Source organism: Mobula birostris, chromosome 28 (assembly GCF_030028105.1).
Source record: "Mobula birostris isolate sMobBir1 chromosome 28, sMobBir1.hap1, whole genome shotgun sequence".
Classification (NCBI taxonomy): Eukaryota; Metazoa; Chordata; class Chondrichthyes; order Myliobatiformes; family Myliobatidae; genus Mobula; species Mobula birostris.
Genome location: NC_092397.1, coordinates 27,180,227 through 27,236,951, shown reverse-complemented (window position 1 = coordinate 27,236,951; position 56,725 = coordinate 27,180,227). Strand labels below are relative to the sequence as shown.

Here is a 56,725-nt window from a genome sequence, read left to right as displayed (position 1 = left end):
AATGTGTGGCCACTGGGAGATCCTGCTTTCTCTGGCAGACAGAGCATAGATGTTCAGCAAAGCAGTCTCCCAGTCTGCGTCGGGTCTCGCCAATATATAAAAGGCCACATCGGGAGCACCGGATGCAGTATATCACCCCAGTTGACTCACAGGTGAAGTGTTGCCTCACCTGGAAGGACTGTTTGGAGCCCTGAATGGTGGTAAGGGAGGAAGTGTACGGGCATGTGTAGCACTTGTTCCGCTTACACGGATAAGTGCCAGGAGGGAGATCAGTGGGGAGGGATGGGGGGGACGAATGGACAAGGGAGTTGCGTAGGGAGCGATCCTTGTGGAATGCAGAGAGAGGGGGGGAGGGAAAGATGTGCTTAGTGGTGGGATCCCGTTGGAGGTGGCGGAAGTTACGGAGAATAATATGTTGGACCCGGAGGCTGGTGGGGTGGTAGGTGAGGACCAGGGGAACCATATTCCTAGTGGGGTGGCGGGAGGATGGAGTGAGAGCAGATGTACGTGAAATGGGGGAGATGCGTTTAAGAGCAGAGTTGATAGTGGAGGAAGGGAAGCCCCTGTCTTTAAAAAAGGAAGACATCTCCCTCGTTCTAGAGTGAAAAGCCTCATCCTGAGAGCAGATGCGGCGGAGACGGAGGAATTGCGAGAAGGGGATGGCGTTTTTGCAAGAGACAGGGTGAGAAGAGGAATAGTCCAGATAGCTGTGAGAGTCAGTGGGCTTATAGTAGACATCAGTGGATAAGCTGTCTCCAAAGACAGAGACAGAAAGATCTAGAAAGGGGAGGGAGGTGTCGGAAATGGACCAGGTAAACTTGAGGGCAGGGTGAAAGTTGGAGGCAAAGTTAATAAAGTCAACGAGTTCTGCATGCGTGCAGGAGCAGCGCCAATGCAGTCGTCGATGTAGCGAAGGAAAAGTGGGGGACAGATACCAGAATAGGCACGGAACATAGATTGTTCCACAAACCCAACAAAAAGGCAGGCATAGCTAGGACCCATACGGGTGCCCATAGCTACACCTTTAGTTTGGAGGAAGTGGGAGGAGCCAAAGGAGAAATTATTAAGAGTAAGGACTAATTCCGCTAGACGGAGCAGAGTGGTGGTAGAGGGGAACTGATTAGGTCTGGAATCCAAAAAGAAGCGGAGAGTTTTGAGACCTTCCTGATGGGGGATGGAAGTATATAAGGACTGGACATCCATGGTGAACATAAAGCGGTGGGGGCCAGGGAACTTAAAATCATCGAAAAGTTTAAGAGCGTGAGAAGTGTCACGAACATAGGTAGGAAGGGATTGAACAAGGGGTGATAAAACCGTGTCGAGGTATGCAGAAACGAGTTCGGTGGGGCAGGAGCCAGCTGAGACAAGAGGTCGGCCAGGACAGGCAGGTTTGTGGATCTTGGGTAGGAGGTAGAAACGGGAAGTGCGAGGTGTGGGAACTATAAGGTTGGTAGCAGTGGATGGGAGATCCCCTGAGCGATTAAAGTCGGTGATGGTGTGGGAGACAATGGCCTGGTGCTCCTTAGTGGGGTCACGATCGAGGGGTAAATAAGAGGTATCCGCGAGTTGTCGCTGTGCCTCGGCAAGGTAGAGGTCAGTACGCCAGACTACAACAGCACCCCCCTTATCGGCGGGTTTAATAATAAGGTTAGGATTAGTGCGGAGCGAGTGGAGAGCAGAGCGTTCCGAAGGAGTGAGGTTGGAATGGGGACAAGGTGCGGTGAAGTCGAGACGGTTGATATCCCGTCGGCAATTAGCGAAAAGGAGATCCAAAGCAGGCAGAAGACCAGAGCGGGGTGTCCGTGAAGAAGAGGAGTGTTGAAGACGGGAGAAGGGGTCATCGGTGGGGGTGGAAGAGTCCTTGCCGAAGAAGTAGGCTCGGAGACGGAGACGGTGGAAGAAAAGTTCCGCATCATGGCGAACACGGAACTCGCTGAGGTGAAGGCGAAGGGGGACAAACGTGAGGCCCTTACTGAGAGCAGAGCGTTCTGCCTCCGACAGTTGAAGGTCGGAGGGGATGATAAAGACCCGGCACGGATGAGAGCTGGCATCGGGGGAGGGGGGAAGGCTGGGGGTGTCAATGGAGAGGGGAGGGTTGTGGTGAGAAGAAGGTGGAGCCTCTGAGGGCCCAGGAGTTGACGATGGGATCTGAGGAAGACGGGGCTGCGGAGTGGTGGTGGGGGAAGGGGCGACGGGAGTCACAACAGCAGCACATAAAGACCCGGCCTGGAGTTCAAGGCTGGAGTCGCAGTTGGTGGTTGCGCAATCGCTTTGAATGTCTCCATGGTCGTTGCTGGAGTCCGGGTTTTTAATATGCCCTGAGGTGTTGGAGCCGGCGACATCAATGGCAGGTGCCGCAATCTGAAGTTCATGCCTGCTAGTTTCAGGGCCAACAAGCTCTGGAGTCCGTAGATGTAGGATCTTGCGATCTTTGCCTAACATGACAAAGTCAAAAAAACGGCGATTGCAGGCGTGAATCCGACGGAAGATGAAATACGGGGAGGACCATTACAGACGGCGAAGAAAGTGTCCCGAAGGTGTGGAAGGGTCTGGGATAGGGACACCAAGTACACCTCCTCATGGCGGAGAGAGTCGCCTTCAGAGCTTGACGGGAGAAGCGGCGAGAGGCAGAGTCAATAAAATGTGAGTACCTGGGATCCTCAGAAGGTCCAAATTGAGATATGGAGGGGTTGTCTATGGAGTCTCTGTGGGTGGAAGGTAGGAACAGGAAGGGGCCAAAAACTCGACTGTGTGTGTTTTTATAGACCACCCAATAATAACAGGGACATCGAGGAGCAGATGGGGAAACAGATTCTGGGAAGCAGTAATAGTAAGTGTTGTTCTGGTGGGAGATTTTAATTCCCCAAATATTGATCAGCATCTCCCTAAAGTGAGGGTATAGATGGGGTAGAGTTTGCTAGGTGTGTTCAGGAAGGTTTCTTGACACGATATGTAGATAACCCTACAAGAGGAGAGGCTGTACTTGATCTGGTATTGGGAAATGAACCTGGTCAGGTGTCAGGTCTCTCAGTGGGAGAGCATTTTGGAGGTAGTGATCACAATTCTATCTCATTTACCATAGCATTGGAAAGAAATAGGAACAGACAAGTTAGGAAAACGTTTAATTGGAGTAAGGGGAAATATGAGGCTAGCAGGCAGGAACGTGGAAGCATAAATTAGAAACAAATGTTCTCAGGGAAAGGTACAGAAGAAATATGGCAAATGTTCAGGGGATATTTTTGCGTGGGATTCTGAGTCGATACGTTCCAATAAGACATGGAAAGGATGGTAGGGTACTAGATCCGTGGTGTACAAAAGCTGCTGTTAATCTGGTCAAGAAGAAAAGAAGAGCTTACAAAAGGTTCAAAAAACTTGGTAATAATAGGAATCTAGAAGATTATAAGGCTGGCAGGAAGGATTTTAAGAATGAAATTAAGGAAGCGAGAAACGGCCATGAGAAGGCCTTGGAGGATAGGATTAAGGAAAACACCAAGGCATTCTACAAGTATGTGAAGAGCCAGAGGCTAAGACGTGAGACAATAAGACCAACCAAGTGTGACAGTGGAAAAGTGTGTATGGAACCGGAGGAGATGGCAGAGTAATTAATGAATACTTTGGTTCAGTATTCACTACGGAAAAGGATCTTAGCGATTGTAGGGATGACTTGCAGCAGATTGAAAAGCTTGAGCATGTAGATATTAAGAAAGAGGATGTGCTGGAGCCTTTGGAAAGCATCAGGTTGGATAGGTCACCAGACGGGACGAGATGTACCCCAGGCAACTGTGGGAGGCGACAGAGAAGTTTGCTGCACCTCTGACGATGATCTTTGCATCTTCAATGAGGATGGGAGAGGTTCCGGAGGATTGGAGGGTTGCAAATGTTATTCCCTTATTCAAGAAAGGGAGTTGGGATAGCCCAGAAAATTATAGGCCAGTGAGTCTTACTTCAGTGGTTGGTAAGTTGATTGAGAAGATCCTGAGAGGCAGGATTTGTGAACATTTGGACAGTCATAATATGATTAGGAATAGTCGGCATGGCTTTGTCAAAGCAGGCTGTTCCTTACGAGCCTGATTGAATATTTTGAGCATTCAGAATTAATTATTGGGCTGTTAATATATGTCATGTGTATTATTGGTTATATTGGACTGATAAATATGAACGACCACCTTGGGTTGATTTGGAATTGAAAGCTGTGAAACAATTTTACTTAACCTCGTTATTAGGAGCTTCTTTACCTGTACAACAAGCCAAAATTTCTAATCTAAATTTATATCCTATGATTAAGCAGACATTATGAATTTGGTCCCATTTCATATTTTTTTAATCTTGAAAAAATTAACCTTTTTAGTTTAATTTATCGAAACTATTTATTTAAACCTTCACTCAATGATCCTACTTTTTCTCTTTGGAGGAATAAAGGAGTTTATTCCTTCATGTATCTGTTCAAATTGCTTAAAGACAACAAAGTCAAGGTACTGGAGTGGCCATCGCAAAGCCCTGACCTCAATCCGATAGAAAATTTGTGGGCAGACCCAAAAAAGTATGTGAGAGCAAGGAGGCCTACAAACCTGACTCAGTTACACCAGTTCTGTCTGGAAGAATGGAACAAAATTCCAGCAACTTACTCTGAGAAGCTTGTGGAAGGCTAACGAAACGTTTGACGGAAGTTGAACAATTTAACGGCAATGCTACCAAATACTAACAAAGTGTATGCAAACTTCTGACCTACTGGGAAAGCGATGAAAGAAATAAAAGCTGAAATAAATAATTCTCTCTACTATTATTCTGACATTTCACATTCTTAAAATAAAGTAGTGATCCTAACTGACCTAAGGCAGGGAATATTTTCTCGGACTAAATGTCAGCAATTGTGAAAAACTCAGTTTAAATGTATTTGGCTAAGGTGTATGTAAACTCCTGACTTCAACTGTAGTATTAATGGCAAGACTCTTGGCCATGTGGAGGATCAGAGGGATCTTGCGTTCCGAGTCCATAGGACACGTAAAGCTACTACTCAGGTTGACTCTGTGGTTAAGAAGGCATACGGTGCATTGGCCTTCATCAACAGTGGAATTGACTTTAAGAGCCAAATGGTAAGGTTGAGGCTCTATAGGACCCTGGTCAGACCCCACTTGGAGTACTGTGCTCAATTCTCGTCACCTCACTACAGGAAGGATGTGGAAACCATAGAGAGGGTTCAGAGGAGATTTACAAAGATGTTGCCTGGATTGGGGAGCATGCCTATGAGAATAGGTTGAATGAACTCTGCCTTTTCTCCTTGGAGCTACGGAGGATGAGAGGTGATCTGACAGAGGTGTAGAAGATAACGAGAGGCATTGATCATGTAGGTAGTCAAAGTTTTTTTTTTCCCCAGGGCTGAAATGGCTCGCACGAGAGGACATAGTTTTATGGTGCTTGGAAGTAGGTACAGAGGAGATGTCAGGGGTAAATTTTTCTTATGCAGAGAGTAGTGTGTACATGGAATGGGCTGCTGGCAGCAGTGCTGGAGGTGGAAACAATAGGGTCTTTTAAGAAACTCCTGGATGAATACATGGAGCTCAGAAAAATAGAGGGCTATGGGTAAGCCGAGGCAGTTCTATGTTAAGGACATCTTTGGCACAGCTTTGTGGGCTGAAGGGCCCGTTTTGTGCTGCGGGTTTTCTATGTTTCTAACATTATCAAAGTTTTAGATGAAATTCCTAAATCTGCAAAAATTCTGCACTAAGATAATCTGTCAATTTTGGGGAAATTACAGTCACACATTACACAGTTGCTTTTACAACTTTCCATAGCCTGCCCACATTCATGTCTCTCTTTCTGCCGGTGGCATTTCCAAAACTTTTCAAAGTTGAAGCACACATATTTCAAAGTTCAACTTTATCAACTCTCTGTCAGATCCTGAGAGATGCCCAGTGGAAGGGAGGGAGGGGATGGATAGTGTCTATGAATAGCAGTCCACTATCAGGGTTGTATAGATGTCTGTCCTTGAAGTGCCAGTGTTGTAGATGTGTTTAATGGTGGAGTACAGTGCTGGGTATGTACAGGTCTGTGTGCTCACTGCACAGTCCTGTGAGTATTATAGGCCTGTGTCCTGGTAGTGAAGGTTTCAATATTGTATAGTTCACCGTCCCTGTATTCAACTGCTGCCTTTCTTGAGCAGTCACATATGCAGGGCATGTTTATACCAGAGACAGACCCACCCCTTCCCCTTGCAGTACGGGCCAGATATTGTTAAGATCTGTCTCCTTACAGTATGGTGCCAGCAGTTTAAACATCATATTTAACAGCATGTGGTCTGTGTATCCCAAAGGATTAAATAACCCACACGATTTACCTATCTAAATGGTCTGAGAGTCCCAACAACACCTCCTCTTTAGTATCAACATGCCAGAGAATATCACCATACCCCCTTTCTGATCACGCTGTCCTCCATGTCCTTCTCCTTAGGGAACACCAATACAATGTGTTCATCTTCTACCTCGCATGCTACTCTGGTTCCAGGCATAAACTCAGTGTATTCATTTTCTGGTCACTGTTCGCTCTCCTGATTCACAGTGTGACTTGTTTCTTGCTTCTGGTAAGGCCCTCAAAGACCCTGTCTAATTTCATCTTCCTCAACCTTCCACATGACTGCTCTTGCATTTTTAAACAAATTCTCATCACCCTCAGTTCCCGAGTGTCCCTGTCCTTCTCTGCCCTCCTCACAGAGACGGGGAAACTCCTGAATTCTGACCGGCTGGACTGTAAGTGACGCTCGCTTGCAGGCATCACTTAACATTAGCTCCATCCAGTAACATCAGCTCGCAGACTACTCTCTATGATTCGTGTCCGATTCTGCTGTAATTAAACTCCAGAAACTTACATCTATCCACCTGCAGGTCCATTTTTATCCTTTCAATAACCATCTTAAAACGTTCTGCATTATCATCCTTTTTTTTCCCCAATGAATCTCCAATCATCTTGCTAGGCTCATTTCTCAATACTACGCCAAATATGCCCCCTCCCTGGTGGACCATCTATACACTTCCTGTGGAAACCTTCCTGAACACACCTCACAAATAATGCCCCGTCCAAGCCTCAGGTGTAAAGGAGTCCCTGTCATTCGGAGAAGATTATTCACCCACTACAGCTACTCTATTGTTTTTACATCAGCCCATAACCTGCTGACTCATCTTTTCCTCTCTCTTACTGGCTATTGTGAGGTCTACAGTAAAATCCCATCACAGTGATTGCACCTTTCTTATTCCTGATTTCTCCCCACATTGTCTTACTGGATGAGCCTCTGGGATGACCTTAAACTTGTGACATTCTGCCTGATCAGCAGTACAGCTCCCCACCCTCTTTGTGCACCCTCTGGACTGTCTGAATCATATAAATCCTGGAATGCTCAGATACCAGTCCTGCCCTTCTCTCAACCAGATCTCTGTAATGGATGAATCACCGTGACATGACTAATTCAGGCTCTAAGTACACCTGCTTTCACTGTTCTACACTCTACACTGAAATAAACTCACTTTTGCCTTTTGGTGCCACTCTGCTCAATAATGTGGCCCTGTGGCGACCCACTTTCTAGCATACACGAACCGGCTCACGAAACAGTGCGCGCAGGCAGTGGGGCCGGCGACAAAAAGGGCCCCAGACCATCTTCACCAGCAGGGGGAAAATCCCGGGCGCTGAAAGGGTCTGGGAATATGCTTTCCCCATAGCAGTCCCGCCCGGGGAGGGCGGGAACGGGAAGGCTTTATAAAGCAGGCCGCGAAGTTTGTATAAATCTCTTTCATCGCAACTCTAACTCACCGACTACGTGTGGTTATTTTAGCGCTGTGTGCAGCACACCGCCACAATTGGTGACCCCGATGGCCCAAACGATATTTGGACCAGAGATGACCGACGCCGCATCTGTTCAAGCAGTTTCGTTAAAACTGCCAATCTTTCGGCCGCTGCGAATCGGCCTGTGGTTCGAACAAGCAGAAGCTCAATTCCACATTCGGCAGATAACCTCGGAGTCCACTCGCTACTACTACGTGCTGAGCTCCCTCGACCAGGAGACAGCTGCACAAGTTGAGGAGTTTATACAGTCGCCCCCGGAGGACGGCAAATACACAGCATTCAAAGCCCCGCTCATAAGGACTTTCGGACTCTCACGGCGCGGGCGAGCACGCCGCTTAATGCACCTGGATGGTTTGGGAGACACGCCGCCGTCGGCATTAATGAACGAAATGCTGGCCCTGGCTGAAGGACACAAACCCTGCCTCATGTTTGAGCAGGCGTTCATAGAGCAACTGCCCAAGGACGTCTGCCTGCTGCTGTCCGACACAGATTTCAGCAACCCCCGAGAGGTGGCGGCCCGGGCAGATGGCAACCCCCGAGAGGTGGCGGTCCTTGTCAACTTGCTCCTGGGGCTGCAGAGATGCCTGTACGCCGAGCACCCTCCCAGGTGGCACGTGTTGGCGACTTTCTTCCTCCGGAGGGGCTGCTGTCTTGCCGAAGATATGCAGCTACCACCGGCGGGCGTTAGCCGTGCTGCTTTGCAGAGGCTGCCCGGCTTCTATCAGGACCTACTGAGAGTCTGGAACATGGTTGCCTCAGGCCGGGAATCCCCTCCTCTGGCAGAGGGCGGGGTCCTGGCCGACCCTTGCCCTGTCTCAACGGATGTCAGTGCGGCTCAGGTGTGTGGAACGACTCGGGCTGAGCTGCTCGTCGGGCCCAGGCCCCGCAGCCTTACCCGAGAGACGAATCCACACAACTTGAGCCGTCTTTCATCAACACCCACAATCCCATTCAGGGATGCAGGCAGGAGGTACCTTTATGGGCTGCTGCTCCACACCCTCCACTTCCTAGCATTTGTCCACCGTCCCGACACGCCATGGCGGTCGGTCTTTCCACCTGGAGGTGAGGGGGGTCCCCAGTGGAAGTCCCTCTACAAGGGAGTCCTTCCCATGCACCTTGGGGATCTCGGCTGGAGGGTGCTGCATAAAGCAGTGCCCTGCAATAAGTTCTTTAGTTTGTACACGGATCTCCCAGCCGCGTGTCACTTCTGCGGGCTGGAGGAGACCATGTACCATATGTACGTGGAGTGTGTGAGGCTGCAGCCCCTTTTCGCGTATTTGCGTGGGCTGCTTCTCGCCTTCTGGTTGCATTTCAGTCCCACCCTATTCATATATGGTCATCCAGTAAGGAGGGGGGCACAGAGAGATGAGGATGTCCTTGTCAACTTGCTCCTGGGGCTGGCGAAAATTGCCATCCGTGGCTCCTGGAAAAGGGTGGCAGGAGGTTCTCCCGGGCGGACTGCCTGGCTATGTTTAGGGGGTATGTTCGTGCCCGGGTGAACATTGAAAAGGAATACGCGCAGTCCACGGCGACCGTCGAGATGTTCCGGGACCGTTGGGCTCCGCGGGGTGTAAATGCCATCATTGATGAGGATGGCAATATATTGGTTTAACATGTATTGTCTGTTTGTAGTGTAGTAAATGTGTTAGTCACTGAGTTTGTAAATATTGTATAGCACCGACATTTGTAATAAAGAATTTTGTAAAAAAAAAGGGGCTGGCGAAATTTGCCATCCGTGGCTCCTGGAAAAGGGTGGCAGGAGGTTCTCCCCGGGCGGACTGCCTGGCTATGTTTAGGGGGTATGTTCGAGCCCGGGTGAACATTGAAAAGGAATACGCACAGTCCACGGCGACCGTCGAGATGTTCCGGGACCGTTGGGCTCCGCGGGGTGTAAATGCCATCATTGATGAGGATGGCAATATATTGGTTTAACATGTATTGTCTGTTTGTAGTGTAGTAAATGTGTTAGTCACTGGGTTTGTAAATATTGTATAGCACCGACATTTGTAATAAAGAATTTTGTAAAAAAAAAGAGAGGTGGCGGGACTTCACACTGGCCGCCGTGGCCCAACCACTCCTGGGGGCGGATTTTCTGCGAGCCCACAGCCTGCTAGACGACCTGCAAGGGAAGCGACTAGTGCACGCCAAGACTTTTCAAACGTTCTCCATGGGTGAAACAAAGTTGCCAGCCCCACACCTGGACTCCATCACGCTGTCCGACGACGAATTCACCAGGGTCCTGGCAGATTTCCCATCAGTTCTGACACCGCAGTTCACGGCAGCCATGCCCAGACACAGAGTACAGCACCACATCCCGACCCAGGGACCACCCCTCCACGCCCGTGCTCGAAGGCTTTCCCCGGACAAGCTCCGACTGGCGAAGGAGGAGTTCAAGAGGCTGGAGGAATTGGGGATCATACGACGGTCCGACAGCCCATGGGCCTCCCCCCTGCACATGGTGCGCAAGGCAACGTCGGGGGGGGGGGGGTGCTGGAGACCATGCGGTGACTACTTCAGACTGAACGAGGCTACAACGCCAGACCGATACCCTGTGCCGAACATTCAAGACTTCGCAGCAAACCTACACGGCGCAAGGATCTTTTCCAAGGTAGACCTCGTTCGGGGATACCATCAAATCCCGGTACACCCGGACGACATCCCCAAAACAGCACTCATCACCCCGTTTGGACTTCTCGAATTCCTCCGAATGCCGTTTGGTCTAAAGAATGCCGCACAGACTTTCCAGCGGCTAATGGACGCGGTGGGACGCGACCTGGACTTTGCATTCATCTATTTGGACCACATCCTCATAGCCAGCAGTCGTCGTCAGGAGCATCTGTCCCACCTCCGCCAGCTCTACTCCCGCCTGAGCGAATTCGGCCTTACAATCAACCCAGCCAAATGCCAGTTCGGTGTTGACACCATCGACTTCCTGGGCCACAGGATTACCAAAGACGGGACAACCCCGCTGCCCGCCAAGGTAGACGCGGTCCGCAACTTCCCCCGACCCAATCAAAGGCCTGCAGGAATTCGTGGGTATGGTGATTTTCTACCACCGTTTCCTCCCCTCAGCAGCCCGAACCACGCACCCCCTGTTCACTCTGATGCCGGGTAAGGACAAGGACATTACCTGGGACGAAGAGGCCGCAGCCGCTTTCGTTAAAACCAAAGAAGCCTTGGCAAACGCCGCGATGCTAGTGCACTCCAGAACGGACGTTCCTACTGCCTTCACGGTGGACGCATCCAACATAGCAGTCGGTGGAGGGCTGGAACAAGTCATCGAGGGTCGCTGGCAAGCCCTGGCGTTCATCAGCAAACACCTACGACCACCCGAACTCAAATACAGTGCTTTCGACCGGGAGCTATTGGCACTGTACCTGACAATCCGGCATTTCAGGTACTTCTTAGAAGGTAGGCCCTTCACCGCGTTCACGGACCACAAACCGCTTACCTTTGCGTTCACTAAGGTGTCCGACCCCTGGTCGTCCCGCCAGCAGCGACATCTGTCCTACATCTCCGAGTACACGACTGACATCCGGCATGTCTCGGGAAAGGACAACGTCGTGGCGGACGCACTATCCAGACCTACTATACAAGCCCTCACCCGGGGGTGGACTATGCAGCGCTGGCAGAGGCACAGCAGGCAGACGATGAGATCCCTCGTTACAGTACTGCAGTCTCCGGTTTGCAGCTCCAAGATCTCCCCGTAGGCCCAGGTAAGAGGATCCGACTGTGTGACTTAGCTACCGGCCAACCCCGCCCCGTCGTCCCAGCAGCCTGGCGCCGGCGGATTTTCGAATCCATTCACAACTTAGCGCACCCCTCCATCAGGACAACCGTCCGGCTGGTCGCCAACAGGTTCGTGTGGCATGGGCTGCGTAAACAGGTCAGTGAATGGGCCAAAACGTGCATGCAGTGCCAAACGGCCAAGGTGCAGCGGCATACCAAGGCTCCGCCGCAGCGGTTCGAACCCACCCGCCGGAGGTTTGACCACATTCATGTGGATATCGCGGGGTCCCTGCCAGTGTCGTGAGGAGCGCAGTACCTCCTAACTATGGTAGACCGGTTCACCAGATGGCCAGATGCAGTCCCGCTCACCGACATCACCTCCGAATCCTGCGCCCGAGCATTGATCGTAACCTGGGTAGCCCGCTTCGGGGTACCGGCCCACATTACCTCCGACAGGGGCGCTCAGTTCACCTCCAGCCTGTGGTCAGCTATGGCCAGCCTTTTAGGATCACAGCTACACCACACAACTGTCTACCACCCACAGTCGAACGGAATAGTGGAGCGTTTCCACCGTTACCTGAAGTCGGCTCTCATGGCCCGCCTGGAGGGGCCTAACTGGGTGGACGAGCTTCCCTGGGTCCTGCTCGGAATCCGCACGGCACCCAAGGAGGATCCGTACACCTCGTCGGCCGAGTTGGTGTACGGCGCACCCCTGGTAGTCCCAGGAGATTTCATACCAGCCCCAGGGGGGCAAGAGGAAGAACCCACAGCAGTCCTGGACAGACTACGTGAGAGGCTCGGTAATCTGGCCCCCATACCCACTTCACAGCACGGACAGAGCCCGACCTGCGTACCCAAAGACCTGCAGAACTGTAAGTTTCTTTTTGTACGACGGGGCGGACACCGGGCACGGCTACAGCGGCCCTACGAGAGGCCGTTTAAGGTGATCAGGAACAACGGCCCCACGTTGGCGGGAGAGAGGAGGTTTCCACGGTGGGCCGACTCAAACCGGCCCATGTGGACTTGGCGCAGCTGGTCCAGGCTCAGGCACCGCGGCGCAGAGGCAGACCTCCCAAACAGAGGCCGATCCAGACTGTCGACATTGGGGGAGGTATCGCCTGTTCTGGGAGTGGGTGTGTTGCGGGGGGGGGGGAGGGTTATGTGGCGACCCACTTTCTAGACCACACGAACCGGCTCACGAAACAACGCGCACAGGCAGAGGGCCGGCCGCAGAAAAGGGCGCCAGTCCATCTTCACCAGCAGGGGGAAAATCCCTCGCGCAGATAGGGTCTTGGAATATGCAATCCCCACAGCAGTCCCGCCCAGGGAGGGCGGGAACGGGAAGGCTTTAAAGCAGGCCGCGAAGTTTGAATAAGTCTCTTTCATCGCAACTCTAACTCACCGACTACGTGTAGGACACAGCCACAGCCCTATCATGACTTCCTTTAGGGGTTCTTTGACCTCACCTCTACCTTCCGCTCAATGCTACCTACTGACCTGTAGCTCTGGATCCAAAGACGCCCTCCACATGGCACATGATAAAAATCCTCAGGGTGGTTCCAGCAAGATTCCCTCTGTGAATATAAAATAATCTGTCAATTTTGGGGAAATTACAGTCACACATTGCTCAGTTGCTTTTACAACTTTCCATAACCTGCCTCCATTCTTGTTTCTCTTTCTGCCGGTGGCATTTCCAAAACTTTTGGAAATTGAAGCACACATAATTCAAATTTACAGTTTCCCTTTACTGTAACCCACCTTTCTTACACCAGTCCCACTTATTCTGCAAGAGAGCCCAATGATCTGTGTTCCTGATGCATTCCCCCCTGCACCAGATTGTTAGCCACTCATTTAAGTGTACCAAATTACCATATCTTACCTCGCAAGCATGTGGCAACTGAAGAAATCCTGAAATCACCACCCCAGCGTTCCTACTTATTAACCTCTTAAATACTCTTTTCCATTGATACTGCCTGGCCTGCTGAGATCCTCCAGCATCTTGTGTGAGGAAAAGGTTAAGTAGTCGACGTTTCTGGCCGAGACACTTCATCAGGATCTGATAGTGTGTGTTGTTTTGTATTTCCAGCATCCGCAGATTTTCTCGTATTTGCTTTGTTACGCTATTCATCACATTGTTCCCATTTACCTAAAAGTGGGGGGATAGAATAGGGAGCATGAAGGCAGCTGAATTGTAATACTTTACAGCCTTTATTTCTAATGTTTCATGAGTTTCAAAATCCGATTCGGTGAGTATTTCACCGCATTCTTCAGTTCCTCTCGGAATTTGCTCTGAGTCAGGGCGTAAGTACACGTGTTGGTGCAGGAACTCAGAATCTGCAGCATTGCCGATCTGTGTTCTGTGATGTAACGGGGAGCTGTGACAGAATAAACAAAACCCATCGAAATCCGTTTATAGATAGAAAATACCACGTATGTTCCCCCACAACAATATAAAACTACCGGTTACGCTGAAGAGCAAAACGATGGATTTGCGTCCGGTCTCCATCTCCCGGTCCTTGTCATTCTCTCCACTCTTTTGTCCCCGGAGCCCCCTGCGGGCTCGACTGACCGCTAGAATCCGCCTGACAGTCAGAATATTGAACGGTAACATCAGAAAGATTGGGACACAAGGGGTTAAAATGAGGTCAAACATGTCAAATGCCGCCCATGAGGGAGACTTTGTGAAGCTCGGTGTAAGAGCACGATCCCAGGGAACACCATCAATTAGTTCTCTCGGTGCAATATTTTGTTTTCAGCTTCTCACAGCAAATAGTCACAAATCGATCGACGGTGAAAGCGACAGTCAGCCAGACTGAGCTCACAGTGCTCGCAAAAATCAACCATAGATCGAATCTGCACACAGGAGTGATTCGCGGGAATGATCGGGGAAAATAATTCAGAGCAGCCCCCTCAGCAGCGGATCGGAGATAACGACCAGGAGATCGGCCGCTGCCATTCCCACCAGGTAGCGAGCGACACATTTAGAGAGACCGCACTTTCCCCGGGACAGGATCACAATCGGCATCAAGTTCGCTGGAAGAGAGACAGGGAACAGCAAGTTGAGAAAATACTGAGCAGAAGCCGATGCTGCAGCTTGAGGGGATCCTGTAATATTTCCACTTTATTGTTACATTTAGCGGTGGGAGAGTCGAGAGAGGGCGCAGAGCGGCGGGACAGAGAATGAGTTTACACAGTAAAATAAATTCAATGTCATCTGAATACGGATTTCTTATTGATGAGCGGAATGTGAAGTGGCAATACAAAATCTAAAACTGGGTATCTACCTCCTGAGAGTCAATACTGGGTCTTGTCTGGATGAAATGAATAAATCCGGACGCTGATGGCGGGATTCTTCCATTAGACAATTATCAACTTCCATAGCGATCCCTGTCAGCGACAGAACAGCCGAAGGACGGAACAATAACAGGAAATGATGGAAACAGTCACCCAGGCAAAACAGAATATGTGGACAAACAGTTAATATATCTGTCCTCAGGACTGTTCTCAGAGAGACCCCTGAGACGAGTGTTAATCTCTTTGCATACAAGCTGCTTGGGGCTCAGTGTTTCCAGCATTCCCCGAGTTTATTTCCTATTCCAGCAAAGTCACCTCACTGACTTTAGATCACAACATTGATTCCAACAGAAACAGTGCAGTCTGACACAACCTCACAGACAGACATGACGCCTTCCGTTTAGTCCATCACAGAGAAGCAGGGGAGAGTATTTCAACGTCGAGCAGCAAACTCGGTGCCGTAGTCAGATGTCTGTAGCGGAGTCAGATGTAGGTGTAATAGAATACATTTTACAGTATTGATAACGATGAAGCACCACATCTTATTCATCGGCTTAGCAACGATTTCTTTCTGCTTTGCATACAGTCATATTGTAGACATTTATTAAAAATCCATAACAGTTTCGTCTTACAACACGGAGCTCCTCACATTTGTTAAAGTGTTACTAGCAGTCAATGCTTTATTGTTGCACCTAACTCTGAAAACTGCTCACATAAAAATGCAGACAATCAATTGATGAATCACCCTTAGAAACTCAATGCAGCTCCTACAAGACCAAAAGCACAGAGACACGAACATCCCCTTGTTGATCACAAACCGCTGCCTGACCAACTCAGTCCCATAGAAATTGGCCGATTCGCTGATTTCCTGCAGATGTTTGTTTTTAGATCCAAATCTCAACATTTATAGTCCCGGTGTTTCCACTCCATTCTTGAAATGCCGAATACCGGCATTGGAATGTAACAGTTTAAACCAGCGACAGAATCAATCACAACATTGGAATTAAACTTCAACATCGCCCACGGCAGCTGACACTGCGGCTTACCGGGAATTCCAAAGGCTGAAATAAAAGGATAGTAAACGTCTTCTATTCGCCAGATGATTGGATACACCATTTCAGTTCGAATCTGTGATTTTTGTTGCTCATGTATTCACAGCTCCGGTAGACAGCTGATGCATTCAAAGCAACCCTGATTTATACAGAGGATCTGTCTCCAGAGATACGGTTATACACCTCACTAACTTGCTCAGTTACAGTTGCTTGAACAAACACTGCAATTCAATACCATTGTCTCTGGTGTAAATATTGGAGCGATTGGAGACAAATACATCAAAACTCTTTGGCATTACCTTAGCAGTGTCTCTGGTGGAAATAGGCCGGTAGATTTAATTTCAAAGACTGAACTTTGTCACAGAGCAGCTACATTTACAGATTTCATCCTTTTGTTGGCTAATTATTCATCTCTGAACGGAGACCAGCGACACTGACCGATCCCTAGTCCCTGCAGTTTTCCATTTTGGACTGTCCTTCAGTCCTTCAGCTTCTTCCTGGTCACATACACAGACTCTCTCTCTCTCTCTCTCTCTCTCTCTCTCACACACACACACACACACGCACACTCACACACACAGACTCTCTCACACACACCAACAGACACACACACACACACACTCACACACACACACACACACACACACACACTCACACTCACTCACACACACAGACTCTCTCTCTCTCTCAGACACACACACACACACACACAGACTCTCTCTCTCTGTCTCTCAGTCTCTCACACACACAGACTCTCTCTCTCTCTCTCTCTCTCTCTGTCTCTCTCACACACACACACACACACACACACGGAACAACTGTACAATTGTGTTTCTATGTTATAGTGACTGCCCTATTGTGCATTCTATTTATTATTAATTACCATAAATTGCACATTGCACATTGAGACATAGACGTAACACAGAGATTTTTACTCCTCATGTATATAAGGATGTAATTAATAAAGTCAATACAATTCAAAACATGCAAACACAAATTCGGACAAAGATGCAACAGAGAAACCGAGATCTGGATGGAAACGGTCAAATGATCACATTGCTAATGTACAAACAGGAGAAAATCTGCAGATGCTGGAAATCCAAGGCAACGCAATGAACTCTGCTGATTCCTCCAGCATTTTGTGTGATGTAACAGTCTTTAATGGGCATCTCAAATCTCGCCAAAGGACAAAAGAAATTTAGAATATTTCAATCTGCAAAGGAAGAGGCAAACTGGCTACAGGAATAAATACAGTACTCAAAATAGGCAGATGAATGGATGCAGGAGATAAAACTGCGTAGATTGTATAAACATGAGAAAATCTGTAAATGCCGGAAATCCAAGTTCCTCCAGCATTTGGTGTGTGATGTTGCTGATCTAATAGTCTTTAATGCGCATCTCAAATGTCAAAAGAAATTGAGAAATATTTCAGTCTGCAAAATAATGAGCAACACATAAAAATTGCTGGTGAACGCAGCAGGCCAGGCAGCATCTATAGGAAGAGGTACAGTCGACATTTCGGGCCGAGACCCTTCGCCAGGACTAACTGAAAGAAGAGATAGTAAGAGATTTGAAAGTGGGAGTCCTATGATGTTCCTCATGTATTTGCTAGTCTCTGGTACAGTGTGAGAGTGTGAGGTTCATTCTGTACCCGTCTGTTTCTGTTACAGTCTGAAAGTGTGAGGTTCATTCTGTACCTGTCAGTCTCTCGTACCGTGTGAGTGAAGGGGTTCATTCTGTACTTGTCAAATCATTCTGAAAAGAATTTGTTCCTGATGTTAGTCTGAAATCTCCCTTTAAACAGTCTACATGTGTGGACCCATTTCCTTGTTGATGGACTAATTTTGAAGTAGCAGATCGCATCGACCTTACCTCTACCCTTAATGATTCTGAACGCTTCTACCGCGTCTCCTCTCATTCTCTGTCATCTTAGGCCAAATAGATTTAGTTCACTCTATCTTACTGCATAGCTCATACTCTGCCGTCCTGCAATGAGTATGAGTCTCGTTGCCTTTCAGTGAACTCTTTCCAGTGCCTTCGCACCCGTCACAAAATGTGGAGATCAAAATTGTACACAGTACTCAAGGCGTGGCCTCACAAGTGCATTATACAGCTTAAGGAGAACGTCTCTTTAAACTTCTCTAGCTGTGAACTCCTCTGAGCACATTGTATAGCCCAACATTTTATTAGCCTTCCTAATTGCTTCAGTGCATTGCCTAGATGTTGATAGTGATGTCTTCCAGGACACCCAAAACCCTCCCATACAATGCACTTTCTTACTCAAGAACCCCATTGTATATTTATATCTAATATTTCTACTTCCTGCATGTAATATTTTACATTTACCTGCATTGAGTTAAATCTGCCATTCATCTGCCCACATCAGAATTTTGTTTAGATCGACATGTGTTGATTCTGCTGCCTGATGTTTATCAGCCCATCTGTCTAATATTATGTCATCTGCAAACATAACTAGTTTAATTGAAGGAGCCGTCAAACTTATTCTTGTGGAACCCCACTTTGAACATTTTCCAGCTGTGAAAATGATCCTCTCACCATAACTCATTGTTTTCTCTTTTTGAGCCAATTCTCCACACATTCGCATACCACACCCTGAACCTCTACATCCTGTAATTTGATTATCAATCTCTTGTGGGGAACCTTGCCAAAATCCTTCTGAAAGTCCAAGTGCATTTTTACCTCTTTATCTCTTTAGCTCTCAGTAAGTTTTTACCTCTTTATTGTTATCATAAATTTTACTTGCCTCTTCATAGACCTGCAACATATTTATAAAACGTGATTTACCCTTTCTGAACCCGTGCTGACTATCTGCTAACATAAGACCATAAAACCATAACACATAGCAGGAGTAGGCCATTTGGCTCATCGTGTCATTTAATCATGGCTGCTCTTTTTTTTCTCCTCCTCAACCCCATTTCCCAGCCTTCTTCCTATAACCTTTAATGTCACGTCCAATCAAGAATCTGTCAATCTCTGCCTTAAATACACCCAACGACCTGGGATCCGCAGCTGCACATGGCAACAAATTCCACATATTCTTCACCCTCTGGCTAAAGGAATTTCTCCGCATCTCTGTTTTGAATGGACACTTGAGTCTGTGCCTTCTTGTCCTAGACTCTCCCACCATGGGAAACACCCTTCCACATCTACTCTTTCCAGGCCTTTCAATACTCGAAAGGCTTCACGGGGATCCCCCCTCATCCTTCTAAATTCCAGTGAGTACGGATGCAGAGCCATCAAACGTACTTCGTATGACATCATTTTCATTCCTGGTATCATCCTTATGACCCTTCTCTGGACCCTCTGCAATGCCAGCACATTTCTTCTGGGATGAGAAGCCCAAAGCTGTAGACAATAATCAAGGTGAGGCTTCGCCAGTGCCTCCAAAAAGCCTCAGCATCACATCCCTGCTCTTGTATTCTCGACCTCTTGAAATGAATGCTAACATTGCATTTGCCTTCCTCACCACCAACTCAACCTGCAAGTTAACCTTTAGGGTGTTCTGCACAGGGATTCCCAAGTTCTTTTGCACCTCTGATTTTTGGATTTTCTCCGCGTTTAGAAAATAATTCGCACATTTATTTCAACTACCAAAGTACATGACCGTGCATTTTCCAACATTATATTTCATTTGCCACTTTCCTGCCCATTCTCCTGATCTGTCTAAATCCTTCTGCATCCTAACTATTTCCTCAGCGCTACCTGCCCCTCTGCCAATCTTTGTATCATCTATAAACTTGGCAACAAACCCATCTATTTCATCTTCGAATTCATTATATACACCATAAAAAGAAGTGGTCCCAACACCGACCCCTGCGGATCATCACTAGTCACTGGCAGTCAACCTGACAAGGATCCTATACTCCCACTAGTTTCATGCCTGTACTTATCAGATGATTTTACAACTCGTTCTTTACTAATGCTTCCCTTATCTTACCCACAATACACGCTAAGTTTACTGGTCCACAGTTACAAGTGTTAGTGCAGTCACCCTTATTAAATACCGGTAAAATGTTACCCCATTTCCTTCAGAATTTGACCAATCTTCACAGAATTTTGAATAATTCTTGTTAGGTGTTTGTGTTTTCAGTCATAGACTAATTTAAGTACCCTTGGATGTATGTTGCCTGACACTGAGATTTATTAACCTTCAGCCTTTTCACTTTCTAAGATCTCAGAGTCACTTTAAGCAACTTTATTTTTCTCTACGCTTACTGTCAGATTGCTAACATCTTTTCAGGTGAACACTTTAGAAAAATAAGAGTTGAGAGTATCCGCTATGTCCTTCTCTGCATAATTTAATACCCCACTGTTATTCCAAATATACTTAACTTCCCTCTTAACGTCTCTTTTACGACTAAAGTATTGACAAAGTTCGTTGGGATCAATCTTATCATTATCAGGAATATCCTTCTCAACCTGTCTTTGGCAATCACAATTTCCCACTTGACTATAGCTCTCATACTTGCATATGCCCTGTGGTTAAAATGTATTACAGGGGTACTATTTTTTTCTGTAGTCCATATATAGATGTCACCCATGTACACAAGGAACAGTGTCCTACACCCAGTGCCTGCACCATCCAGCTCGCCTTTGGACTCTGGAAGGAAACCGATGTGGTCACCTTCTATTTGCTCCATGCAACACTTGGCCTGTGGGCCTGATCTCCATGATCTTCAATGTCAAGAACGTGGCAGTTTTTAAGCAAGGTTGTCAGACAGTCAGCCTGAGTCCACTATCACTTTTTGGAAACTTTTGCCTGTACCTGATTCTATGAATTTCTTGAAGTTCAAAACGAGACGAAGGAACCTTGGTGGTTCCCCTGTGGCAGGGAAAGTAAAAGTCAGGCAGTGTGGTAGTGACAGGAGACTCAGTAGTTAGTGGGGACAGGCAGGTGATGCTGTGGCAGCAAAATAAACACAAGGATGGTGTGTTGTCTCCCTGGTGCTGGGGTCTAGGGTGTAGAGGTGCAGCTGTAGGATATTGCCAAGAGGAAGTGTGAAAAGCCAGAGGTCCTGGTGCAAATTGGCACCAATGTCATTGTCAAAAACTAAGAGATCCTACATACTGCGTGTATAGAATTAGGAAAGAGGCCTCCTTCCTTCTGTCACCCATGTACACAAAGATCAGTATCTTGTGGCCAGTGAACACACCATCTATCTTGCCTTTGGTCTCTGGAAGGAAACCAGTGCGGTCTGCAATAAGGTATAATTGCAGTTCCACTCAGAGCTCCTCCCCAGACCCAGAACAGCACACAATGGCAACACCGCAATTTGTGAGTGTAATGACACTTACAGTAAAATATTCCCAACCGGCCACAATTTGACAAATGCACTGGTCCTGGAATCGCTGAGATTTGCTCCCAGAATCAGGCACTGGCTCTCGCTGCTCCTCATCCTAGACCGAACTTCGCAATCTGACCGTGAACTTGGGCTCTGACTCTGCAGGACATAACTGTTACTGATATGGCCCTCACCATATCTGCACTATCTCATATCGCCGCTTTCCTCCTGTCTCTCACGTACACAAAGGACAGTATCTTGCAGCCAGTGAATGCACCATCCAACTCGCCTTTGGTCTCTGGAAGGAAACCGATGCAGTCACCGACTATTCGCCAGTCAGCACTGGTCCACGAACAATTCTGCTAACTTTTGCCTATACCTGATTCAATGAATTTCTTAAAGTTAAAAATGAGATGAAGAAACCCTGGTGGTTCCCCTGTGGCAGGGAAAGGTAAAGTCATGCAGTGCATTAGTGATTGGGAACTGGATAGTAGTGGTACAAACAGGAGATACTGTGCACACAAAACAGACTCCAGGATGCTGTGTTGTCTCCCGGGTGCTCGGGTCCGGATGTACCAGGGCGGCTGCGGGATATTCTCAAGGGGAAGAGTGAACAGCCAGAGCTCGTGGTGCATAATGGCACCAATGTCATTGCCAAAAAAGGGGATGAGGTTCTACAGACTGAGCATATAGAGACAGGAAATAGGGTGAAGAGGAGTACCTCCAAGGTAGTAATTTCCGGATTACTCCCCGCGCCATGGGCGAGTGTAGCTAGGAATGGAATTACAGCATAATTGAATGAGTGACTGAGGAGATGGTGCAGGGGACAGGGTTTCACGCTCGGATCATTGGAACCTTTTACTGGGCAAGGACTGATCTGTCGAACAGGGAGGGGTCACACCTGAACGGGAGGGGAACTAATATGCTGGCCAAGAGTTTTGCTAATGCTACTCAGAGGGTTTAAACTAGTTTTACAGGGGGCTGCGAATGGGAACAGCAGTCAATAAGTGAAGGATTGGACCCGAAGGTAGATATCAGTGAAAATATGGCCAGACAAAATCAAATTAACAAATATTATTAGACATATATTTTCAATGGTGTGTACTGAATGTCAGGAATATTATGGATAAAGGTGATTAACATAGAACGTGAATCAGTACATAGAACTACAATGTTGTGGCCATTACAGGGGCTTTGTTGAAAGATGGGCAGGGATGCGAGATTAATCTACCAGGCTTTTGAAGTTTTTGAAAAGATAGAGAAGGAGGTAAAAGAGGTGTGAGTTGAACTACCATCCAGGGACAATATCACAGCTGCACTCGGGGCATATCTAGTGGAGGGTTCAGACGCTGAATCCATTCGGGTAGAACTCAAGAACAAGAAGGGAGCAATCAAACTAATGGGAATGTACTACTACCTAGTGTTGGGTAATGAGTCTATTCAGGTGGCTGCCCCCTCAGTGGGTGAGCAGTTAGCTGACAGAGACCTCAGCTCCCTCAGTTTTAAGATAGTTATAGATAAAGATGGGATTTTTTTTTAATTGGAGAAGGGCAAATTACAAGGGTATGATGCAATGACTCAGAAGGGTTAATTGGAAATAACATTTCTTCTGGAAAATCCACATCAGACATGGGGAGAGTGCTTAATGATCAATTGCACAGTGTACAGGAAAGGTATATTCCTCTTAGAGGGAAGGACAGGGGTGGAAAGAAAAGGGAAACTTGGATGACCACAGAAATGATAAATTTAGTCAAGAAGGAAAAGGAAAATATGTCACGTTTTGGAAGTCAGGATCAAATGGAGTAGATGAAGGTTATACAGAATCCAGAAAAGAACTAAAAAAGGAAATTTATGAAAACAAGTGGGGCCATGAGAAGTCAATGGCAAGTAGAAATAAGGTAAATCACAAGGTACTCTGTACATACATCAAGATAAGAAGATAACTTGGGAGAGGGGAGGACACCTCAATGATAAAAAGAGAATCATTTGCTTGGATGTGCAGGATATGAGTGAAATACATCATAAGTACTTTGCTTCAGTATTTACCAAAGGGGAACGATTTGGACTAGGAGACAATGCTGCATGCATAAATATGTCAGGGAATTTGGCGGGCAAGAAGGTAGATCCCTGTCTAAGAGGCCAATGTTAACCTGTCTTTAAAGAAAGTGAACTCTCGCAAGGTGGAAGGTCCCGATGGCGTATCTTCTAAGACTCTGAAAACCTGTGCTAACCAACTGGTGGGAGTATTCAAAGGCATTTTCAGCATCTCACTGCTACGGGCAGATGTTTCCACTTGTTTCAAAGAGGCAGCAATTATACGAGTGCCTAAGAAGAATAATGTGAGCGGCCTTAATGACTATGGTCTGGTAGCACTAACATCTACAGTGATGAAATGCTTTGAGAGGTTGATCATGACATGACAGAACTCCTGGCTCAGCAAGATCCTGGACCCATTGCAATTTGCCTGTCACCACAGTAGTTCAACAACAGATGCAATTTCAATGACTCGTCACATGGCTTTAGACCACCTGGACAACACAAACACCGATGACAAGACTATTGCTCAGCATTTAATGCCATCATTCCCATAATCCTGATTGAGAAGTTGCAGAACCTAGGCCTCTGCCCCTCCCTCTGCAATTGAATACTCAGCTTCCTAACCATTAGGCCACAATCTGTGCAGATTGGTGATAACCTCTTCTCTTTGTTGACAATCAACACTGGCGAACCTCAGGGGTGTGTGCTTAGCCCACTTCTCTACTCTCTCTATACCCTTGACTGTGCGGATAGCAATAGCTCAAATACCATCTATAAATCTGTTAATGATATAATCATTGTTGGCAGAATCAAAGGTGGTGATGAGAGGTCCTACAGGCGTGAGATATGCCAACTAGTGGAGTGATGTCGCAGCAACAACCTGGCACTGAATGCCAGTAAGATGAAAGAGCTGATTCTGGATTTCCAGAAGGGTATGATGAACAAACACATACCAATCCTCATAGAGGGATCAGAAGTGGAGTGACTGAGCAGTTTCAAGTTCACGGGTGTCAAGATCTCGGAGGATCTAACCTGGTCAAAACATATGGATGCATTTATAAAGAAGACCAGACAGCAACTATACATAATTTGGAATTTAAAAAGATTTGGTACGTCAACAAATACACTCAAAAACATCTATAGATGTACCGCGGAGAGTATTCTGACAGGTTGCACCACTGTCTGGTATGGAGGATGGGGTGGGGGAGATGCTACTGCACAGGACAGAAAGAAGTTGCAGAGGGCTGTAAATTAAGTCGGCTCCATCTCGGGTACTTTCCTACAATGTACCCAGGAGATCTTCAAGGAGCGCTGTTTCAGAAAGGCAGCATTCAATATTAACGACCTCCAGCACTCAAGGTATGCCATTTTCTAATTAATTCCACCAGGTAGCAGGTATAGAAGCCTGATGGCGCACATTCAGCGTTTCAGGAACAGCTTCCCGTCTGCCATCCGATTCCGAAATGGACTTTGAACCCTTGGGCACTACCTCACTTTTTTAATATATATTATTTCCGTGTTTTTGCACGATATTAAACTAATCAATTTTCCTGTACTGTAATTCATTTACTTATTTGTTTAATATTATTATTTTATTTTGTTCTTTTCTTGTTCTATGTCATGTATTGCATTGAACTGCTGCTGCTAAGTTAACAAACTTGATTCTTATTCTGATAATAAGGGTAATGACACAATAAGGGGATTGGGAAAATCAGGCTGGTGTTCAATCACAGTAGAGGGAATTTGTTGAACGCCTACGAGATGGCTTTTTAGAGCAGCTTGTGCTTGAGCCTGCTCGGCGAAAACCTATCTTTAGACTGCGTGTTAATTAATAGCCCTGATATCATAAGGGAGCTTAAAGTGAAGGAACCCTTAGGAGGCAGTTATCATAATATGATTGAATTCATACTGCAATTTGAGAGGGTGAAGCATTACTCACATATATCAGTATCCCAATGGAATAAAGAGATTTACAGAGACATGAGAGAGGACCTTGCCCCGGTGGATTGGAGGTTGATAATGGCAGGGATTACAGCGGAGTAGAGCAGATCTCACATTGACAGGAGTACCTATAAAGTAGGATACAAAAGGTTTTTTTTTTGGTTATATATAGAGTAAAAAGGAGGTGAGAGTTGATATTGAACCAATGTCAAATGATGCTGGTGAGATAGTAATGGGGGACAAAAAATAGAAGATGAACTTAATGAGGACTTCACATCTGTCTTCACTGTAGAAGATACTAACTATGTTCCAGACGCCTGTGAGTGTCAGGGAGCAGGAGTAAATGCCATTGTTAATAAAATAACAAAAAACTCTCGGCAAATTCAGATGTTTTAAGGTGGATAAGTCACCAGGACCTGAGGGTCTGCACCTCAGATTCCTGAGAGAGGTTGCTGAAGAGATAACGGTCATGATCTTTCAAGCTTCCCATTTCCTGCCCTGGGCTGTAGTACTCGCCCTATTGACAGCAAATTTCAATTCAGCCAATGTAAACTCATCATCAATGGCATCTCTAACACCTCTTGTTTCTCAAAAATCTTCCTACTGTCCATCAAAATACACTCTCATCTCTTAATGCACTCATCCCCTATACTGTTGAGTCTGTGTTTCTTTGTAAACGCATTTCACGGACATTCTGCATTTTATTTGTCTGTTGCAGCCAAATTAATACTGGAATCTGGTTTTACCTCCGACACCATTCACTTTCTTCAGCATTCTCCTCAACACTGTCAGGACAGTTTCCCTCTCAAATGTTCTGTAAAATCTCTTCCAAGCTGCCCTGATAGCATTACTAATAACTCTCATTGCCATTGCTCGTTGCCCCTGAAAAGCCTCAGCAAAGCTTCTTGCATTAACCTACATTTCCACACACGAAATGCCCCACTCCTGTCTCTGCTGGCCTCTGAACATTTCTGTGTCCAACAAGGAACACATTTCTTACCAGCTCTCCGGGACACCAAGGAATGGCTCAACGGGCAGGTCCACACACTTCAGAAATTACACTCTGATAGATTTCTTCCATAGTACTGCTGAGAGACAATTATTCAAATGATTTCTCACACTTAATGGAATTTTCCCCAGTTTCCCCTCATAAAACACCATTTAGTAACACAACTCAAATTCTGACAGCGTACTTTGACGCTTAGATTACAGAGGATTGGAAAATGATCACTCCCCATACCATTAACCCTTACATTCCAGCTACTGTCCAGCAAGTGGAGCACAGATAAGAGTCAAGTCCAAACAAGAACCCCACCTTTGGCAATATCCACTCTTACCTCTCTTCCATCATTTAAATAGGGTAAATCAGACTCTTCCAGAAACTCATCTGCTGCCGTCCTGTTAGCTTCTGTAGTCTTACTGACACCAAGACCACGATGTGCATTGAAGTCGCCACACACACAAAAAAACAATAAGTTCACAGCATTCTCCCCAACCATTTGACAGATAACTTCCAATCCGGATTATAAAATGTTCATAATTTTGATCCCACCGCATGGATACAATAATTTAATAATCATGCATTCATTTTTCTTTGGAAAAGGCAGAATTATTTCAAGTAAACCCTTTTTCACAAAGATGCCACTCTCTCCTCCACAGCTATGTGTCTATCATATCTCACATCATCATAACCCGGCATCTTGAACAATACATGTGATTGCAGCAAATTTCTTGTACACAAATAACACCCAAGGGAACACCAAAACAGTCTTTAAATTCCTATCATTTGACTAACAGTCTTGTTGCATTCCAATGAAGAACTGTGAGTTGATTGGAAATTATCCACGTATAGCACCCTGTGTACAATTACCTTCCCCCACCAGCTCATTTCCTCTACTATCATCCCCCAATCACTCTTCACCACCAACCCCTTCCCGATCACCCTCCACCATCAATCCATTCCCTCTACAATCATCCTCCAATCACCCTCCACCACGAGACAATTCCCCAATCACTCTCCACCACCAGCCCATTCCCAATCACCCTCCACCAACAGTCCATTCTCTCTATAATCATCCTCCAATCACCCTCCACCACTAGACAATTCCCCAATCACTCTCCACCACCAGCCCATTCCAAATCACCCTCCACCAACAGTCCATTCTCTCTATAATCATCCTCTAATCACCCTCCACCACAAGACAATTCCCCAATCACTCTCCACCACCAGCCCATTGCTTCTACTATAATTACCCAATCACTATCTACCACCAGCCTATTCCCAATCACCCTCCACCAATAGACCATTCCTCAACCACTGTCCAATCCCTCTACTTTCATTTCTCAGTCATTCTCAACTAGCAGCCCACTCCGTCTACCACCAATTCTTAAATCTTCTCTCCAAAGTACTTCATGCACCTGTTCTGCAGGAATCTCCACTAATCCCAAACACTTTCATGCTGTATCCATCACTATTCTGAATCTATCCGATTTCTTTCTCGCCTGCACTCTTCCATTAGCCATAGCACACAATACCACAAGAAAATCTATTTTTACGAATCAACACTTTACGACATGCCTCATCTCCCACATTGCCCCCTTTCACATCTCTCCGTGGTCTTCCCCCATCTGAATGCTCGTAAGTGCCTGTTTTAATCCAACATCTACCATATGCAGAGAAATGAATTCTGGTGGATTCAGCAGGAGAAATGCTACTCGTTAGTTTCACCTTCTGAACATCTTGAGCCTTTTGTAAAGCTGGACAACCTAAATGAGCAGCTCTCTGAGCATGCGCACAGATACAGCATCTTGCAACAGCACTAACGTCACAATCCCCATATTCATGTTCACCTCCGTATTCTGCACATTGCAATTTCCCCCTGCAAGAAGAACGAACATGTCCCACCCTTGGCATTTAAATCAACGCAACGGCGGAGGGTCAACCGGTTTGACAGAATAACGAATGCAGCCTAAATTCATCAGAAAAGCACAACAGAACGGGCAAACACGTTCCCTTCTCTCAAAGTCTGTAATCTCTTAGCCAAAGCTATCTTACCCCCTCTCAGGTTGTCCTGCTATACTCCACACACAAAACACACGCAGGTACAAATGAAATAACATCCTGAATCTTCGTTTCTCCTACCAATGTACTGACAATTTTACTTCCGTCCAGAGTCTTCATTTTCACCAATTTCTCCTGTTCCTACACATGTAGCCTACAGCCGCTCATTGCTCAGACATACTACTGACGTTATCAATATCAATAACGAGAATACACATAGATTAAGATGTTAGCTGGCCTGTGCTGGCACCAGTGGGATCAGCAGTTGGTCTGCCACCTGTCTTCAGTAGAAAGAGAGAGAAGAAAAACAATGGAGCAGCATTTGGAGATGTTAATGAAGGGACGGGAGAGTTTAACGGAAGGAGAGCTGTCAAGATCGGCTCCCCCTTTGAACCCTGAACTGTTTGAAGTGACGGACAGGCGATACCCCAGCAGGAGGATAAAAAGGGACAGGTTCGCTAAGGCAGGACACACACGACACCCCGAGGTAACGAGACCCTGGAAGCGGTGCATCTCCCACAAGTCGGTGGGAAGTTTTGGAAGGCCGGTCGCGGGACCAAGCCATAGACGCATAGGGTGGAAAGGCACGATCAGCGGGAACCTGGTGTGTGTCCGCCCTTGCCTGGGTGCCAGGTTCACCGCAGAGAAACGATCGTGTCTGGAAACGGAGGGGTCACGGTCGCTGACCTCAGAACACATCACAAAGGGCTCGCCCGAAAGCTGACTGCGAAGAATATCGAGGTCTGTGTGGAAGCCGTTTGAATATTCATTCGTTTTTGCTCTCTCTCTCCTCCCCCCCCCCCCCACTTCTGTCCATCTCCCACGGCAGTGATTACTGCGAACTGAACTGAATTCAATTGAACTGAACTTTGCGTCACTTTGAAACTGGTCATTTATCCCTAGACGACGATAGAGCTTGATTGATCCTGTTATCCTAATTCTGTGTACGTGTGATTATCATTGCTGAACTGTTGGCGTTTATTATCCTTTTCATTAGAGTACTGTGTTCCTTGTTTCTTTGATAAAACTTTCTTAGTTCTAGTAATCCAGACTCCAACTGAGTAATCCATTTCTGCTGGTTTGGCAACCCAGTTACGGGGTACGTAACAATAGCATTCGTTAATCTAACTGGATGGAGATGTTTATCACAATAAGATTTGAAACTAATCATTACCATGAAATCGACAGTATCTTCTACCCGAGTCCTTCTTCCCTTACCGGGCGTCCCTCCCCATCTGTCGCGACTCATTTTCCACTTATTTCTTGCCAAATCGATTCCATACTATCACTTAACTCCCCATATGCCGCATCTGACTTTCCCAACATTGGCACCCCTCAGTCACATTTTAGATTTTGCAAACCGCCAGCCAGCCCCTGCCACTGTCGCCCCAACACTCTGCAGGTGTCTCCCCTGCCCTCCCCCGCAATTACGCGTCCAAACTACAACCGAGACCGGTCGCCTTCTTGGACCCAGTTCCGATGGCCGGGCCTAGGTTTCCCCCGGATTTCCCCGCTCCACCACCTCAATGTACCGCTTCGGGCCTGGGGCCTTCCCATTCCCAGCTGCTTTAAAGCCGCTGCTGCAACTGGGCGAGGGAATGGGACAGCACATGTCTTCAGCTGTACACTGTCAATCAGGCCTAAGGGCGGAGCCTCGCAGCGCATGCGAGCGACTGTCGCCAAAGTGCGAAGCACCTCCGGACCGTCCCCCAATTCGCTTTATGAGGGTCTGAGAAACGGCTTTGGGGACTGCAGGTGGGACGGGCTCGCTTTAAACCTGGAATTAAACATATCTGAACTTCGATCGTTCTCTGCAAAGTGTTGCAGGTGTCCCTTTGCCTGTCTTCTCCACACAGTCACACAGACGCACTGAGGGAGACGGCAGGATTGCTGGGACCGTGCGGGAGTTGATATCTTACAGCAACAGCCCCGGTTTAACGTATTCGGAGTGACGGGGTGTGACTCCGAATGGCGCCCAGATACAGACTCGCTGAGGGAATGTTTGGGGAAATATTTTGAAACTAACCGTCGTCTCTTTTTCCTCGGAAACTCTCACGTTCTGAGCTCATTGCAGACTTGTTCCCTAGTCTCAAAGACCGATTTCAGCACCGTTTTTTTTGGCTATTTTACACTTGAAGCAGGAAATGGTCTCCCCAACGGGGAACTGAACCCCTGTCTCCCACGTGACGGGCGGGGATACTAACCACTGAACTAACGAAGAATATACAAGGATATGGAATCTGTCACACAGATTTCAGAGTACAGGAGAACTCACAGAGTCACCCTGACGTTTATTTGTTGAGTGTGGATCTGCCGCTTTTTACCCGTCCCCTCTCACTGTGTGACTGGAGGGTCTCAGGATTCTTTCGCGATTCAGTCACTTACTGTGTTCAAGGTCTGGCCGAAGGAAGGGATCCCATCAGCGTGTGGTTTGAAAGGACAATTATAATTAGGATTTGTTTTCCCATTTGCTGATGCGCGAGGCAGGACCCCATCAGTAGCCCTTCGACTCGTTCAGGAGTCTGCTTTAACCCAATCTGATTCCCGGAGTAGACTCAACGGGAACTCCGAATTGCTGGAGGATGGCGACATTAATGACCGGAATAGGACCTGCAGCAGAGTGAGGAATGATCCGGCAGGAAGCTGCTCCTTGACAGGTCGAGTCACATGGAAACATGGGAGACGCTTCACTACTCGAATCTCATACAACATCATGGAGCGATGGTGGTATAGACGATGTTTCTACACAGACATATGAATATGTATGTGTGGAGCGATATGGAGAGAGGGACAAAGAGAACATCGCAGATGATCGAAAGCCAAGCAACACACACAAAATGCTGGAGGAACTCAGCAGGTCAGGCAGTATTTATGAACAGGAGTACAGTCAGCGTTTCTGGCTGAGTACCATCATCAGGACTGAAGAAAAAAAAGATGAGGAATCAGAGTTAGAAGGTGAGGGGAGGGGAGGAAGAAACACCAGGTGATAGGTGAAACCAGCGGGTGGAGGGGGGCAGGGGGTGAAGTAAAGATCTGGAAAGTTGACTAGTGAAGGAGGAGGTATTACCAGAAGTTCAAGAAATCGATGTTCCTGCCATCAGGTTGGTGGCAACCTAGACGAATATAATGTGTTGCTTCTCCACCCTGAGTGCGGGCTCATCACGACAGTACAGGAGGCCATGGGCTGCCATGTGAGAAATAGAATGAGAAGTTGAATTAAAATGGGTGGCCACTGGGAGCCTTATGCCTTATGCCCCTAGGCCAGATTCGACGTAGTGGTAATAGAAGACACCGGGAGATCTCGCTTTTTCTGGTGGACGTAGTGCAGGTGCTCGGCGAAGCGGTCTCCCAATCTGTGACAGGTCCAACAGATATACAGCAGGCCACACCGAGAGAACTGGATACAGTAGATGACCCCGAAAGACTCACATCTCAGGTGTCTACTTACCTATAAGGACTGCTTGAGATCCAGAATGGTCGTGAGGGAGGATGTGTAGGGGCAGGTGTAGCACTTGTTTCACTTGCAAGGATAAGTGCCAGGCGAGAGATCAGCGGGGAGGGACGAACGCGCACGGGATTCACGTAGGGAGCGACCCCTGCAGAAAGCAGAAAGTAGAGGGGGTTGGGAAGATGTGTTTGGTGGTGGGACTCTGCCGGAGATGACGGAAGTTGAAGAAAATTGTGCGCTGGAGGCGGAGGCTGGGCGAGGTAGATGAGGAGAAGACGAACCCTCTCCCTGGTGGAGGACGCGAGGGTGGAGTGGGTGGAGGGAGGAAGACGTGAGCAAAATGGAAGAGATTCTGTTGACGGCAGCTTTGATGGTGCAGGAAGGGAAGCTCTTTTCTTTGAAAACAGATAATATCTCCTTTGTTCTTTAACGAAACGCCTCACCCTGAGAGAAGATGTGGCGGAGACGGAGGAATTGAGAGAAAGGGATGGCATTTTTACAAGCAATGGGGTGTGAAGAGGTATAGTCCAGGTAGCTGTGGGAGTCTCTGTGTTCAAAATAGATATCGGTAGACACGGTGTCTTCAGAGATAAAGACAGAGAGATCGAGAAAAGGGAGGGAGATGTCCGATATGGGCAGATAGACTTCTGGGCTGTGTGGATGTTGGAGGGAAAGCTAATGAAGTGGATGAGCTCCGCATGGTAGGCACGCTGTCTTCAGAGATAGGCTGGAAGATAGACTGTTCCACATAGCCGACAAACAGACAGGCATAGCTGGGACTCATGTTAGTGTCCATGGCTGCACCTTTTGTTTGAAGGAAAGGGAGGAATCGAAGGACAAAGTAGAGACAAGTTCCGCCAGACGGAGGTGCATGGTGGTATAGGAGATTTGGTTGGGACTGGTATCTAGACGGAAGCGGAGAGATTTGTGGCCTTCCTTGTCGGGGGTGGACGTCTATAGGGACTGGACATCCAGAGTGAAAATAATATGACCGGGGCCCTATGTGGCATGCAAAAAGATTAGACTTCAACTGAAAGATCGAGGGCTCAAAATTAAATTAAATCAAAACCACGGCATTAGACCCGGCAATTCCGTTAGTTCCAAGGGTGTAGCTCGAGGAAACATACACTTCATGGTCAAAGAGAAGTGGATCTCACGTACTCCTAACAAAAAGATATAATGCACCCCGGGTATTCTCTCTTCTCATTCCTCTATCCGGCTGAATGTGTCGGACAGCACGTACTACAGCTCAAGGATACCTTCAGCTCCTCTGTTATGTCTATTGAATGGTGCCCGAGTAGAACAAGATGGACACTTGCCCTCGCAATCTACGCCGTTGTGATGCTGCACCTAATTATTTACCCGCACGGTGCTTTCTCTCTCTCTCTGTTACACTTTATCCTGCATTCTGGTTTTGTTTTACATTGTTCTCTCTCAATACACTGTGTAATGATTTGATCGCTATGAACAGTGTGAAAGAGAAGCTTTTCGCTGTATCTCGGTACATGACAAAAAGATTAAATCCCACTGAACGTGATGGGGCAGTACAGGGAACGCCGGTCTCCGGACAGCGCAGCGTTTCCCGGTGGGCAATACAACGCGCAGCAAAAGCTGCTGGATCACCAGCGTCCCTGGGTGGGCTCGAACCACCAACCTTTCGGTTAACAGCCGAACGCGCTCACCGATTGCGCCACAGAGACAAACCGGGGAAATCTGCCATTCCAACGTTAGAAGATGGTGACTGGCAATTGATAGTGTGACCCGGCTTTTCACAATCTGCATGAATGGTTTGCATCAGAGGTTAGCAGACAACGTGAAACAGAAAACGTTCGAGCCACAAACTTGTCAGAATTAGAAGGGGAAATAACAATAGATTCCCAGTGCATCGCCAAAAACTTCGGCCACGAGTACACAGTCCTCAAAGAACGACATTTTACATGGGACGTAATCACTGTGTCCCGGGACGGATGAGGACAGCACCGATCCCGGGGTCGGAGAAACAGGACTGTTCCTGAACTAAAAGCCGAAACAGCCAGAGATACTCCGCAGATTAGGAAGCGACTGTGGAGGGAGATACAGAGTTCACGTTTCAGGTCGATGACCTTTCACAGCTCCGAGCTCGCAGTCAGACGGAAGGAGTCTCACGGAGTTTCTGCAGGGTGGCCTGAGCTGGGTGAAGGCACCGATTCCACTCGCCCTCTCCTTTCTGACTCTTTGAACTGTAAACCTTAAATCGAGCGCAAGAACAGCCTTTGTTTAACTTTTAAAATGTGGCAGAGGCGGATGAAGTAAATATTTCTGGAAACATTGTTCTCTGTCACCGCGTGTTACGCTGAATAACTCTGAGATGCAGAGTCGCTGAGGGGAGATTTATCGAAGCTGAACACAAAGTTCCGCCCTCTCGGCAGACTCTCCCTTCCCGGGTTCACTGCAGATCGACTGTTTCACATCCCCAAACAACCGATCACTTCAACCCCAAACTCGGATTTAACCTCTTTAACCCTTTTCAATTCGAGTTACAATTATATTTAATATGGAAAGAGCAAAACCATTTCTCTGACGGGGAAATTGACCCCGTCTTCCCCGTGCAGATGGGGATACTAACCACTAAACTAACGAAAATTCAGTGCGAAAGAGCGATCTGACATTGAGATTTCCGAGGAGAGGATACTTCATTGAGTCACCCAATGTCTGTTCGTTGACTGTAGCACTGGCGCATTTCACAGACGCGCTTTTTACTGGGCGATGGGAGAGTCGTCGGAATCGTTTCCGATTCAGCGGATCATTGCATAAAGTTTCCATCCCGGCATGATTGTGTTTTGGGAAAGGGAACATTCGTCAACAGGATTTAACTGATACAAGAAAATATTTTTCCAAATTTCTACTTTGCGCACACTGGAAAGTCTGGCTCTATTTCTACTCCCTAAATACAGGTAGGCACTGATGTCCGCAGCATCAGTACTGAGGACTAAAAAGATATGGACAAGGGAGGTGCAGCGGCTCTTGTAGGAGAGCTTTAAATCTGTAGACAGGACTGTGTTCAGGGATTCATCTTCGAGTCCCAATGGGTTACGCCACAGCTGTCACTGACTTCATTAAAACCTGTGTGGATGAGTGTGCGCCTACGAAATCATATTGTACACACCAGAACCAAAAGCCTCAGATAAACCAGAAATGCCCATCTCCGATCGTTGCACACATGTAATTTAAAATCTTTCTTCATTTTTCCTTCTATTATTCAACTGAAAGCGGTGGATTCCCAAGTATCTGGACATAATATGACAGGTCGCGGTGTTAAAACGCACTGATAAGTGATGAATACAGCAGAAGATGGTTTCGATCTATCGACCTGGAGGTTATGGGTTCCGCGGATCCGCTGAGACACTGTGCTTCACAGAGTAACTGGAATTGCTGTGCAATGAATGTTGCGCAATGTTATTTGAGTTTCCCCACGGATACAACAAGGGCCCGTTCTTAACTCTCCCACATGTTACAGGCTTATCCCGTACTTCAATGAGGGAAATGAAGGCTGAGCGTAGAGTAAGTTCTTCATCTGTTTTCCGCCCATTTATAAAACATTCTGTGGAGATGCCGGGGATTGAACCCGGGACTTCATACATGCGAAGCATGCGCTCTCCCACTGAGCCACATCCCCGATGTCGAATTTATGATGAAATCTTCAATCTGATCCCATAGATCATAAGGTACAGGAGCAGAATTAGGTTATGTGGCTCATCGAGTCTGCATCACCATCTGATCATGGGGGTTGATCTATGTTTCCCCTCTTCAGTCCCAGTTCCTCGCCTTCTCTCATAGGCTTTGTTGCCTTGTCCAGCCAAGAGAATATCTCGCTCTGCTTTCAATACCCCGAACGACCTCGCATCCGCCGATGCTTGCGTCTGCATCTGCTTGAAATAGACGCCTCTCTCTCTTGAGACTGCGACCTCTTATCCTTAACTTCACCACAGTAGGGAATATCTTTTCCCACATCTACTCTGTCCAGGCCTTTCAACATTCGAAAGGTTTCAATAAGATCCCACCTAATCTTTCTAAATACCATTGAGTACAGACCCAGAGCTATCAAATGTTCCTCATATGATAACCCTTTCATTTCCGTGGTCATTCTTGTGAACCTGCTCTCCATCATCTCCAATGCCAGCACATCTTTTCTGAGGTGAGCAGTCCAAGACTTTTCAAAATACTTTTCCTTAAAGAAACCATACTTACTTTGTCTAATCTTGTCCTGTGTCACCAAGTACTCCATAACCTCACCCTTAATAGTAAATCTGAGTAGCAAATCGCAAAGGCTGGACGTTGAAAGATATAAAAGAAAAGATGGAATGGGTGATTCTGCCTTTCGAGTCTGCTCGGCCATTCATTGCAGTGGACAGGATTCGAATCTTCCCGAAGACAACCCAATGGATTTCCAGTTCAATACCTGAACCACTCGGCTAGGATTACCATGTTCTCCCCATGCGACAGAGGGACTCAATTATAGCGGCACAGGGTTTCTTCACATCGCGACCACAAACCCCAAGATCGCCAGGTGGGCCTCAGCGTCAGAGACAATGGTGCCTGCCGCTTCCCCGCTGTCCTGGAGAAGGCGGAGTGGAGCTTGCTTCCTGAGCTACTGATCTACGTGAGCTGAGGGGGCTCTCAATGACGGAGCTCCAGGACGCTGGCCCGGCGCCCTGGCACTGATCGATATGGAAAGTCTGCAGGTAGCAGGACCGGCGCCCGGACTTATTTCATTCTTGTCCTTCTTTCTGATCCATCCGACAACCTGACTCAGCCGCTTCCGAGGGCCGTCACCAGATAACAATTTTGGTGTGGAATAGACTCACATCCAGTGGAAAACGAGTGAGGACGGCGGGTTCTGTGCTCCCAGCATTCCAAAATCTGATAAAAGCCAGATATAAGCAATTAATAGTGGGCAATAGGAACTCGGAGAGCACGTTCAAAGTCCAAAGTAGTATCATTATCTAATTACGTATATGTCAACATCGACTACTCTGGCATTCATGTACTTGCTGGCTTTCAGAGTAGATCTGAACAACACAACAGCATCAATGAACAAAAAGCTACACATTAAAAACTATTAATTAATGGCCTTAAAGTTCTCCGCTTCCATCTGGATACCAGACCCAACCAGCTCTCCTCTGTCACTACGCACCTCCGTCTGGAGGAACGTCCCCACTCAATAATTTCTCCTTCGACTCCTCCCATTTCCTTCAAACAAAAGGTGTAGCCATAAACACTGGCAGGGGTCGCAGATATGCCTGTCTGTTTGTCGGCTTCCAGGAGCAGTCTGTCTTCCAGCCTACGTTGGTATCGCTCCATAATTTTCCTCCGCTACATAACTGACAGCAGTGCTGCTGTTTTCTGCACCCATGCGGAGCTCATCCACTTCATCAGTTTTGCCTCCAACTTCCACCCTGCACAACAATTTACCTGGCCCTTATGCGACACCTCCCTCCTTTTTTTTTTATCTCTTTGTCTCTATCTCTGAAGGCAGCTTGTCTACTGATACATCTATTTTGGACACAGAGACTCTCACAGCTATCTGGGCTATACCGCTTCCCACCCCGTTACTTGTGAAATGCCATCCTCTTCTCTCAATTCCCCCGTCTCCACCGCGTCTGCTCTTAGGATAAGACGTTTCATTCAAGAACAAAGGAGATAACGTGTTTTTGTTTTCAAAGAAAAGGTCCTCCCTTCCTCCACCACCAAAGCTGCCCTCAACGGAATATCTTCCGTTTTGTTCACGTCTGCCCTCATCTCATCCTCGCGCCCTCTACCAGGGAGAGGGTTCGTCCTGTCCTCACCTACCTCCCCCCAGCCTCTGCCTCCAGCACACAATTCTATGTAACTTTCGCCATCTCCGGCGGGATCCCACCACCAATCACATCTTTCCCTCCCCCCTCTACGTCCTACTTTCTGCAGGAATCGCTTCCTATCTGAATCCCATGTGCGTTCATCCCTCCCACTGGCACTTAACCTTGCAAGTGAAGCAAGTGCTACACCTGCCCCTACACCTCCTGCCTCACTACCATTCAGAGTCCCAAACAATCCTTTCAGGTAAGGCGACACTTCACCTCTGAGTATTTCAAGGTCATCTACTGCATTGAGTGCTCCCGGTGTGGCCTCCTATATATCAGTGACACCTGACACAGATTGGGAGACTACTTCACCGAGAACATACACTCCGTCCAACAGGGTAAGTGACATCCCCCTCTGGCCGTCATTTTAATTTCACTTCCCATTCCAATTCCGACATGGCAGCCCATGGCCTCCTGGATTGTCGCCATGAAGCTACACTGAGGGTAGAGGAGCAACACATTATATTCGTCTGGGTAGCCTCCAACCTGATCGCATGAGTATAGATTTCTCCAACTTCTGGTTATGGCACCTCCTTCACCAAGCCCCGGTCTCGTTTCCCTCACTGACCTTATCTCCTTACCTGCCAATTACCTCCCCCTTTCATTCTTCCATGGCCTGCTGTCATCTCGTATTAGATTCCCTGTTCTCCTGCCCAGGATCTCTTTCACAAATCAAGGTTTCAAGTCGTTAATTCACCAGCCCCTCCCCCGGCGGTTTCACCCATCACCTTGTGTTTATTTCTCCCGTCCCCTCACCGTCTGAGTTTAATTACTCGTCGATTGTTTCTCCAGTCCGGATGAAGGGACTCGATCCGAATCGCCGACTGTATTTTTCCCAAGATGCTGCCTGGCCTGCTGAGTTCCCCCAACATTTTCTGTGCTGCTTGGATTTCCATCACCTGTAGATTTTCTCCTTGTGCCTCTATCGATGTCGCTCCACACGAACATATTCATGAGCCTATCTAAAAACATCGTACACCCTTCCGTCTCTGAATCTGGCAGCCCGTTCCAAGCACCCACGCCACTCTGTCTAAAAACGTGAGCCACACATCTTCATTAAACTCTCTCCCACTCCGACCTTAAATTCATTCCCGGTAGAATTTCAAATCTATACCCTGGGAATCTAATTCTGACTATCTGCCCAATCTATGTATCTCATAATTTTCTACTTCTTAATTCGGTCAAGTTTCCTCTTAGGCGCTGACATTTCAGTGAAGACAAACAAGCTCAATCATTTTAATCAGGCAGCATCGGGGAAACGCTTTGCAAATCCTGCCAATCCTTCCTGTGAAATGCCATTCTTGTAGAATCTGGAATAGAATCAAGACAGGATTGAACGGGAAACTCTTGAGGGACGTTAATTCCATCTCTGATCCACGACACAGTGAATGATAATTAATGAAGCCACCTTACACTCACAACATGAATTAGCGTGAGTCGATTACTTGGCCCTTGGAGTTCTGCGTAGATCGTGTCAATGTAAGAAGTTTATTTGTTATGTAGTCTAAAATGGTACAGCGTGCCATGGCTGGAAATCGAAGCCGGGTCAAGTGCTTGGAAGGCAGCTCTGCTCACCAGTAACAACCATCGCTCAATGACGTTGCAAAAGATTGGAGGAGTAAGGCGTCTCCCATAGTTCCGTGTGACTCGATCAGTCCCCAGGCAGCTTTCTCTCGGATCATTTCTGCTGCAGATCCTATTCCGGTAAATTAGTGTCGCCATCTCCCAATAGACCGGAGTTATACAATCCACGGCGAGCATACTCCAGGAGTCAGACTGTGTTAGAATCGAGCCCTGAACGAGCCGAAGAGCTAATAATGGGGTCCTGCCTCGCGCAACACCAAATGGACAAAGAAATCCTGTTTATAATTGTCCTTTCAAACCTCTAAGGATGTCGGATGGATCAGGAAGTTGGAGGGGAGTGAACCAGTCCGAATATTGACACAGCCATCGGGCAGACTCCCCCATCGCCGTCACTGCTTGGACACGTGGTCAGAATTCTGCAGCCCCGTCACTGAGAGCCCAGTGGGAGATCTTTCATCCCACGTAGAGCAGCGACCCAGGAAGGCGGCCCAGCACGTCCCTCTCCATGACAGCCGGGAAACGGCAAACACCGTTGTCCCTGCTGCTAAGACCCACATGGGGATCTGGGGGCGAGGGGAGGGGGTGTTGTGTTCACAGAGTGAAGAAACCTGTCCCGCTCTATTTCAATTTCCCTTCGCCCAAATGCCCGCATTGAATTCAGCTGAACGTGAATATTGTTTCACCTTCCACAGATGCTAATGGTTCTGCTGCCTACTTGCAGCAGTTTTCGCTTTTAGTTCAAAGGCAAGTCTGTTTCTTTGAAACTGGGATCACGACTGCCCCTGTCGCGTGTGGAGAACGCTGTAGTTGTGGCCAAGAGGTTATGACGATAGACGATAAATCCATTGTGTTTTCCCCACGCAGGTTCGAATCCTGCAGACGACGTGTCTCCAGCTTTTTATCTTTATATTCTCTGTGACTCCATGATCCATTTCACGAATGCGGGTTTTTAAAAAAAATCGCTCCAAAAACCAGTCTCTGGTCTCCGCTTCTAAACCCGGGGAGAACCGATTTACTGTATTCCATTTCCCTTCGGGATTTCTCTGTGGCACAAAGGGTGAACATAGAACAGAGAACAGAGAAGTCTACACCACATTATAAGTTCTTCGGCCCACAACGATGTGCCGACCATGTAACCTACTCTAGGAACTACCTAGAATATCCCTTGCGCATCGCCGTCTATATCTCTCAGCTTCATGTGCCTATCTAAGAGGCTTTTAAAAGCCCCTATTGTAACCGCTTTCACCACCGCCACCGGCAGTGCACTCCACGCACCCACCACTCTCTGTGTGAAACACTTACCCCTGACATCCCCTCGGTACCTATTTGCATGCACCATATAATTATGTCCCTTCGTGTTAGTGATTTCAGCCATGGGAAACAGCCTCTCGCTATCCACATGATCAATGACCCCCTTCATGTTATACACCTCTATGAGACCAGCTCTCACCATCCGTCGCTCCAAGTTCACTCAACCTATTCTCATAAGGGACCCCCTCCAATGCAGGCAACACCCTTGTAAATCTCCTCTGCCCTCTCTCTAGAGTTACAAAATACTCATGGACTAAGATGTTAACTGTCCTGTGCTGTCACCAGTGGGATCATCCGTTGATCTGCCACCTGTCTTCAGGAGTTTCGGCCCGCTTATGATCAAGACTCCCTCGAGGTGGTGGGCCAGCAGTGCTAAAACACCACCTCCAACTGGTGAGCTTAAAAACTTGGCATCTGCCTCTATCAGAGTTGCTGGCCACTTCCATCCAACAGATAGTCTGCTCTTCAGGTGTCTATGCAACTACTGAACGGTTTGCAAGATATGTATACACAGTCTGACTATCTGCCCCTCTGAACATACTTGGTCCACACCCATGCTGATCCTTTCTCTGCTGCCTCAGCTACAGCCCTGCTAGTTGACTTGATCTCTCTTCTAGTGAAGCCAAGGTCACGCAGCCACTTCTGGAGAGTGAACGCAATAAACCCTCGGCAGCCTACTTCGAATGGATAGCATGAGACCTTCCACCCTCTGTCTCGGCACTCTGATCTTAACTCTGCATATTTGGCTAACTTGCGCTCATGGGCTTCATCGATGTTGTCTTCCCGGGGGACTGTGAATTCACCAATAACCGATTCTCTACTGCTGTCAGACCATACAATTATATCTGGACGCAATGTTGTGAAAGCTATTTGCTCCGGGAAACTGCCTTTCCCGTCCAGGCCAGCCTTGACACACCAATCATTGGCTGAAGAAAATATGCTTGATCGTGAGCCTATGCCGTACACCCTTGAATTGGACGCTTCTTTCACAAATGATATGCGATGTTCTGTGCAGCATGGGGCATGAGATAAGTTGTGCTGCAGTACTCTCCGCTCAACCGCTTCTGTTACAACTTTGAGAACGTTGTTATGTCTCCACGTGGACATGCCGCTGGAAAGATTGACTCTGCATGCAATTAGGATATGTTGAAGTGTTCCCTTCTCGCCACAAGCAGCACATCTGTCTGTCTTACCTTCATACCAGGTGCTGAGGTTGGCAGGTGTTGGGAGCAGATCGTACGCTGCTCTGCATAGAAAAGAGATGCAGAGCGGTTCCATCTACCACAAAATATTCCAAGATAGATGTCGTTGTTCAACACTTTCCCAGCGGGTCCAAGCCCCTTGTTTGGCCAGACCAGCTGTTTTAGTTAACCTCTTCTCCTCTTCTACCTCTCGTATTTCTTGTGTTACAAGCTCACGGCGCTCCTTACCTGTAGAAGATGACCACCAATTGTGGGTTGTCCATCCAAGTCCCTGGCGGCCTAGCTGGGTAGTCCCAACCATCTCCTTGTGCTTCAACCTGGACTCTGCCTCATCAACTGCTACACAGGCTGACCACTCCCTGCCTGATCTCACGTCCGGCTGGGTGTCCTTGATGACAGGGTCTTTTGACTCTCGAAGCATCAAGAATGATCTCATCTTGGCTACCTTGACTTCCTCAACAAGGGATTGCACTGGGATGGTGAGCTTTGTCTGGCTACTGTGGATTGCAACATTTGTGAGGCTGCTCGGTACTCCAAGCCAGTCCTTCACATACTTGTTGATCTTCCGTTCCATTGCCTCAACGTGGGACATTGCCACTTCATAGACAGTTAGTGGCCACATTATCCGTGGCATCAGTCCATACTGCAAGCACCACAACTTCAACTTGCCAGGCAAGCCACACTTGTCAACAGACATCAGACCTCTGCTGATCTGTTCTGCTGTCTCTTGAACACTCTTGGTGTCTCTCAGCTCCTCTGTGTACCATCGCCCGAGGCTATTAACTGGTTGGTCCTGAATGGATGGAATCTTCTCTCCACAAAGCGTGAAATGAAAGTCAACCAGCTTTCCTCTCCTAAGAACAAGGCTCCTTGACTTCTTGGTCTTGAACTTCATTCTTCCCCAATCCATTAGCTTCTCGAGTCTAGGTAGTACATTTTCCACTGCCTCCGTGCTGGGACCCAAAAGTGTAAGATCATCCATGAACGCTCGTATTGGTGGTAACTCCTCTCCGCCACCAAGTGCGACACCTGGTCCCACTGATTCTACAGCCCTCACAATAACCTCCATGGGTAACACGAAAAGGATGGGTGAAATTGCACATCCCATTGGGATTCCAACATCCAAGCTCTGCCACCTAGTTGTAAACTGCTGAGTGGAAAACCTCATCCGGAAATCGTTGTAGTACTGCATAACAAAGTTCCTCACTTTAGCAGGAATCCATAGGAATTCCATCGCAAACCCAATCAAGACATGGGTCACAGAACCATATGCATTTGCCAGATCAAGCCAAACTACAGCCAGATTTCTTCTCAGCCTTTTTGACTCCTGGATGATTTGCCATATCATACTAAAATGTTCAAGGCATCCTGAGAGGACCTGGTATTCCTGCCTTCTGCTCAGATGTATTTACTAATCCATCCTCTATCACAAATGAAGATAGTCTTTCTGCCAGAATGCCACACATAATCTTCCCTTCTACATTCAGGAGTGAAATTGGTCGGAACTGATTCAATACAGAATTCTCTTCCTTCGGGATGTATACTCCTTCAGCCTCACTCCATGACAAAGGAACAACACCTTGTCTCCACACCACCTTTAACAATCTCCACAAGCATTTCCTCAGCTGTTCACACTTCTTGAACACCTTATAAGGCACTCCATTAGGTCCTGGCACTGAACCTGACCTTACCTTTCTCATGAACCGTTCGACTTCTGCCATTTTGGGTTCTGACAGATCGAACTTCACTCGTGGCTCGGTAGGCGTAACAAGCCCTGAAATGTCAAACAAAGGAGCCTCCTGCTGTTCGTTAGAGTAAGTGTTTGCCAGGTGATCCTCAAGTTCTTGTTGACAGATGTTAAGCTGTCCGCTCTTACTTTGTTCAAACAGTTTCTTCGTGAACTCGTGAGGGTTCTCAAAAAACGACTTTCTTGCCTTCTCTCTCTTCTTTCTCTTTTTACCTTTTGACTCTGCACGACGGAGTGATGCTGACTTCATTCGAAAATGCTCTCGGAGATCAGCAAGCCCTGGCTTGTCACCCTCACTTGCTACCTTCCACCTCTGTCTCAACGATCTAAACTCTCTCCTGAACCTACTAATCTCCTTCTGGCGCCTGCTTGGTTGCTGAGTAGGCTTTGTTTTCTTCAACTCAACCAAACCAAACCTGTACTTTCCAACATCGTAAATCATATCGCCCATCAATTCTAACTTTCTCTTTGATGTTCCCCTGAGAGTATTCTCCAACATCATACTGATATCCTCATCAAATACACGCCAAGCCTTCTCATCTGCCATTGCTGGCCACTTGATCTTCCTCATCTTCTCTACCTCCTCCCCACCGCCATCATGCAAAGAATCTACCTGGGTTCTCTGGTCTGAAACCTGACCTGTGTTATCGCTCGTCTGACCTGGCGTATGATGACTCTGTCCAGAGCGAATCGCCGTGGCTTGTGATTCAGTGGTTGAAAAGACCACATCATCTGTGCTTGGTGAAGAAATCTCATCTTTATCCACTGGGATGGAATAGCACTTCAACTTTGCTTGGTGGACTCGTAAACCTTTGATGCTGGAAAACGCTCTCCCACGCCAACACACTGGACACTCAGAGCCTCTTATCCTAGCTCTTGGTCGTAGTCGTTCCCTGTAATTAACTGTATCCGTCCGATTGGGTCCATCATTCTTTCACCCTCTCGGAGGACCCCGAGGTATGTACCTCCATGTAAACTAGAAAATTCAAGAGGTAGGTGCTCTTCTGAGCGGAGCCGGACTGCTAAAGTTAGGGACGTGACTGGATGCAGACTAGGAGCTGGGACAAGAACACAGAATTGGGCTAGGAATTGACTAGGATAGCGGAACCAGGACACGGAACTTCGAACTAGGAGCCTGGGCATGGACTCCGAGCCAGAGCCTGGACAAGGACCCCGGAACTAGGCGAGGGCATGACGTAGCTACAGGACTGTACATGACTTGGGTTTCTTCGAGGCTTGGGTATGGACTCCGAGACAGAGACTGGGCAAGGACCCAGAACCTGGGACTTGACTCGGGTTCGTACTCCGGAACTAGGCGAGGACAGGACAAGGCTACAGGACAAGTACTAGCAACAGGACTGGACGTGACACTCCTTGTCAGGACAAGGGAACCCCAGCGCGGGACGAGGGAACCCCAGCACCGGGCTGGCAAGGTACTCCTGGGCTGGGCGAGACTCATGGACAAGGCGAAAACACAAAGCCCAGGTTTGGACAGGACAAGGTTCTTGAACGTGGCTAGAACTGCACGAGACCCCGAAGCCTTGAGTTGGTCGAGGAAGAGACAGAAACGCAAAACCTTGGTCGAGGGAGAGACAGGAACATGGACCACAGAACCGGGTCCCCTATTTCGAAACAGGACGTCGGGCCGGGGCTCATATACAGAGCACAGAATATGACAAGACGGTTCCCAGCACAAGGCAGTGGCAGACGCCCGGAACTAACTAAAGAAGGCGTGGACACAAACAGTTCCCAACACGAGGTACAGGCAAACGGCCAGACCTACCTAAAGAAGGCGTGGATACAGACGGTTCCCAACAACAGTTAGCGGCCAGCGGCCAGTCCCACCAACTAAAGGCGTGAACACAGAGGCAGTTCAAAAGAACGATAGACAGATCCTTATCTTGCACCGGCGATTAAATTTGAGAGTGGTGCAGGTGACCGTTACGTGCGAGGCAAGGCTTCAGACGAGGAAACGCGAGGCAAGGTCTCAGGCAAGGCAACGCGAGGCAAGGCTTCAGACGAGGCAACGGGATGCAAGGTTTCAGACGAGGAAAGGAGAGGCAAGGCATCAGACGAGGCAAAGCGAGGCAAGATTTAGGACGAAGCAAGGCGACGCAAGGCATCATACGAGTCAAGGCTTCAGGCGAGTCGAGACGAGTCAAGGCTTCAGGCGAGGCGGGGCGTGGCAATCCTTCATACGAGGCAGGGCGTGGCAAGGCTTCAGACGAGGCAAGTGTTCAGGCGAGGCAAGGGTCCAGGCGAGGCAAGGGTCCAGGCGAGGCAAGGGTCCAGGCGAGGCAAGGGTCCAGGCGAGGCAACAGACGGGATTCAGTCAGGAGGTATGGACAGGAGCAATCCAGCAGCCAGAAACTGAATCCTGAAGTTGTTTACGAGACCAGCTAAACGAGATTCAGCTGCCTCAACAGAAAGTGGGGAAAACCGGAATCCCTGGAATAAGGATCATGGACCGGACCGTGAACCGGAATGTGGATTTCAGGGACCGGACAATGACAGCATTCCCCGCTCAATGGGAGCCTTCAGGAGACCCAAAACGCTTCCCAGATTATTGATGACTTGAGTGGGTGGGGGTGGGGCATTCGACGGGAAAGAACCCACGAGAGCGAGTGTTAAACGGCAGTGTTTGTGTCGCTGGGTCCAAGTCTTGCTGGACTGTTCTGTCATGGTGGGGGTGCTGGGAGCGGACCCAAATGCAAGACACAGACACTGAATTACTAAGAACTGGACATGGCTAGAGACTAGAGTTAGGGACGTGACTGGATGCAAACTAGGAGCTGGGACAAGAACACAGCCTTGGGCTAGGACTTGACTAGTTTACCGGAACCAGGACAAGGACCATCGAACTAGGAGCCTGGGCTTGGACTCCGAGTCAGAGACTGGTGACTGACCTAGAACCTGGGTCTTGACTCTGGCTCGGACCCTGAAACAAGGCGAGGACATGATGTGGCTACAGGACTGGACATGATTGTGTTTTTTTTTCGAGGCTTGGGTTTGGACTACGAGCCAGAAACTGGGCAACGACCCAGAACCTGGGACTTGACTCGGGCTCCGTCTCCAGAACTAGGCGAGGACAAGACGTGGCTACAGCTGAGGAGTAGCAACAGGACTGGAGATGAAACTCCCGGACAGGACAATGGAAACACAGCACAGGGCGAGGGACCCCCAGCACCGGGCTGGGCAAGGTACTCCTGGGCTGGGAGAGACACATGGACACGACGAGAATACAAAGCCGAGGCTTGGACAGGACAAGGTTCCTGGACGTGGCTAGAACTGGACGAGATCCCGAAGCCTTGACTTGGTCGAGGAAGAGACCGGAACGCAGAGCCTTGGTCAAGGAAGAGACAGGAATATGGAACACAAAGCCGGGACCACAACCCCCCACCCCCACCCCCACCTTGGAAACAGGACGTAGGGCCGGGACTGAAACACTGAACACAAAATATGACAGGACGGTTCCCAACACAAGGCAGCGTCAGACTGCCTGACCTACCTTGCGAAGGCGTGGACATAGAAAATTCAAAACAACGATAGACAGTTCCTTACCTTGCTCCGGCGATTGAACTTGACATCGGTGCAGGCGAGGCAGAGCTTCAAACGAGGCAAGGGAGGCAAGGCTTCAGACGAGGCAAGGCAAGGAGACGCAGGGCTTCTGGCGGGTCAAAGAAGGAAGGGGAACAGAAGGGATTCACATAGCGGGTATGGACAGGAACAATCCAGCAGCCAGAGGCTCAATCCTGAAGCTATTTATGAGACCAGCCAAACGAGAATCAGCTGTCTCAACAGAAACTGAGGAATACCGGAAAACCTGGAATAAGGTACAGGCAGCGGACCGTGAACCGGAATGTAGATTACACAGACCGGACCACGACTAAATTAACTGTTTCCTGGAGACCAGACTGACTGTTTCAGATCATTAGTGGACACAGGATCATTGGGGGATACACTAGAACATTCAACCCATCAATTCTATAGTGCGGAGCATCAAGTCTATAGTACAGCATTCCCACTGTGCCATTCCCAGTTCTCTTCCCATGATCTGCAGGTTACTTCTTCGGAAGGACCTGTCCACTTCATCTTTGAACAATTTGATTGGCTGTTCTCATCACCCCTGCAGGCAGTGTGTCCCAGATGAGAACAACAATCAGTGTAAAAATAAGAATTTCATTACATGCTCCTTTGATCCTTTGCCCATTCTTCTCAAATCATTGAATAATTTACAGTGAACAGAACAGCACAGGATCACTCCCCTCAGCTCACTGTGTGTGTGTTGACCATGATGCGAGTTCGATCTGTATGTTTGCCCGCTTGTGGTCTGTGTCCCCCAGTGGACTAAATCCCCGAAAGTATTTACCCACCTTAATACACTTTGAGAGACCCAACAACACCTCTAGCTTAGGATCAACACGCCCGAGAATGTCACCATACCCGCTTCCTGATCTCGCTTTCCTCCAGGTCCTTCTCCTTAATGAATAACAATGAATTCAATGTATTCATTTTGTACCTCGCAGTACAGTAATCAAAATAATACGTATCATCCATTAAACAAGCCGATCTCAGTTTAAGAGAGCACCACAGATCCGACAATGTCACACAGCCTGATTCCTCTCTCTCTCTCTCTCTCTCTCTCTCTCTCTCTCTGTATCTCAAGCTAGTCGTTTTCTCGTTCACTTTTAGTCATCCTGCAACTATTGTTCTTCCAATTTCGAGTACTATTTTTATTATTTTACCGGTCTTGACATTCTATTGATGGATAACACATTACTTTCCAATTGTCTTTTGAACTTTGTCAAATGTAAAACGTGTTTAAAAGACGACTGCATCAGAAACACCAAACACAAAATGCTGGAGGAACTCAGCAGAATTCTAGTGTGTTCCCTTGGATTTCCAGCATCTGCAGATTTTGTCGTGTTTCGACATTGGAAACGTGGTCAATTGATCGTTTCCATCCCGACCTTTTTCTCTATTGTATCCTTATTGACCAGGATGAAGCTGAATGACTGAATGACAGATCAAAATGGTAAACTACAGAGAAAGGTAGGTGTCGGACAGCGTCGCTGGTCTTCGTTGAATACTGATTAATTAGACATCAAAAATGAAATCTCTATATATAGCTGCTCCGTGACAAGGTTCGGTCTTTGTAATTAAAGCTACCGGCCTATTTCCACCAGAGACACTACTGAGGTGATGCCAAAGAATTTTCATGTAGACAGTATCTGTACACCAGAGGCAATGGTGTTGAATCAAATTGTTTGTTCAAGTAACTGTAACTGAGAAAGTTAGTGAGGAGTATAACCGTATCTCTGGAGACTGAGCCTCTGTATAAATCAGGGTTGATGTGAAGCATCAGCTCAGTGTCTGCCGGAGCAGTGAATTCAGGAGCAACAGGAATCACAGATTCTCATGAAATGGTCTATCCGGTCATCTGGCGGATACGAGACCTTTACTATCCTATTATTTCAGCCTTTGGAATACCCGGTAAGTCGCAGTGTCAGGGGCTGTTTGTGGGAAATAAAGTTTATTTCTAATGCTGTGATTGTTCCTGTCACTGCCAGATACCAGTCCCAGTATTCCGCATTTCAGGTTTGGATTGGAAACACCGGGACTATGGATTCTGGGATCAGGATCTAAAACAAACGGCTGCAGGAACTCAGGGAATCCGCCAAACTCTGTGGAACTGAATGGGTCAGGCAGCGTTCTACCAGCGGTTTGTGATCCATAATGGGCTGTTCGGGTTTCTGTATTTTTGGTCTTGTAGCAGCTGCACTGAATTTGCAAATATTGTGTTGAAACAGCCCGCGGACATTCAACCAATTGATTGATTGTCCATATTTGTAAATCAGCGATTGACTGAGTTAGGTGCGATGTTCAATCCATCGACTGGCAGTAACACTTTAGCAAATGTCAGGAGTTCCATGATGTGGATTTTTAATAACTTTGTGCAATATAGCTGAACTGAATATAACTGACGGACAACACAATGAAATATTTGTTGAGCAGATTATCACGAGCGACGTGGTGCTTCATAGTTATCCATACTGTGAAATGTATTCTATTATATCTACATCTGACACCGTTACAGACATCTGACTGCGGCATCGAGTTTGCTGCTGGACATTGAATTCCTCTCTCATGCTTATCTGCGATGGATTCGGTGGGAGGAATCACGACTGTCGTGAGGTTGTGTCAGAAATCTGTCAATGTTCTGTTGTAAAGTGAGTGAGAAGGCAAAAGCTGGAATAGGAAACAAACTCGGGGAATGCTGGAAACACTAAACGCCAAGCAGATTGTACAGAAAAAGAAACCAGTTAACACATGTGTCTGGGGTTTATCCGAGAACAGTTCTGAGGAGAGACATTTTACCAGTTTTTTTTCCCCACATATTCTGTTTTACCTGAATGAGCGTTTCCAGCATTTCTTGTTTTTGTTCTGTCCTTCGGCAGTTCTGTCCCTTACAGGGATCGCCATGGAAGTTGATGATTGTCTAATGGAAGAATCCTGTCATCAGTGTCCGAATGAGACGCGGAAGGCACCGGCAGAAAATGTTCCATCCAGTATTGACTCAGAGGTGGTTACCTAGTTTAAGCTTTCCTCTGGCATTTCATATTTTGGTCATCAGTAAGTAATCCGTATTCAAATTATTTTACTGTGTAAAGTCGTTCTATGTCTCCGCCAGCTCTGCGCCCTCTCTCGAGCCTCCCACCACTAAATCCAAGAATTAAGTGGAAACATCACAGGATCCGCTCGAACTGCAGAAGTGGCTTTTGTTTGGATTTTCTCAAACTGCTCTTCCCTGCCTCTCTTCCAGCGAACTTGGTGGCGATTGTGATCCTGTCCCGGAGAAAGTGCGGTCTCTCCAAATGTGTCACTCGCTACCTTTTGGGAATGGCAGCGGCCGATCTCCTGGTCGTTATTTCGAATCCGCTGCTGAAGTGGACTGCTGAGATTTATTTTCCCCGATCATTCCTGCTCATTACTGCTGTATGCAGACCCGTCACGTGGTTGATGTTTGCGAGCACTGCGACCTCAGTCTGGCTGACTGTCGCTTTCACCGTCGATCGATTTGTGGCTATTTGCTGTGAGAAGCTGAAAACAAAATATTGCACCGAGAGAACGGCGGCTGTGGTTATCGGGACAGTGAGTGTGCTGGACTGTTTGGAGACTGTTCCCTGGGGCTTTGTGTACGAGTCTGGAGAAACAATTAATGGTGTTTCTTGGTATTGTGTTTTAACACAGACCTTCACAAACTCTCCCTCATGGGCCGCATTTGTGATTTTTCACCGCATTTTCTACCCTTGCGCCCCTTTCATTCTGATGTTGCTGTTCAATATTCTGACTGTCAGGCGGATTCTAGCGGCCAGTCGAGCCCGCAGGGGGCTCCGGGGACAAAAGAGTGGAGAGAATGACAAGGACCGGGAGATGGAGAACCGACGCAAATCCATCGTTTTGCTCTTCAGCATAACCGGTAGTTTCATATTGTTGTGGGGAACAATGGTGGTATTCTCTATCTATAGACGGGTTACAAACAGTTTTGTTCATTCTGTCAGGGATCCCCGTTACGTCACAGACCAAGCATCGATAATGCTGCAGGTTCTCAGTTCCTGCACCAACACGTGTGTTTACGCCCTGACTCAGAGCAAATTCCGAGAAGAACTAAAGAATGCGGTGAAATACCCACTGAATCTGATTTTGAAACTCACGAAACGCTAGAAATAAACGCTGTAAAGTATTACAATTTAGCTGCCTTCGTACGCCCTATTCTAGCTCCCCACTTGTGGGTAAATGGAGACAATGTGATGAACAGAGTTACAAAACAAACATGAGAACATCTGCAGATGGTCGCAATACGAAACAACAAACACAAAATCAGATCCTGATGAAGGGTCTCACACAAAATGCTGGAGGAACTCAGCAGGTCTGGCAGCATCTACGGAAAATAATAAATCGTCAACGTTTCGGACCGACATCCTTCATCAGAAACCTGTCAACACTTCATTATTTTCCATTCTGTGTGTGTTGCTTACAGTGACAAGACAGCTGTTTAAAGCTGATAACGACGGCATCACTGGCCTCACCTTCCCAAAAAATCCCCTTTGCATCTCACGTCGCGCCGTGTTAAATTGACGCTGGAGACGAGCCTGTTTTCCCTGCTTCCCGGTGCTGACAAAACTGCCTGACCTTGGAGAATATTTTCGTCTGTATCAACCACTCGTGCTTCCGTCACAACCCGTCTTTTCCTTCACCCTGTTTCCTCCTCCTTCTCTATCTAGAGGTTTCCCTTCTTATTGCCACCTTGAACTTCCTTTTGTAACAGATTTCTCGTTTTACAATTGAAGACAAATACCATTACCTTCACTTGTAGCTCTGTGAGGAAAAAAAAGGGTAGAAAAAGAGAGAGAGAGAAGGAGAGAGAGAGAGAGAGCGCGAATTGGCAGAGAGAGGGGACGGAAGACAGAGAAAATGGAGAGAGAGAGGGCAAAAGATAGAGATAAAGAGAGCGAATGCGACACAGTGAAGGAGTGAGCGTGAGCAGGAGACAGCACCAAGTTTGACGGTGGGAAGGAGAGAAAGTGAATGAGACTTCGCGAGGAAGAGCGCACAAGGTAGAGAACCTGAAAGAGAGGGTGCGAGAGTGAGCACGAGGGTGAGAGCGTGCGCGAGGATGAGCGCGAAGTAAAGCGAGAAAAACACTCTTCGCGTTCGAAGAGAAGGGTGGGAAGGGGAGAGTGAGAGAGAAAGAGAAAGAGAAAGAGAGAGGGAGAGAGAGAGAGAGAGAGAGAGAGAGCGAATGAGACTGTGAAGGAGTGAGCACGAGAAGGAGACAGCTCGAAGTCTGAGGTGCGAAGGATAGTGAGCGAATGAGACATCGCGAGTAAGAGGGTGCAAGGGAGAGCGCACAAGGGACAGGGCGTGAGCGAGGCTGAGCGTGAGAAGGAGTCCCCGCGAGGGGGAGAGAGGTAATGAGACATTGCGATGGAGAGAGGGAGGGAGAGAGAGAGAGAGAGAGAGAGAGAATGAGAACGGGAGGGACAGAACAAGCTGCATGACATTGTCGGATCTCTGTTTCCATCGAACACTGAGATCGGCTTGTGTGTGTGATGGATGATCAGAGTTATTTTGATTCATGTACTGCTACTATTGTAGATATTTGTTTATCTTTCTGTACTAAAACCGTGCGTGTTCTGATAAAGTGTTTTGTTTTCACACGTGTGCAGTCTCCTTTGTTTGCGAACGGTTATGTAAATAACCTGAGCTGAATCAAAAATGAATACTGAATAAATTATAACACAATTTTCCTTACAAAGAGGCTATTACATAAGTTCATGAATTTCCAAGAAATAGAATGATATGAATCACATGCAGCAAACTCTTTAGCCGAGGAGGTACAGGGTGGAATATCTGTGGAAATGAGTGAGATTGCAGGAAAGTGCGTTACCTTCACCAAGGATGTCCGTGAGAAGGTACAGACCGTTCTCAAAGGGTAGGATGAGCAGCCAGATGTCATGGTCCTTATTAGAACTAACAACAGAGAGAAATCTTCCCGCAAGGAAAAGTTAGGGAGGTGAGCAGTAATTTAAAAAATAAAATCTCTGGGGTGGTGATTTCGGGATTACTTTCGATGCCACATGCTTGCGACGTAAGGGATCAAATGTTGGTGAAATTAAATGTGTGGCTAACCATCTGGGTCAGGAGGAAAGGCATCGGGAACGCTCATCATTAGGCTCTGTTTTACAGGGAGGATGGATTACACTGAAGGGTAAATCATATTCTCACACGGAATCCTGCTGGAGTCACCCTGATGATTGTGATCATGTTGCCTGTGGAGAGTATGTTGGTATCCACAGCTACAGGTCAGGAGGTTGCATTGGTGGAAGGTAGAGATGAGGTCAAAGAACGCATAAAGGCAGTCAAGATGGGGTCACCTTAGTGAGCACAGTGGCACCGAAAGGAAAAAAAAAGTGAGTTTATTTCAGTGTAGAGTGTAAAACAGGTCAGACAGACGTACCTAGATCCTGCATTTATACATGGCACAGTGATTCAACCATTACAGAGATCTGGTTGAGAGAAGGTTTGGACTGGTATCGAAACATTCCAGGATTTAGATGATTCAGAGAGTCCAGAGGGAGCTAAAAGAGATTGGGGAGCTGCACTGCTGATCAGACAGAATGTCACAAGTTCGACTTCATCCCGGAAGCTCAACCAGTAAGACAATGTGGAGGGACTCAGGAATAAGAAAAGTGTAATACTCTAAGCCTTATAATAACCAGTAAGAGAGGCAAACAGATATGTCTGCAGATTATTGACTGATGTAGATGGTTCACCAGGGAGGGGACATGAGATACTGTGGGAAATGAGCCTAGCGAGATGATTGGGGTTTCATTGAGATAGATTTACAGATTATAATTCTGGAGGGTTTCCGGTGGTTATTGAGAAGGATAAGTCTGAACCTGCAGGTGGACGAATCAGAATCAGGTTTATTATCAACGGCATGTGACGTGAAATTTGTTAATTAGCAGTAATAGTTTAAGGTATAACATAATGTCGAAAAAAAGGAGAATAATAAATAAATAAATAATATATAAACAACAGTATACATATATTGAAAAGATTAGAAATTGTGCCAAACATCCCCAGAAATACTATATATTAATACAAGTCAGACAGTCTCCAGGGTTCAATGTCAATTTGGGAATCGGATGGCAGAGGGGAATAAGCTATTACTGAACCACTGAGTGTGTGCCTTCATGTTTCTGTATCTCCAACCTGATGGTAACAGTGAGAAAGGGGCAGGCCTTAGGTGCTGAAGGTCCTTAATCATGTATACTGCCGCTCTGAGACACTGTTCCTTGGATACTTTGTAGGCTTGTTCCCAAGATGGAGCTGACTAAGTGTACAACCATCTGCAGCTTCGTTCGGTCCTGTGCAGTAGCCCTCCATACCAGACAGTGAAGCAGCCTGTCAAAATACTCTTCGCGGTACATCAGTTGATGTTTCTGAGTGTATTTGTGGACATAACAAATCTCTTCAAACTCTAATGAAGTATAGCTGCTAATTTGCTGGTATTTAATTGAATTCTTCCCTCTACCAGTGAAATCTTCCCCGTGCCACTGGCTGCAACACAAGCCCGAAGCATGATCGATCCATCCCCGTGCTTAAAAGTTGGGGAGGGGTTCTTTTCATGAAATACTTCACCCTTTTTTCTCCAAACATACCTTTTTTGTGGCCAGAAAGTTCTATTTTAACTTCATCAGTTCACAGGACCTGTTTCCAAAATGCATCAGACTTGTTTAGATGTTCTTTTGAATATTTTTAATATACGTTTTGGCCGCTAAGAGAGGGAAAACTCTGATTTCAAACTCCGCTGCCTTGCGGCCATACCCACTCATGGGAAAGGCTTCGGGAGTAAACCCTGAGGACAAATCCAGAGCTGGAGTCCCTGAGGCAGCCCGACGTTGTCTTCAACCTCGTTCTGGAAACTCCTGCTACGACATTGGTGCCAAGCTGCATCGGCCCTTGCCCTTCCCTTGGACAACATCGGTGTCGTGGAGAGGGGAGACTTGCTGCATTGGCAACTGCCGGCCTTCCATATAACTTTGCCTAGGCCTACGGCCTGGAGAGCAGAAGCAAGACTTTACAGGTGCAGATCCATGATCTTGCGAGACTAACAGGTGCCACTGATGGTGTTGGGCCTGAGCCTGGTTTCGCTTTATGTGCAGATGATGGGGTCTGTGGAAAAGGGATTGCAATACTGCCTATGCGTTAGGGGTTGTACACGCAGTGTTAAAAGCAACGGAAGAATAGTCTTTGGACTGAGTTTTAAATTATTTGTGTCTAAATCGAAATGTGTGGGTTTTACTCGGAAGCATGGTCCGGATTATATTCACTTTACTGTGTATGAGCGTTTGCTGTCGAGTGTTCCTGTATTTAAATATTTCGGGCTTTGGCTGATGTGGAGAGCAAGTATATAGTGATTGTAGGACAAACGTAAGTAGATCAGTAACTTTATGCTCTCTGAGGCTGGATAGGACTGTGACTCTTCCAGGGTGTACTGTTGACAATTTATTGTCCTTTAGTACAGGTTGTTTAATTCATAGAGAGGCAGCTCATTCAGTTTTATATAGGTTGGATATTCTACAGACCAGTGCACTGTGAATCTGTAATGGAGCGTTCCGGACCACAGCTAGAGATGCATCGGAGGTTAAACAAGGCGAGATGTCTCTTGACCTGTCGAGAGAAAAAATGAGCCTTGCAAACTGGACTTGCTCAATAGAGTGAGGACGTCACGTGTGACTAATTCTGTTTTAATGGGTTGTTGAGGATATACCGGCAGAGCTGATAAATGCTTTCTGCAGACACTTAGCGAGCAAGTGTGAGAGTATGGTCTTGGGCATTTGTGGACAAGTGGCCTGGCCAGGAGGTCCATCATGGACATTTCCAGATGTGGAAATAGATTTGAGATTTCTAGAGGATCAACAACCTCTTGTAGAGGGTGAGAGAGTGTCTGATCATTTACGGCAGCAGCATTATTTTCTATTTCCCTATCTTTATAGATTGTTCTAAAAACCAAGATAGTAACCGGGTGGATTATTTATCGCCTGGTTTAATGTTGTGGTGTGTAAATGTTGTCTGTCTATACAGCAGAACTTATGGCCATTATCATTAGTCTGAAATGGGTTGAACAAGTTAAGTCAAACAGAGTTGTGATCTGCCCAGACACTGCCTCGGTGCTGCAGAGTTTGGAATCGAAATCTTCAAGGAGACCATAGTTGATCTGTTGATGGAAGTGTATTATGATCTATATGCTCTGATGTGTGTGGCAAGAAAATAGAACACAGAACACAGAAATTTACAGCGCATTACAGGCCCTTCGGCTCACAATATTATGCCGACCATGTAACTTACTCTGTAAACTGCATAGATATGCCTAGCGCATAGCCCTCTGTTCATCTAAGCTCCATGTACCTATCGGTCATACGGGTTTGCACTCCACTTTGGCACTTGTTGGGTAGTATGGGAATGTGTCGTGTTTTTTTTTTGTAATATTCCAGAGACGGTGGAACATGTGATCATGATGTGCCACAGATATTCTTTGGAACGTTGGAAGATGTTTAGGCATTTAATGGGTCGAGCTGGGGTGCGGAATTTGCAGGATATACTGGTACCTCAGGCCCCGATGGTTACGTCGTGTAGGACTCTGGTGAACGTTTTAGTTAAAATAGATTTGGGAGGTCGCATCTGATCCCCACCAAGCGTCCCCTCATGCTCCATTACAGTAGGTGGTGCTAATGCAC

At 47.3% G+C, this 56,725-nt stretch overlaps 2 non-coding genes across 2 annotated transcripts; both read right to left on the bottom strand.

Moving 5' to 3' along the window:
• Positions 1–33,321: 33,321 nt before the first annotated feature.
• trnan-guu (transfer RNA asparagine (anticodon GUU)) lies at positions 33,322–33,395 on the bottom strand. The gene has a single exon. It is a non-coding gene; the product is annotated as a tRNA-Asn (tRNA).
• A 1,883-nt stretch (positions 33,396–35,278) lies between these two features.
• Positions 35,279–35,350, bottom strand: trnaa-cgc (transfer RNA alanine (anticodon CGC)). The gene has a single exon. It is a non-coding gene; the product is annotated as a tRNA-Ala (tRNA).
• Between the last annotated feature and the right edge of the window lie 21,375 nt (positions 35,351–56,725).